The sequence below is a fragment of the Eumetopias jubatus genome, unplaced genomic scaffold (genome assembly GCF_037043125.1).
Source record: "Eumetopias jubatus isolate StellerSeaLion01/CBP00866 unplaced genomic scaffold, mEumJub1_p1.0 scaffold_105, whole genome shotgun sequence".
Classification (NCBI taxonomy): domain Eukaryota; kingdom Metazoa; phylum Chordata; class Mammalia; order Carnivora; family Otariidae; genus Eumetopias; species Eumetopias jubatus.
This window is the reverse complement of record NW_028274911.1, coordinates 312581-384669: the sequence shown is the minus strand read 5'-3', so window position 1 is coordinate 384669 and position 72089 is coordinate 312581. Positions and strand designations below refer to the sequence as shown.

Here is a 72089-nt window from a genome sequence, read left to right as displayed (position 1 = left end):
CAGACACCCTCGCGCATGCAAGCACACATACACTCAACACTCACATGAAAGGTCTCTGGCACATGTCCATACATACGAAGCCCCGCAGAAAGTCACACACCGAGGTGCGCCTGAAAACACACATACACGCAATACACCCATGGCCTAGCCCAGACAGCCAGGCAGGTTTCTGCTCGCATGCTCACACACATTCACATGCACTGGGAAACAAACACAACACACACATGGTCCCCGCACACAGGCATGCACACTTGGCCACACAAACAGACCACCGCACGTGGGCAAAGACACAGTCAGGAAACACACACCCACCACATTTGATCTCTAGTACACAGGCATGCACACTTGCCAGGAACACACACGGCCCTGCACATGACACACACACACACCCAACACTGGGAAGCACACACTTTAACCGGCACACAGGCACTCACCCATCGCCACACACATACACACATACACACGCATGCAAACACGCACACAAATGAAATAGGACCACACATGGTGTCTGCACACAGCTATGTGCACATGGTCACCGCCCACACACACCCGTCCATGTGCAAACACACACTCAGGCAACACCCACCAACTCACAAGGTCTGTGGCACTCAAGCATGCACACTTGGACACACACATCAACACATACGTCGGCATGCAAACACACACACACAACACATAAATACTCAGGGTCCCTACACACTCTTACGCACACAGGGCCTCGCAAACACACATACCCGTGCACCTGCAAACACACCCCCGATACACACACCAGGACGCATGGTCTCCGGTCCACAGGCATGCACGCTTGCCACACACACATGTGTGCATGCAAACACATACACACTGCACAAACATACACAATCCCCGGCAAAGAGGCCTGCTCAGCTGACTGCACATGCCAGCACACACACACACACACACTTGCACGTGAGCACACACACACCCGAACGCAGATCTCCCTCACACACAGCCCACTCACAAACCCACAGTGCCCACCAGTCACACCTGCCTTCCCTCGCACGTCCTTGGAACTGCCCCCTGTGGGCGGGTGGTGAAGCGCAGGAGGGCATGTGTCCACAGGGATCGCCAGGGACGGCCTCCTCCTTAGTCTTCCCGGGACACATGGGTTTTGCAGTGCTCCTGACCGGACGCATGCTTGGGAGCGCATCACAGCAGTGCGGGGCCCACTTCCAGGAGCAAGGGTACTGGGCCAAGTTCCCCAAGCGGTGTCAACGCGGCGGTACCGGGAGCCACCAGGCCACGAGGGCCCTGCACTCCAGGACCCTTCCCCGCCTGTGTGACCTGCCCTGAAGTATCAGACACTAGTGAACAGAGGTCTGCCTTTTCTGCCCTCCTCTTGAGCCTGCCTCGGATGTCCTCATGCCATGCCCTGGCCTGCCCTGTGCCCATGCTGAACATCACCGCCACATAGGCAATTCCACACGTCGGGGGTTAGAGGGTCTCACGAGGCAGATAGCCTCCTCGCCCTGTCCTGGCTCCAAGGACAAACCCACACACAGACGCAAAGCCCTTCTTAACTTATGTCTGTCGCCATCTGTTCAGATACGTGCTGGATACTCTCCAGAGCTGCCACACGTGATCCTTTCCCCCCTTTCTGTCCTGTGCAGGCAAAGCATCACCTAACTCATCCACCCATCGTTCACAGTGGTGAATATCTCCTTGACATCTTCTGGTTGGTCAGACTATGATCTCTGTGTGGTCCACGTCCACACGGCTTCCGTGACCTGGGCGCACGCGCGCGCGCGCACACACACACACACGTTAAAGATTCGTGAAATTGCATAATGCCAAGGATAGCCAAGGCGGGATGAGGGTGTCCTCTGTCCTCGTGAGATCCTGTTCCTCCTCACCTAGAGACTCAGGAGCCTCCAGCCCATGGCCCAGTGCCATTCCCAAGAATGGCCATGAGGCCGTGGGAAGCCACGGGGGGGTCCGGAACATGGAGGGAAGTGGGGGAATTTCGGCAAGGAGCGGGCCGGGAAAAGGAGCTCCAATCGAAAAGACTGGCAGAACATCCCCAACTGAACGAGAGGCCGGGGTCCTGAGAAAGGGGCTGATGCGCACAGGTGTCAGTTCAGAATAACGGGGTGGAGAAACCTTGCTTCTCCCGAGTGACCTGGGACGTTCCGGCTGCCAGCCTAGGGGCCTGAAATTGCCCGAAAGGACGCACCCACGTGGATTTGTGCTGAGTTCCCCTAGGTTCACTTCTCACCCTGCTACCCGCTCCCTGGGTGAGCTGGGGCCCAGTCTCCTCTGAGCCTCAGTTTCCCCACCACTAATCTGCCTGTCCCACGGCAACTTCCACACACACAAGTCAGGACCCAGCAGCCCTGGCTTCTCACCGACAGGCACTCCTCGCAGTTCATTCCCTTCGGACGCCTTCCTAACTCGGGTAGTACAGCAGAGGATTGGGCCACAGGTCTTCGATTATGACCTGGTAGTCGAAACAGGCCAGCTGAGCACAGGCCCTGGACCCCGTTCCAAGCAGCTGGGGCTGGGGCATCACCCCGGCTGACGAAGGCCGCCAGGGGCCCCACCTCGGCGATCCTGTTAGACCCTGGGCCGCTGGGGTCACACAACCAGTTGAAGAAGTTAAGGCTGGCGGTGTCGTGCCTGCGGCAGGCAGATCCACGTTCATAGTCCCAAAAACACTGGACAGGTGTGGAACGACACGCCCTATATCCTGCAGGAAGGGAAAATTTAGGAGAGGCTCTCCACGGCCTAGGACCCACGCCCTCTCGCCTTCTCTCCGTCTCAAACTCCCAGCCCGTCTCCCTCCTGGGCCTGGTCCGCCCCACGCACCTCCCCTCCGGTTCCCAAGTGCTCCCCCCTGCCCGCCCCCAGCATCCTCGAAGCTCAAGCCCACTCCCACCGTCATTGCTAAGGCTATACACCTTAACGTTCACTTTGTTCTGGTAGTAGGGGTTGCTCCCAAAGGAAAACATCAACCTGAAGCGGTATTTGGGATGGCCCAGTACCTTCACCTGCCCCGCCGAAGAAAGAGGACGGGAAGGGGGAACGTGTCTTCTAGGTGCCCCGAGCTGTTCGCCTGGCTACGGCACTGAACCACTTTGCCCGGCCCCCTCCTGCTCAAACCTCACGGCCACCGGGCCTCCCCCAGCCTCCGTCTCCCAGGACTGATCTCCAAATTGGTCATGGAGCTGAGCATGTCTCTGTCCTGGTCACCCGTCACGGCTGATATCTTGGGGTGTTTCAGGATCAGCCTTGGGTCAAGGATCCTCGCCGGCACGTGCTACGGAAAGAGAGGCAGGAGCCACCCGGACCTTCCCGGCTGAGAGCAAGCGACCGAAGTTGCAAAAGTGCGGAAACGCCAAGGACTGCCGCCCTCCCAAGCTCGTCAGCTCCTGCCCTTTCTACCCACCTGCTCCACCCTGGGGAGTCCCTTGGGTTCCAACACCTCTGAGGCTGCCTGCCCCCGACAGGGCAAGGCCGAGGGCCTGACTGCGCTGTTTTCCCAAGTCCCCCTGGCCTGTGCGTGTGGCCTGCGGGCAGTCACTGCTTTGGACGGCTGGATGTGCTCCGTCCCACTGTCACGGCCGGGATTGCTTGTGTGTTTGCCTGAAGCCCCGTGACTTTGAGGGGCCTCCTGTGCCCAGGAGGGGGCCGCTCGGGTCACCTGGAGCACGGCTGCGCACCCACGGCCCAAAGGGTGGTCCTGGCAGAGTCAGCGAGTGAGGGAGGGAAAGCGGTAGGTGGGGGCAGGGGGAAAGCAAAAGAGAGAGAGGGACAGAGAGCCCACACCGGGAGGAAGGGACACAGAGGGAGGGCAGAGAGGACAGGGGGAGAGGGCGGGCGAGGACACAGAGGGGGAGAGACAGGCAGGGAGGAAAGTTGCGGGTAGGCGCCTGGGCCTGGGGCCTCGGCCGGGCTGTGTGGGGCCTGTGGAGATAGAGTTTGCGGCACCCCGGCAGCGCCGTGTCTGGGTTCCCGCGGTCGGCCGAAGCGAGGCGGCCAGCTGACTGCCTGGCAACCCGAGGGCGGACGAAATTGTGGGTCTTCCCTGAACTCTTTGGAAAACCACGCAGGCTCTGAAGGACAGGGAAGGTGCGAGGGCAGCCTCTCCGTCTGCCCCATGTACCCAGCAAACGTTTCCTTCCAATATCTGCTCTGAGCCAAGCGGGCTTTGTGCTACACTACTTGTCGAAGCGTGTTGACCCGTGTTCCCTGAACCCCGCAAGGCTGTTGGGAGTGTGCTGCAGCCCCAAAGCTTCCGCCCGCAGCTTCTGCACAGACAGGGTCTGGACAGGGCGCAGCCCCAGCGTTCTCACCCCCGCCGCGCCCCGCCTTCCTCTGCTGTGCATTGTAGGGATCCTGGGCCCACTCCCACCCGGGAAGGGGGCGAAGAGCCCTTCCCCCCAGCGCTCATGGCCCTGGCGGTGGCTCTGCTGCTGCCCTCCTCGCGGTGATCCTCCACAGCAGCCAAGCCCCACCAGCCGGAGGAAGGATACGGCCTGGGATGCCCTGGATATGATGGCCCTCCGGCGAGCCAGGTGAGTACTTCACGTCTGATTCATCCTGCGCTTGGGCCGCAAGTAGGCCCCGGGAGCTTGGGCATCCACAGAGCTCAGCGCTAACTGAACATCCTCCAGCGCGGCCAGTGGGGCCCCCGGCTCGATCGGCACCCAGCACTGGCCCTTCCTGCCGCAGCTCCTGCAGCTTCTCGTCCTGCTCTGCTTGTGCCACCTCCTCGTCTTCCACGGCCACGACCCCCACCGCCGCCAAGATATCCTCCCCCACGACCACCAAATCCTCCCCGGGCCGGCCTCGCCTCTGCGCTGCCGGTTCTCAGCCTCCCGCACAGCCTCTGCCGCCATGCCCCCCGCACCCAGGGCCTCTGGCACCCCTGCCTCACTCCAGGCACCTGCCTCCCCACGGGCCCCCTCCTCCCCCCGACCCCCTCAGCGGCAGCGGACTAAGCTGGTCCAGGGATGCCGGGGCAGCCCCGGCAGCCCCGGCAGCCCCGGACCCCGCCTCGCTCTCCCTGGGGCCCTAGACCGAACCACCGCAGCCACGGAGGGAAGGAGCTGGAGGGGCGAGCACGCGGCTCCCACAAGCGGCCGGCAGGTGGAGATCTGGCGCCCACGGCTGGAGGCCCGTACCTAGCAGAGGCCTCGGGCCTGGGGAACGCATGCGCACAAAGCCTTGGGGACCGGTGGCGTCTGGGTGGCGGGGCGAATATGGCCTTGGCGGGAAGGAACCCCGGCCTCACGCCCAGGACGCTCACTGGCCCCGGGAACCCACCAGATGCACGGCGGTGGGCGTGGCAGCACCTGGCCCCGCCCCTCGCCCCCGTGGGAGCCGGTGCGCAAGAGCATCTGCTCAGCTTTGGCGTCCGTGACGGGTCCCTGCCCCTTTTCTTCACTCACACCTCCCAGGCCATTCCCGGGAAGTCCCTGCTATCACAAACCTTGTGTTCACCTTCTCATCAGTTCCCCTGGGAACACGCTACTGGCACCGGGGAATTCAAACCCAGCGGCTCAATAGGGTGACTGCCCGCCGCCCGGAAACCTCACCCGGCCCCTTCTTAGTCACGCCGGGGCGAAGCCCTGAAGTCATCAGACGGTGCTCCAACCACCGCCACATGGCTGTCCACACGGCACTCCCCCGTTTCCCCGACCGGTGCGCGAGGGAGTCAGGAGGACGCCCAGCAGGCTCCCGAACGCAGGGACCTCCCCGCCCCAACGGCCTGCCTCTCCTACAAAGAGAGGAACCACACACAGATATTTGGCCTGAAATTAACAAGGAGCCAATGTCCGAGGTCACCTCTGTGCTTACACAACCACCGGCACAGCCCCGGTGAGGTCCGCGATTGGGACTCGGTGGCATGCTAATGGGCCGCCCACGTAGCCTAAAGAGTAACTCTGGGTGTGTTCTTTCGTTAAAGCCACTGGTAGTTCTCGCTCCTATCACTTTCCTCTGCCGGGCCCTTCATCTTTGCTTTCTCCCTCCTTGTCTGACTTCTGCGCTCCCTTTCCCTGTGTCTGCCTTCCCGCCTCACCCTAACTGCCAGGGATGTCCGAGCTCCAGCATAATGGTCCACAGAGCCTGCTTTAAATCGCCCTGCTGAGGAGCTGTGGCTGTCTTGGCTGCCCCAGCTCTGCTGCAAGGTCTTCCTTGGTCTGTCTCTCACTCAGTGGAGTGCCACCCAGGGAGGAGATGGCAAAGTGAGTACTTGCAGCACAACCTGCCCTTTCTCCGGTACTCAGCATGTCCTTGGTGACAGTCCCACACCTCATGCCGGTCCGCTGCAGGGAGGCATTCTGGAATGTGTACGATGCACGATGCATGAGGGTGGAGGAAGGCCCAGTGGGTGATGGCAAGGCTAAGGGTGTTGGTGTTGCACCGTGGGAGGGCCTCCCGAACATAAGAGAAATGGGTCGGCCCGCCCGTGGCAGGAGAGGGTATTTGACCGGAAAGAGGCCGGAGGAGCCCCCTTGGGGTGAAGTGCCCGGTTCTGGGCGGTAGCGCGTCACCGTTTCAAACTCTACTTGTCGACGCAAACGGGCAACCCTGCACGGATAACAACGCAGAGCAGCGTGGAGAAGGAGAGGAGGAGAGAGGGTGGGCCCAGGGAGAGGAACAGGGAGTGAGAGGAGGGGGTGCAAGGGAGAGAGGAGGGCAGAGGAGGAGGGAGGCATGGGGACAGGGAGGGAGGGGGGGGAGAGAGGGAGGAAGCGAGGACGGCCGGAGGCAGGGAGGGAGGCTGAATTCTGTACACTGCAAAGCCTACAGCCTGAAAGGAAACATTCCTCCCTGGACGTCAAGAGGAGATCTGAAGGCACCTGTGGACCTGCAGACAGATCCCACGAGGTCATGCGGGGTGAGATGGAGAGGCAAAGCCCCAAAGAAATGAAGTGAAGGCTTCTCAGAGGTCTGCGGGAAACCCTCATGCCCACCACCGGCAGGCACGAGTCGGGAACGCCAGAGACAGGTGGGAGGGAGTTAGTCACGCAGCAGTTGCACGAAGACCTAAGGTGACAGGGCTTTGCGCATTGGCCCACAATGCTCACTCTGCACATCCAAGGAGCCCGGTGCGCTCCTAGCGGAAGGCACGCTCCCAAAAGATGCCCAGGCCAGTGGACCAGCGAGGCAGAGACATGGCTCTTGGCAGCCTACAGAGTTGGGACTGACCGATCACACACCAGGGAGCCTCAGGGAGAGGAAGAGCCAGCTTCCCCTACGGATGCACGGAGGCCAGAAGGCGGTGCGTGATACGTTCGACAGGTTCAGAGATAAACTACTGTAACGTGCAGGCGATGTTTGGCACGAATGACCCAGAAAATGTTCACAAGACAAAAGGAGAAGGAGTGGAAGGATGAGCCCGAGGGTCTGGAGGGGTGGGGATGGGATGGAGGTGGGAGGCGGGCTCTATGCTAAGGAGAGTCCGGCCTGCCGAAAAGAAGCGCGTCCGTATGTCCATTAAGTCAAGCTGCTGGCCTGAAATAAGGCACCCCGTAGAGTACATGCATAACAAACACCAGAGCAGGATTTGAGTATGGAAGTACTCTGGGCTGCCTATCTGGCCCCAAAGACAAATCCGTCCAAGCAGGCATCCGTCTGCATTCCTCAGCTGAGCACGCACAGAGCTGTATCTTGTATGCTGTTTGATGCCCTTCCGTGGAGTCATGACAGACAGCCGGGAGCAGGCCCCTCGCGCCTTACGCCAACCAAGTCCGTGTTACTGGCCGACCTGGGTCCCCCCCGGCTAAGGTGTTTGCTGCAGTGTGAGAGGGGAGAGCACCGAAAAGGTGCGTTCAACGTAGATGCGGTAAAGCACTGTGCTAAAGTGAAAGAAGCCAGCCCCAGAAGGGGGCCTACTGGATGGAACCACCCATGAATGCGGAAGCTGAAAGTTAAGTCCGAGGTGTGCAAGCAACCAGAGGGGAAAGTTGAGGTTACGTGGTGAACAGGGTGGGGGAGGGCTGTGGGGAGGGCACAAGGGGGAGGTGTCGGCCCGAGGGTATGAAGACTCAGGTCGGCCAGGCGCAGGAGTTCTGCAGACCCAAGGTGCCCGAGGCCTGCAGGAAACCGTACTTGGCTGTGTCCCTAGCGTGTGGATAAGCCAAGCGTTTGCAGAGAGATTTCAGAACGAAGGGGGCAGGAAGGACCCCGTGGACGTGACGGACACCCACACGTCCCTGACGCGACCCTGCGTACCTCCCTCACTCACACTGCAACTCAAACTTCTCCTAGGCCGAGCAGAGCTCCATCCTGCGGTGTCAAAGATGTCAGTGTTCACATGTACCTAAAACATGAATGAGACACCAGAGGAGGAAGTAACGGAGGCATTGAGGATGGGAAATGTCGCGGGGTACGCAGAAACCAAGTAGTGCATCAGCGGACGCCAATCTGCCCTGGTCAGTAAAGAGGGTAGGCAGCAACCCGCTCAATGTGCACAACAGCAGAACGTTCTGCCTTTGAAAAGCTGCCCAAGTCTATGCTCCGTGCAAGAGACTGACCTTTTAGGCCCGAGGCCAGAGAGCAGTTGGAAGAGGGAGGACGGAGTAAGAAGAGTGACCTTACGCCCTAAGCGAGGCCACTCTGATCCCTGCCGCTCGCTGACTGGTGGTTCGGTGCGTGGCTGCTCATCTGTACTGAAGGAGGTGTCACAGCGCCCAATACGGTACGGGCAGCAAAGGACTACACAGGGCTCACCAGTGATTAGTAAAGCACCACCCCCACCCCCACCCCTCCTGCCCGTTTTGAGGAGGCCAGGATTCCGATCCCGAAATGGAAGGAACGGGGTCCAATCCACAGGCAGACAGACTCAGAGACAGGAACTCTCACAACAGACCCAAGTCAGGTCAACAGCCCGGCAGCTGGAGCAAAGCAGCGAGACTCGCAAAGCCCAAGGCACTTATGGGGGCGCAGGTGTGCCCGTCCGGGGCTCAGGCGCGGATGCGAGAACCGAGACATGACGGCACAGGCAGAGCCAGGCCAAGACACACCAAGGCAAGGCACGCTCAGGAAGACACAGAAACACGGGCAAAGTGGGACGCCCGCGATCCACCCTTTATGCAGAGAAGAACTCGAAGACCCAGAGAGGCCAGGGACTGAAGCACGTGCTTCAGAACCATGGAGCCAGAACGCTCATGAATTCCTGAGGCGGTCCTCTCCGATCAGACTGCACTCTGGGTTACAGGAGTTTTGTTCCCTCAGTGCCTGGGGTCTTGGCCGCGCTGCTTCGAGGAAGGAAGAGGTAGACCAGACGAAGAGCACTGGGCAGCAGGGAAAGTTTATTGAGCCAGAGTACAAAAGTCCCTGGGAAGGCTGCTGGGTTCCCGCTCAGACTTAGGGTTTCTTATAAGCTCTTTCCAGGACCTTGAGTGTGGACCGCCTGTGGATTTGTTGCCAAAGTGTTGCCAATCAGGGCTTGGATCACGCCCCCGTCTACCGTGATGATGGGTCTTGTGGGCCGACATCTCGAGACTAAGTGCCTCAGCTCGTGACAGCGACGGATGTGTCATGGTTAGTGGCTTGGTTTTGGGTCGTGCTGGAAAGGTCACCCCTGCAGAGCCTGCTAGACAGGATGCTCTCATGGTCTTATCCAAGCGGTCAAACGGGACGCCAGCACAGTTTTGTCTGAGCTGTCCCGGCTCCCCGCTTTCCTGTTGGGGACCCTGGCCCTGACGCCCTCAGCATCCAATTGACTCCTGACATCTGGGGCTCCCTGATCTCCCAAAGCATCCGCCCCCCACCCCCGCCTCACCCTTCTCTCCGGGCCGGGCCTCAACGTCACGCCGTTGCCCGAGCGCTGGCCAGAGATGCTGAGAGGTGGGGGCCCCTATGCCCAACTCTCCCCCCAATCTTTACGTCCTCAGCAACACCCGAGCAAACCGCACAAGTGTAGAGGAACACCCTGCGGTCCACCAAAACGGCCCAGCCTAGGACAACCCTCAGACCGTGCGCCAACATGGGAGCTATCCTGGTCCCGCTGCGGATTCTGAGGTCACACTTTCATCTGACCTACACAAGCGGAGCCAATGGCCAGCTGGCGGGTACCCCGGCATTTACAGACCAAGAAGCTGAGAAGGCCAGTCTCCCCGTAGTCTGAGAGAGCCAAGCCTTCCCTCCTAGAGCCTCAGGCACCTCTTCCCACCCTGGAAGGGGCAAGGCTAGGTCCTACAGATCATCAAATCCACAACCTGATGCTGGACAGGCGATCCGTCCTGCATATTGAAAAGGACAAGAAGCATGGTTGAGGTTTGACTGCTAAACCCTCCCCTGGGAAAGAGCCGCTGCACTTCCCAGATGTTGTGGAGAGGGCAGTCTCACTGGGTGGGGCGCGGTGGGGGGCAGGAAGTTTAGTATTCCCCTGTCCCCCACAGGGCTGCTACCCTTGCAGCCAACTTAGCTGGGGATGGAGAAGAGCCCCATGGGTCAAACACTCACATCTCCCACTCTACTGGCAGCGGACTCAGTCCTCTGTCAGCTTCCCTCGGCAGAGGCATCTCAGGCAAGCAGTCATCCGCTCCGGGGAGGAGCGGCCCAGGGGCTCACCTCACCGCCTCCCAGGTGCAACTTGCGACAGGTACTCTGTATGTCCCAGGTCTTTCCATGGACCTACGCACAGAAGGCTAAGGGATATCAGCCCAGAGTCATCATGGGACAGAGAGCACACGGGTGAGTGGCCCGTCCCTTGCACTTACCAATCGTGCTACCCCCGCCCCTCCCCTCGGACTGTCTGCACTCTGGCGGACCCCAAACGAGGGCCCTAGGGAAACAGGGGCCTAGGGCTTCTGGGGGAGCATGGGTGCGTCAGTGAGTGTCAGGACATGTGAGTGAAGGAGCCTGTGGGGGAGGGGGCTGAGTGAGTGTGTGCCTGAGTGAGGGACCGAGTGGGCGTATGTCAGGGGATGTGGGTCAGTGAAGGAGTGTGGGTGGGGCGGTGAGTGAGAGTGAGTGTGGGTGTCAGTGTGTGGGAGTGCCTGAAAGAGTGTGTCTGTATGGGGGTGAGTGATTGTGCCCCTGAGTGTGCATCTGTGCGTGTGTGTGTGTGTGTATGCGTGTCTTTCCCCACAGATTAGACGCTCGCCCTGGCTCCTGTGCCCGACTGAGAGTGCCATCCTTCCTACCTTCCCACCTCACTCTGTCCCCTCTCCCACCGTCCCGCCATCAGGCCTGACCCACACTCACTATCATCGTTGCTGCTTCTGAGAGGCTGACCGTGTCAGCAAGAGCCTGTGCGCATTCCTAGGCCCAGGAAGAGCTCCAGCGCCCGCTCAACTGAGTAATGAACCTTGGGTTCTCCCCCCACCTCCCCCGTGGCGTTTGCAGTGGATGTGTCTGAGGTCACCCACCAGGGAGCATCCCTGGACGACTGTCATCTCCATCCACCAAACCTGGGTCCTACACACATTGGCCCTGGCTCGTCGCTCCCTTTCCTTGAACGTCCTCATTTCTCCAGGGAAGAGATGAGCCCCAGGGAGCGGGCCTTGGTCTCATTTCCGCTCCCTGCCCAGCACCCCCGCACCTCCAGGGGAAGGACCTCTGCCCCCTGGGATGCAGTCCCCACGCATGTGTGACCTAGCCCTCTGGGCAAGCATACAGGCCGAGCCATTCCACGGGCCGGCAATGCCCAGGCAGAGAAGTCAAACACCCACATGAGGCCGATGTGCTCAGGCCCTCCCCCGACCCCCATCCCCAAAGGGGAGCGCGCACACCCGAGCGCCAGCGCACACGCGCGTGCACACACACAAAGCACACTTGACCTTGTTTATCAACCTTTCAATGTTTTTCCAGGGCTCCTGGGGCCTCAATCTGCCCCATGTTTCGCCCCCGCACCACTCTTCGGTTACTTCCTGTGCAGAGGAACTGGCCTGAGCATCTGAAGCTTCTGGACTGGCTTCGGTCAAGTGCGATGCTCCCTCATATTCATCTCAAATTCTTGATGCTCCCTGGGAGGGTCAGACACACCGAGACGCAGACAGACACACACGCACACAGGAGGAGACCCGTGTGTACCTTCTCTGAGCCATAGGTAAGGTTGCTTCAGGGTTTGAAGGCCCTCCCTGGGAACGGCGGTCCCTCTCCCATGCCACTCCCTGCTGCTGACTGTGATCTCCTTACCTTTCCTCCACCCATGTATTCAACTAATCTGTGCACCCTGGCCAGTGCTTTCGGCGTGCCTGGGGGCGGGAGGAAAGGAGCTGCCTATGGAAATGAAGGGTTCAACGGTGGTGTCCAGACCAACACAGAAAGGTGACGGGGCGGCGGGGTGAGCCTTTGCGCCAGGATACCCACACGTCTCTGCCAAGCATGACGGGAGGCAACTTTGGTGGGCCTAAGTGTAAGGCGGTGCTAGGAGACCTGAGGTTGGGGCTCATGGCCCCGGAATGACAATTCCCCCAAGTGCAGCTGCCGACCCGCCTTTGCCTCTCCAGCTCTGCTCATGGATGCTGCCTGGCCCCGCCTGCCTCAAGATTCCCCAGGCAGAAGCCGTTTGGCACTGCACTTGTCCAATCTCCCTCTCTGACGGTGATGCCCTTTTGACCCGGGGCCCCTGCGTTGGAGAGTTCCTCTGAGCCTCAGGTTCTCCATTGGTGGAGCCATGGTTCCACGGAGCCCCATGGCGCACATTTCGGCATCCACACCCTGGGTCCCTCACCTGTCCTCCTCTCGGTTCCCTCTCCTGGGGCCTTCTTCCTCATGTAGTACTGCAGGGGGTTGGGCCACAGGTCGTCGATGATGATCTGGCAGGGGAAACGGGGCAGGGCTCAGAGGCCCATCCCAAGCAGCCGGGGAGCCCAGCAGGGTCCTTCCCGCTCTTTGTCACAGGGCCCCACCTCGGCTATCCTGCTAGAGCTGGCAAAGCTGGGGTCAGAGAACCAGTTGAAGAAGTTAAGACTGGTGTTGTGGTCCCTGCGACTGTAGGCCTCCTGTTCATAATCCTGGTGCCACTGGATGGGAGTGGAATGAGAAGGTCCGTACCCTGCCGGAAGACAAGGATGTGAGAAGGCACCGGGTAAAGAATCGGGTTCGACCCCCCTCCTGTCCCTGTGGCCGCCCATCCAGGCGGCGGCCTCTTACCAGCAGCGCTGAGGACATACTCCTTCACAACGACTTCATTCCGGAAGTAGGGGTTCTTGCGAAAGAAGAGCAGGATCTGGCGGCAATCACGGGGAAACCTGAGATCCTCCACCTGCCGGGTGGCAGAGTGGGGGAGACGGGGGTGAAATCTCTGTCCAGCAGAACCTCCCCGTCCTGACTTCAGAGATGGATCACTTCGGCACGCTCCCCACTCACGTCCCCCGCCCCGGTCTCAGTCTGCCACGCCACACCTTCAAATCCGTCATGTAGCCAAGGAGGCCTTCATCTTCCTTACTGATCACGGCTGACATCTGGGGGTGGTTCACAAACTGCTGTGAGTCAAGGACCCTCCGAGGGCTGGAGATGAAAGAGCTACAACAGCAGAGCAAGTCTGGACAGCGGCCGGGCACTGCCTCCCCTCTGCTTCCCCGGGTTGCATTCCCTCCCCACGGGCTGTGTCAAGGCCCGCTGGGTCCCCACACGGGATGCTGCAGATCTCGGCACTCACACAGGAAGCTGTGCATGCTCAGAGACCACCCCTCCCGCCCCACACCCCCCTCCCCAGCTCATCCTCCTGTGCTGACGGCCAGACACAACTAGCTCATCTCCGGACAAGCACACGTTCCTGCCTCAGGCTGAGCAGGTGGGCACTCACAGCCACTGGCCTGCTGCATTACCCCGAGGGGAACCTGAGCTTTGCCTGCAGCTGTTTTGTGAGAAGAAGCCCTGCAGCGGCTCCTAATTCCTAATTCTGAGCTGGACCTCTGCTCCTACTCCCCCACTGGTCTTCCAGTGCCTCTTGCCACATCAAGAGCACTCTGAGGCCCACAGGCCCCACCCCACCCCCAGAACGAGGATGTTGAGGCTGTCGGGATCACCAGGGCATGAGCGTGGCCCCCACACTGCGGTGCGGCCGGGGGTGTGGCTGGGGTTGAGGGGGGTTCTCCAACCGATGTATTTTGATACTCAACGGCCCCCTCCCTTCAGTTCCTCTTGCTCCAGGCCGGCCACATCCGGGTTCCTCCATGACAGCGTCAAGGATACAGCCTTGGCCCAGAAGCCAGGGATGCCCCGCATAAGGGCGCTTCGGTGTTCCAGGTGACGCTGCCGCCTCCGACAATAGCTCAGTCTGAGCCGAGAGGAGGACCTGCTGGCTTGTTTATTCTCGGGCTCCAGCTCTGACTGCAAGGCCTCTAGAGCCTCGAGCGGGGACGGGATCGGACCCCGCCGCCCCTGTGGCTGTTCTTCCCCTTTCTGCTTCTCCTGCAGCTCCTGCGCCCCTTCTTCCTCCTTCTGGCCCTCCTCCCTCTGATCCTCGTGCTCAGCCTCCTCCTCAGCCTCTTGAGCGTCCTCTCCCTCCTCCGGCTCCTCGCACTCCCCAGCCTCCTCTGCCTCAGCCACCTCCTCTCCAACATGCTCCTCCTTAGCCTCCTCCACCTCAGCCTCTTCCACAACAGCCTGCTCCTCAGCCTGTTCCTCCCCCTCCTCTTGCTCAGCCTCTTCAGGCCCCTCCACCTCCTCCTCTTCCTCGGGCTTCTCCTCCTCCCTTGGCTCCTGCTCAGCCTCCTCAGCCCCCTCCTCCTCCTCCTCCCCCTCCTCCTCCGCCTCCTCTCCCTCACCATCCCCCTCCCCCTCCTCCTCCGACTCCTCAACCTCCCTAGCCTCGTCTTCCTCCTCCGTGTCAGCCTCGTCTACCTCCTCCGTGTCCTCCTCCGTGTCCTCCTCGTCCTCTCCGTCCTCCCCCTCCAACACGGCCAGTTGCAGCACCAACCTCAGGTCAGCCCCCACTAGGACCAGCTCCACCACCAGGATGGCATCCTCTCTCTCCCATCGTTCCTCCCCTTCCCGCACAGCCTCGTCTGCCATCCCCACACCTAGGGCCTTCAGCGCCCCCGGCGCGCCCCGGGGGCCTCTATCCCCGGGCACAGACACCTCGTGACCGGCCCCTTCCCCGACTGAGGCAGGTCCAGGATTCTGGGGACCGCCCCGCCTCCCCCGAAGCCCGCCTCGCCACCCCCGGACCCTGCCTCGCTGGGGCAGCTGCGAGGGAAAGGCTGGAGTTGTGAGCGCAGGCCTCCGCAAGCGGCTCGGCAGGTCGGGCTCCGTCCGGCGCCCAGGGGCGGCGACCGATAACGGTCTCTTGCCGGATGCTTCCGGACTCTGGGACGCATGCGCACAAGGGCCTGGGGCCGGGTGTCCAAGGAGACGACGTCGACGGGGCACCCGTGCGGCCCTGGAGATATGGAGTCCCTGAGGCACGCCCAGGACGCGGGCCGGCCCCCGGGTCCCACCAGTCGCACGGTGGTGGGCGTGGCCGCCACCGGCCCCGCCCCTCGCCCCCTCGGGAGACAGCCTTCCAGCAAGGGAGACAGCCATCCAGCAAGGGAGCCCGCCGGTGCTCCTCCTCGGGGGGGGCCTCGGGCTCCCACCTGCACCGACCCCTCCCCTCCCACCCCCACGCCGCCCCCCAACACCATCCGCACCCCACCACCCCGCCCACGCCCCTGCCGCGGCCTCGTCGGGCGCGCCCTCTGCCTGGATTTTCTACCAACAATGCGAAGCTGTCCCTCGCCCTTCCCGAAGAGACTCCTCTGAGACTCGGGACACTGTGTGCACCACCGGGAAGCCTGGTCCAGTGTGCGTGGAAATGGTCAGCCCAGGTCCTGGAGTATTCATCGTGCGATTCCAGGAGACAGAGGCCCCGAAACCGCCTGCCTGCTCGGCGGAAATGTGCGGCTACAGTTTGTCCCAGCGCATGCCCTTTGCTGGTCAGAAGACGAGCGACGAAGAGCGCTCTGTCCACCGGTCTGCCTGTCCTTTCCTCACGCTCTCCTCTCCGTCCTCCTCTCTGACTTTGGCTTCCGGCGCTCTTTCTCTGACCCCTCTGGCCACACGGCCTCTGGAACCTAAAGGCTTCAGGAAGGAAGACGCAGATGAGTCTCGGAGCAGCTCCTTTCCCAGGAAATCAAAGCCATCACCCCCTCTGGGACCGGCAGCCAGGCCGGTGACCCTTGAAAACGTGCCAGGTTGAGGGCCCACACAAACACACGCTCACACAGTCACACAGACACACAGTGTGTTTGGCATGGAGGACAGAGGGACGCATGCCTTTTCCTGGAGCCAAGAGCATACAGCAAAGGGGACCCAGTTGCCCGTCTATGAAGAGGAAGTCTGTACCAACCCTGTGGAGAGGACGGCAGAGGGATGCTGTCCGCCAGGTGGATGCTGTCTGCCCTTTTGGTGACCTCAGTGCCCACTCTTTGAAGGCCAGGCAGCAAGGGGCTGAGCACGGCACCCAGGTGACAGGCAGGACGAACGCCTGCACCACCAGCGACGGACTGTCTTCCGTTGCATTCTGCCAACTGCACAAATGCCCAGGGAAGGGGTTCCCGGCTCGTCTGGCCTGCAGAGGAGAATGCATCCTCCCTAGCCTTCCCCTCTCTCGGTCCGCCGGGTCCGACCGTGAGTGGAACATCAAGCCGGGCCATCACAACCCCAGAGCTGGCCCACAAATGTGGTGAGAGATGCCCAAGTGTGGTTTCGAGCCTGCAAAGTAGGCTTGGGGCCGTGGGTCCGGTGCCAATGGAAGCCTGTCTCCAGGCATCACCGACAAAAAGGGGTTTCTCACACAGCCCCCCTCCCCCTGTCTCACGCGGGAGAAGCGTGCACATATCTACAGGTACAGTGCCCGACTGGGTCTCCATGCATTTCCACCAGAGTGGATTTCATATGCGCACCCACGGTCTTTGGACCCCAGTTTTTATCTGTTTGCCCTTCATGTGGATGCTGTCCATGTCCACTCCCAGTCCCAGGTGACATTTGTGCAATGACAGACTTCTGGCATTGCCCTTGCCGGGGCGGGAAGGTGAGAGGGACCACACGACAAGAGTTGTGCGGCCCGGGAAGGAGACTGAAACCCCTAGCTATTGCCCACACCTGAAACCATCTGTACAATCAGCACAGATGGGTGGTGTGCCTCACACCCACCTGACAACTCCAACCCCTCCCTCCTTGCCTTGGCCCCTGTGTGTCTATGCATCGAGAGGTGAGACAGATTCCTGAAGAACCACAGAATGCACACGAGGCCTGTGTGTCCGGAGGGACATGGCTACCCTCGGCCTCTTGCCCATTTCTCCATAATCCGCAGAGCTGGAAATCTTGCAATCCCTCTCCTTTTCTGACTGGGGCCTACACACGCACATATACACATGCAAACGCTTGGACACACAACATACACGCATACAGTCTCGACACACAGGTATGTGCCAGTGGCCGATCACACTCACAATCACATGTGCCTGGAAACACATGGAGACAGGCACCACAGACACGAGCTCATGGAAACACACACATAGGACACACACCCACACTCCCGGGCTTGACACAGCAGATAGAAGATGGCCGCACACACGCACGCAGACACAAACCCATGCAGACAGGCACCACTCTCTCTCTCTCTCACACATGTGCAGAAATACACAATCTGCGCCCCCAGGAATGCATGTTGGCTGCACACGTCCACTCACACGCACACCTGTGCATGGACACACACTGAGATCACATAAGACACAAACACACGTGTCCTGCTCACAGGCATGCATACTTGCCCATGCAAACACACCCGGCTGCACTTGCAAGCACATGCACAACACTCACAAAAGGTCTCCAGCACAGCCATACATGCTTGGCCTGGCACTAGCACACACACCCCCCCTCCGCCCAAAAAGTCACACACACACACGCACAACAAATACACACGGTCTTAGGCACACATCCATTCACAACTGGCTCTCACGCAGACACATGTACACACACCTGCCCTCAGGATACCCACAAGTAACAAACACACGGTCTGTGTCGCATAGGAATGTACACTGAGCCGCTCCAACACACACATATGCACGTGCTCACGCACACGCACACACTCACGCGACACAAATTCTCTGGTTCACAGGCATCTGCAGTGAGCTTCCCAATACACACGCACACTTTTGCACATGTAACCCCACACCCACAACATACACGAACGGTCTCCAGTACAGAAGAATACACAATTGGCCCCGGAACAACATACACACACACACACACACACACACACACACACACACACACACATGGCCTGTACAGCACACAGACACTCAAGGAACACACACAATCTTCAGTACACAGGCATACACCTCTGGTCCCGCACCCTCAAACACGCACACCCGCACACGAGCTCGTGCCAACACACATACATGCAACGCACACACACCCATACGTTTTTTCAGGACATAGGTGTGCTCACATGACCTCCCAAATACACACACACTTGCTAAAGCAACACACACACACCAACCACGCACACAATCTCCAACACAGAGGCATGAACAGGTGGCTACAGATGTGTGCACACACACACACACAATCACCCAAAGGCCTGCAAACACAGAGACACACAACAGACACCCTCGCGCATGCCAGCACACATACACTCAACACTCACATGAAAGGTCTCTGGCACATGTCCATACATACGTAGCCCCGCAGAAAGTCACACACCGAGGTGCGCCTGAAAACACACATACACGCCATACACCCATGGCCTAGCCCAGACAGCCAGGCAGGTTTCCGCTCGCATGCACACACACATTCACATGCACTGGGTAACAAACACAACACACACATGGTCCCCGCACACAGGCATGCACACTTGGCCACACAAACAGACACCACCGCACGTGGGCAAAGACACACTCAGGAAACACACACCCAACACATTTGATCTCTAGTACACAGGCATGTACACTTGCCAGGAACACACATGGCCGTGCACATGACACACACACACACCTAACACTGGGAAGCACACACTGTAACCGGTACACAGGCACTCACACATTGCCGCACACATACACATACACACGCATACAAACGCACACAAATGAAATAGGACCACACATGGTGTCTGCACACAGGTATGTGCACATGGTCACCCCCCCACACCCGTCCATGTGCAAACACACACTCAGGCAACACCCACCAACGCACAAGGTCTGTGGCACTCAAGCATGCACACTTGGACACACATATCAACACATACGTCGGCATGCAAACACACACACACAGCACATAAATACTCAGGGTTCCTACACACTGGTACGCACACAGGGCCTCGCAAACACACATACCCGTGCACCCGTAAACACACCGCCCCGATACACACACCAAGACTCATGGTCTCCGGTCCACAAGCATGCACTCTTGCCACACACACATGTGTGCATGCAAACACATACACACTGCACAAACATACACAATCCCCGGCAAAGAGGCCTGCTCAGCTGACTGCACATGCGAGCACACACACACACACACACACACACACACATGCACGTGCGCACACACACACCCGAACGCAGATCTCCCTCACACACAGCCCACTCACAAACCCACAGTGCCCACCACTCACACCTGCCTTCCCTCGCACGTCCTTGGAACTGCCCCCTGTGGGCGGGTGGTGAAGCGCAGGAGGGCATGTGTCCACAGGGATCGCCAGGGACGGCCTCCTCTTTAGTCCTCCCGGTACACATGGGTTTTGCAGTGCTCCTGACCGGACACATGCATGGGAGCGCATCACAGCAGTGCGGGGCCCACTTGCAGGAGCAAGGGTACTGGGCCAAGTTCCCAAAGCGGTGTCAACGCGGCGGTACCAGGAGTCACCAGGCCACGAGGGCCCTGCTCTCCAGGACCCTTCCCCGCCTGTGTGCCCTGCCCTAAAGAACAAGGCTCCCGTGAAAAGTGGTCTGCCTTTTCCAGTCCTCCTCCCAGACCCTTCCTAGTAAGGGCGGTGCTCTGTCAGCATGTTTTTCTGCTGGTAAAATATTTTATTTCACTTTAAGTATTACACCAGCCAAAGAATGTAAAAGGGATGAAAGGAAAATATTTTCATCTTTTACAGTACTTAAGTCATTGGTTTTAGCCTTTTTTTCTTTTTTAAGGTGTTTAGAGATACATATTTCTTTCTAATTATTGCTCTGCCTGTAGCTAACAAATTTTAACATGTATCATCAGTATCATTTGGTTAGCAATATTTTCCATTTTTTCTTGGGATTTATTCTCTGGCCTATTTATAAGTATTCTTAATTTCCAGTGTTCCATTGTTCCAGAAATATGTTATTATTATTAACTTCGCATATGATTCTATGATGGTCAGAAATATGCTCCAAGATTTCAGTCTCTTCAAATTGTTTACAGAGTTTTAAAAATCTTGAAATAAATTCATATTTTGGGTGCCTGGGTAGCTCAGTTGGTTAAGCGACTGCCTTCGGCTCAGGTCATGATCCCGGAGTCCCAGGATCGAGTCCCACATTGGGCTCTCTGCTCAGCAGGGAGTCTGCTTCCCCTCTAACCCTATCCCCTCTTGGGTTCTCTCTCTCACTTTCTTTCTCTCTCTCAAATAAATAAATAAAATCTTACAAAAAAAGAAATGCATGTTTTGTGGTTTGATTTATTGGTTTATAAATGTCAGCTAGTCCAGGTAGTTAACACTGGTGCTCAGAATTTGTGTATTACCTTTTTTAAGTGTGTATATTTGGCCTATTATTTGCTGAGATGGCAGTATTTCAAATCTACTGAGTGCATTTACCTAGTTTCCTTATATAATCTGCACTTTTTTACTTTATATACTTGGAAACTTCATTATTAGGTGCATCAACACTTATGATGGTTATGTCTTCCTAATGAATCAACTTGTGTCTGGGAATAACTCTTTCTTCTGAACTTAATATATATGATAAGAACAGAGCTACTTAGTGTTTTTTTTAATTAAGTGAAATTCACATAAAAGTCACCATTAAATTATGTATATTTCATTGACATTTAGTCTTTTTCTAGTAGTTTCAAAGATTTTTTATCATCTCCACTTACCCCTATTGACTTGTGAATTGTTCTGCTAAGAACATCTGTGTACAAAAATTTGAATACCTGTGTTCAATTTTGGGGTACATAGTGTTACAAAAGTGGGTTAAAGATGAACCCTGTGTATTGATCTTACATTATTTACTGGTTCGTAGCATGCAGAGACAGCTCAAAGCCACTGGTGCCAAACTCGAAGTCCCATTGTTTTAAATACAGCCAAACAAGAATATTTTTAGTCATTACAAGTCCTCTGCTTTGCTTACCTGATGACACTGCACCCACCATCTGCTAGGCACAGGTAAGACAAGCCCTGGGGCTATAGAACCTTCTAAGTCCTGCTGCCCTTTGGAACTCTCTGACTTATAGTTTCCCTGCTGTGATTCTGAGTTGTATCACCTAGACACATAAGTGCTTGCTGTCTCTCTCTCTCTCTGATTCTCTCCTCCTGAAGAATTTCCTTTCAGAATGATGGCCCAGACCATTGTCTCTGAAAAATCTCAGGCTATGAGGGACTTCCTTCCTATCAAAACACCACCTGAATATAGCTCCTTCTGTGCTGTCTTCATTTTGAGGCCCTATCAGCTCCCAAATCCCTGATAGAACCAGTGTAAGGATGGATTTTTTTGTTTGTATGTGATTGGTATGGAGTATATCCAGTAAGTGGCCAATTGGTTGACTGATTAATCTGGAAATGTCAAGATGCCAGGACATAAAACTTAACTCCTCTGCATGAATTTGGTATGGCACTGCCACACACTGTTCTGCACCCTAATTGCCATGGTCTTCCTCTGTGTTTGATTAGCCCGGTAAACTAGGAGTGCCAGTAGTTGAGTGAACCCACAGCACTGGGACTGACTTTGACAGTGAGAGGAATCTGGGAAGGATGTCAACCCACATATGTGGGTTCTCCCTTGAGCAGGCCTGAAAATTGTTAAAATATGTGAGACAGAACAAGAAAAGGGAAGGAATACATGCTTCTGGACCAAGGTGGGCTGCACCTGATCCCATAAGCATAATCCGCTGAATTAGGAAGGATCTCTCCACTGGCACGCCTGTGATTCATAATGTTGTGGGAGACAACTTAAAATCTTTGTGCCTGGTAACAGCAATGACATTTAAAAGAACTGCCACAATAGAGATGCTGGGGTGGGCAAAGACACAGGGAGGACAAGAGACAGACAGACAGAAAGTTCTGCTTTTTTAAGCACAGCTGGGGAGAGCTGTCTTTGCAAGCAACATGTTCTCATCTGCTTTGGGGACCTCACCATTCTAGGCCCTCTACAGACCGATACCAAGACTCCCAAGTCTTGGCCTGAGTTGCTAAAGCCTTATTTAAAGTGACTAAAGGCAACAGAGCTTTTATTCTTGCCTCTCTGAACTCTGAAGAAGGTGGCTCTCTGACTGAATTGCTGCTTCTAACACTTATAGCAGCTTCTCTCCAGGATACTATCCAGAAGAGGAGGTAGGAGCCCAATTCCTGGGAAAACAGTCAGAGGGGAGGATCCCGGGGAAAAGAGTGACCCTCTGAAAAGCAGTGAAACAAAAGAGACAGGAGGGCAGAATCGTCAAGGAGAAGATCATTCTCATTTGGAGGAGGAAATCATGTCTTTTTATTCTGAGGCCCAGTCTCTCCTTAAGGGTATAATCCAAGAACTCTTTGCAAAAGGGCCTGCCCAGCTGTGTAGAAGTAATTCCGGTACAGTGAGGTCCAATTAGCAGGACTAAAAGTGAATAATAGGCTGCCATAGTACAGATGGAAAAATCTGTCCCTGATACAGGACCTGCACAATTACTGTGGAAAGTGGAAAAACCATCAGGGGAGGCTTTAGCTTATCCATTCCACTAAAGTCCACTAAAATCCTCACAATGGTACAGGCAGGTTATGACCTTTATGCATGACATCTTACTCTGTGGACCATACAATACATAAGATGGCAAGTCTGTCCACATGCTGGGCTTGCTTCTGCCAATCAGGTTTTAGTACACATAGCATAATCGTCTTCCCTGGCCAACCTCCCCCATAAACCTCACTTATCAAGATAAACTTAATTTTATGTGCCATGTTGGGTAGGCTATGGTATCAGCTGTTTGATCAAACACTAGCGTAGATGTTGCTGTGAAGGAATGTTTTAGATATGGTTAACATTTACTTCAGTAGACTATGAATAAACCATATCATCACCCATAAAATGAGTGGGTTTCCTTTAGTCAGTTGAAAGCTTTAAGATAAAAAGCTGAGGTTCGGGCGCCTGTGTGGTATCGATGGTTGAGCGTCTGCCTTCGCCTCGGGTCATGATCCCAGGGTCCTGGGATTGAGTCCCGCATCGGGCTCCCTGCTCAGCGGGCAGCCTGCTTCTCCCTCTGCTTCTCTCTCTCTCTCTGTCTCTCATGAATAAATAAATAAAATCTTAAAAAAAAAAAAAGCCGAGGTCCCACAGGGAAGAAGGCATTCTACCTCCAGGCTACCTTGGAACTCAAGACCTTGACAACATTGGCACTTTTCTCAGTCTCCAGCCTGCCCATAGATTTCAGTCTTTTTTTTTTTAAAGATTTTCTTTATTTATTTGACAGAGAGAGACACAGCGAGAGAGGGAACACAAGCAGGGGGAGTGGTAGAGGGAGAAGCAGGCTTCCCGTGGAGCAGGGAGCCCAATGCGGGGCTCGATCCCAGGGCCCTGGGATCATGACCTGAGCCGAAGGCAGAGGTTAATGACTGAGCCACCCAGGCGCCCCCCATAGGTTTCAGTCTTGCTAGCCTCTACAATCATGTGAACCAATTCCTTAAAATCTCTCTCTCCGCCCCCCTCTCTCTCTCACCCACACCCCTACTCTCTTTCTCTTTCCCCGTACCCTCTTTGTTTCTCTAGACACATTCTACAAGCACTGTATCCCTGAAGAACTGTGACTAATACAGATTTGGGTAAAGAGGGTAAATATAGAGGAACAGAGACTTGAAGATGAGTTTCCTGAAATTTGTTCCCTAATGATTTTAGAGTTGAAGGCACTAATGATTATTTCCAGTAGGAAAGAGAGCATGAAATAAAGTGGCAAGGGAGAGATGGTAAACAACCTCCACCAGATACTCCTAATCAGATACTTACAGGAAGTAAGATTCTGGGTGACAAAGTATCTGATACTTTGAACCGTTTTGTCAGACTAATTAGTTTAATGGGATTGGCTGGCTAATCCTGTAGGAGAGGAAAATGTTTTCTCTATCCTCTTGTTGTTCAATGTCTGGGCCTAAAAAACCAACTGACAGGAGACCCTTTAACGGAGAAAAGGCATGTAAATTTACTTAATATACAAGGTTTCACCTTATTTGGGGGAGCTTCAGAGAGGGAAGAGGAAACCCTCCACCCAAACAAAATAAAACAACAACAAATCAACAAAGCTTGGAGGCTTTTATACACCATTAGGGCAAAAGAGGATCCGATTTAAAGAAAAGCGACAAGACAAAGGAAAGGGACTTTGAGCTTCAAACGGTGGCCGACTGTGGGAAGGCAAATACAGGAGTTAACTTGTGATAGATAAGGGCTCATTAGTAAGGTTTGTCTACATAGACTCTTTTTCAGTGCTAACTCTTCTGCAGAGGTAAGTGCGATGGAGTGGCAGGGGCAGGATCACAAAGCCGACTTAAGGATCTGTTTTCAGGCAGGTAGGGAGAGGGCAGAGAATCCATACTGTGTCTCCCTTTCCTCCATTGCCTTCAACTCAAGATAACTCGCATGCCAGGATGGTACATTTTGGGGTGGTGTATTCTGATCTCCAAAATTTCTCCTAACTGAAACTTCATGTGAAGCCTACATATTAAAAAATCCAGTTGATGACTGTGGAGAGAAGTTTTGGGAAACAGCTGAGTGGCAAGAGAACTGTAAAGGAAGAGAAGAATATAGATTAGAACAAGAAGAACCAAGCAGGAAAGAACAAATTCAAATCGAGTTTTCCACACCTCATTAAACCATTTTCCCAATCCTGGGGATAAGTCAGTCCAACAAAATGGCCAGTGGAGTGTGATTATCTTGTCTTTTAAAAGGTATAAATTGGACACGATTTATCTCACCCAATTAATATGGAAACTGCATTTTTGTCACCAACGGTTGCACAAGGTTCTCCCTGCTAGGCTACTAGCATATTCTTGGCATGGTGATATTGGAGCACATCTGAGACTGAACTGTTAACTTCTGACGGGACTGTTTCCAGCATTTGTGTAGTGATATTGAATGCTCATTCTACTACCATGGAGAGAGTTAGGACTGCCTTTTCTCACTTACAATTTCCAAAACTTGGGAAAACACTGAAAATATCGTGGAACTGTGCTATTCAAGTGTGTCTCTTACCTGAGACATTTAAGTGGTATTACATTGTGAACAAAGGATCCCAACTTTATAATTTATCTTGTGTAGCTATCTTTATTATTGTTTATTTCTTTGTATGGCTTTGAATTGCTGAGTGATATCCTTTCATTTCTGTCTCAGAATCGTCATTTTCATTTTTTGTAGTGGGTGTCTGCTCTCTTTTGCATTAAATTTGTTATTTTATTTTATTTTTTTATTGGACTGTGTTTGACATACAATATTGTTTTCAGGTGTACAACACAAAATATTCAACATTTGAATATGTTAATGAAATGATCAAATGCTTAATCTCATTACCATTTGTCACCATCTTCAGCTTTTGTTTATCTAGAGATTAAAAAATCTCTTTATTTTGAAGGATAGACTTTGAGTTTATCATAACTAAAGTTCTTTCAGTTCATTCGATGTGTAGATGAATGGTGTTTCTCAACTGTGACAAATTTTTTGGCTATTTCTTCCAAAAAAACTTTTGGGGGGGCATCTTTCTCTTTCACTTCCCCTTTAACTCTCATTGTGTGTATGAGGGTATGCTTCCCGGTATCCTAGAAGTGTCTTAAGCGCTCCTGATTGTATTCATTCTTCTTTCTGTTTCTCGGACTAATTTCAGTTGACCTAACTTCCAGTTTGCTGATTCTGCTGCCTGCTGAGCTCTGCTATTGCACCTCTCTCTTTAACGGATTTTGCTTTTACAGTTACTGTACTGTTCAGCTCTGGGATTTCTATTTGGTTCTTTCTTTTTTTTTTAAGATTTTATTTATTTATTTTATTTGAGAGAGAGCATGAGATAGAGAGAGCATGAGAGGGGGGACAATTAGAGGGAGAAGCAGGCTCCTCGCCGAGCAGGGAGCCCGATGCGGGCCTCGATCCCGGGACTCCAGGATCATGACCTGAGCTGAAAGCAGTCGCTTAACCAACTGAGCCACCCAGGGGCCCTTATTTGGTTCTTTGTTTAAATAATTTCTCTTTACTGATGCTGTTATTTTGTTCGTATATTGTTTCCCTGATTTAGTGCTTTGTTTAAGTTTTATTTTTTTAGTTTAACTTTTCGAGCATAGTTACAACACTTGGTTCAACATGTACTCCGAATCAGTTTTATACCAGGGTTTGCTCAGGGACATTTTCTCTTAATTTCATACCTGTAATTTGCCCATCTTTCCATGTTTCTTTGCATAATTTGTAATTTTTCTGTTGGCAAGTAAATATTGTGAATGTTATAATGTTGTCAAACAAAAACAAACCGTGATTTGATAAGACACCTTATTCAAGGACAGTACAGCAATAGGGAGAACATTCTGATTTTAGAAAACTGAAAGTATTTCAGAATCAGAATGATTTTTCTTTGATTGGAAGGGGTAGGGTAAACAGGACTAGTAGAAACTTTACAAGAGGAAACTGAGCAAGGAAAGAATGAGCCGACAGCATGATGGGAAATGTGTCACAGCTCTTCCTTGGAATGACCTCTTAATTAAGGGGGCATAATCTGTATTTTAGTGCTCACTCAGGGGTAAGCCCAAATTCAGGGACCTGAGGGAAGGAGAGAAACTTGACTAAAGTTTGGTCAAGAGAAGGCAATGAGTACGAGGTGTGCCGTGGTGAACACTGAACTCTGGAAGCCAGATTTCTTCCCCCTACTCCGTAGGGCTCCTGGTTGCTGCTTATGAGGGGTTGTAGTTGTTTAGTAACTTTTTATGCTTTGGCTAGTAGGGAGTTGTTTTGTAAAAATAACATATGCTTTGTATGGCTTTGGAAGTCTCTTCTTTTCGCTTAGAGGTCAGCTAGTGACTTGGAAGAGATTTCCTTGAGAACGGGGAACACCGAGAAAAACAAACTCAGTCTTTGCAAGACTGTTTGGGGAACTCCTTAGCGCTTAGCCAGGCCATTTAAAATTTTGAATATAGCAAGATGTAAAGTGTGAGGTCTTTTCTGAGCATGTACCCTGCCCTTTCGTATGTGTGGTCTTCTAGATTCCCTGGTATACCTGGAGCTTTTTCAAAGCTCTGTTCCATGTATCTTCTTTCTCAACCTTCTCATTTCCAGGCTGTTTGCCTTACCTGTTATTCTTAGCCAGAATAGTAGCTGCAGCTGTTAACTTCAACTTTGATACTAGGAGGCTACACCAGTCTGAGAGAGTTCTAAGGCTGGCAAAACAAAGGCTCCTTGGGAGCTGCCATGTAGGTCAAAATCCATCATCAGGGCTCTTAAGAGTTTCTGTTACCCACCCTGGCAACCAGCAAGTCACACCAGGAATGCTAGCTACTTGCAGGCTGCTAGGCACATAATTAGAAAGCTACAATGTCCCTTTACTAAAATGTAGTATTCTTTCTTCATTTAGCCTGTCTGTGGTTGTTGTAAATTTTGATTATATTCCAGAGTTTCAAAAAATTAATTTTTTTGGATTTTTTTTTTTTTTTTTTGGAGCTTAATCTTTGCTTTAGTGTAGGAAGAATGGGTTTTTAGAAACCCCGCTTCATCGTTTTCAGTCATGGTTCTCCCTCTAGTATAAGCTTAATTTTGTAAAGTAGTGGTATCTGGATAACACATCCAGTTTAAAAAACAAACACAAGAAACAGCAAAACTTCCTTAGGTGATATAGTTCCTAATCATGTTGCAGATGTTTAATCAGAGCAAGCCAGAGCAATGAAGATACAGGGGAAAATGCTTTATATCACCTCCTATTTGGATTTTCCTGGCTTGATAACACCGATCACTTCACAAAAGGAGGTCTTATTTATAAGTTACAGTTGATTGAGAAGGAAGTGGTTGGTACTCCTCTCCCTGTTGTCCTACCCAGTTCCACGGCATTTTCCCTAAAGTTGGGTTTGCCTGATAATATGTAAGGTAGGGATCCCTCTTCAACAATGTCTTTTTTTCTACTGTCTTCCTGTCTGTGTCCTTATTTACACCCAAGGGCAACAGTTCTCTAACTTAACTATTACTTAATTTTATTTTAAAAATTACTGAAAAAGCACTGATGACTCCAATATTGAATCTTAAGCCCTATTAGAACTTTTTCTAATGTGCCCTTTTAAAATCCAATGCTCTGTTTTATGCTTTAGATGCAGCCTGTCCCTTTGGGTCATTTTGTAATGCGTTGTCATGCGGAAAATATTGAATCACTGAGTTGTGTAGATCTTTCAAATGCTGTTATAAAATATTAGACTATCATAGTTGTTGGTACCATGATCAGTCTCATCATAAAAGTCTTTATGTACTGGGAAGCTGCCAGTCATGGTGGCTGACTGAAATTTTCCAAAAATTCTAATTTTTGTTTCAAAGTTTGAATTTTCCCATTGAGACAGGTACTGTCTGTTGTTTATCCTTATGAGCTTGTTTCATTCATTTTCTAGAAAATGCCTGGCACATACCCAAATTTGAATAATCACGGTGACTAGAAACAACGAAGGGTCAGAGATGTTATTTTACTTACAAACTAATTTTTTTTTTTTTTTTGTCATGGGGAGTGAGTACTGGGAGAATTATCAAGACAAAAGCCAGGTTTTTACAATAGCATATACCAAAGTGTCCACATTCACACCTGTTTCCTGAGCCTCAGTTCCTGCAGGGTGATGTAAAGAGAACCAGATGATGTTTGCATTTCATAGGAGGAATCCTAAGCTTAGGATCCTAAGATGACTCTTTTAGAATGTGGCAGACTCAAAGATGCCCATGTCTTAAACAGGGACCTGTAAATTATCTTATTGGCCAAAGGGATTTGGTATAGATGTGCTTGCATAGATTAGGATTTTGAGGGGTTATCAGGATGGGCCCAGTGAAATTGCAAGGATCTTTATAACAGAAGGAGGAAGACAGGAGTCAGAGTGAGAGGGTGGGCATTGTGCATAAGGCTTGTCTTGCTGTTACTGGCTTTGAAGATGGAAAGAAGAGCCAGGAGCTAGCCTCCATAAAAGGCAAGGGAATGGATCCTCCCATAGACCCTTGAGAAGGGATGTAAGATAATAAATAAGCCACTGAGCTGTGGCAATTTATTATAGCAGCAATTGGAAACATGACAATAAACAAATATGTCTTACTGCTCTTGAAATAGACACCATTTCTCTTTCCCACCCACCCCCCCCAAGGCTGTTTGCCTCATGGGCATCCTTGGAAAGATGGCCTGAAACAAAGGCATCGTCTCTGTCCACAGGAGAAGCAGAAATACTGTCATAGGTTCTGGTGAATTTTCCCTTGGGTATACAACTCCACTGCTAGGACCAGATTTGTTCAGTTTATCTGATAGGATACTATCAACAGGACTCCAAGCATCAGGAAGAGCCCAAGTGGCAGAATTAACTTCAGCCCTACCCTGAGATCCAGATGTAACAGGCTGAACAAGTCTCATAATCTATCAGATCTACCTCAGAAAACCAGCTGGTTTTCTTCCTTGAGGCTCCGTGTTGACCTTCCACTGGCTGGGAGTGTGGCTCATGAATGGTCCACAAGAAGGGCAGTTTTATCATTACTAATCATTATCATTACATTTATCATTACTAATAACGGACTCACCTGAAACCAGGCAGTCATTGATCATTTCAACTAAAGTTTTGGACAGATTGCAGACTACCTTTTGTAAGTGAGTGGCTCCCATTGTGGGGACAAAACTACCTGCAGTGTGGGCATAAGCCCATGTTATGTGTGGAATGAGTTGGCCCTCTGGTGACTTCATGCAAGGAACCAAAGGTGTAAGGGCTACATGAGTACTAGTTGTGTTTCCTTAAACAGTTGATGATCTTTTATGACCACCCCTCAGGGAGAAGACACAGAGTTTTTTTGAGGGATGCAAGTTAATGCACAGCTTCCATGAAAGAAGAGGTGCATATTGTACATCTGTAAAGAAAGTGTTTTTATGATTTTGGGGCTTCCCAAGTAGTACTTAAATCTGTGTTCTCAAGCGGATGCAAGTTTAGAGCGCTTTACTGCTTAGCTCCCTGGAGAACTTGGAAGTCTTACAATTTCCCGTTAAGTAATTAAATTACGCCCTCTTCCCCTTTTTGAAAGGCCTGCCTGAGGCCACTCTGTCCAGTTTGCCCTGTCTGTCGATTACATCAGCTGGATGACATTTGTTTACCCCTGGAATGACTTGGTGATGACTAGAGGAATGAGGGCAGGAAAGACATTCAGTCACTTAACATAAGTGTTTTATTTGGGGGATGCAGGAGTTGGGACATCCATTTCTGCTTCCCTTTAAAAGGCAATAAACTTACCATCGCTGTCTCTCTGTCAAATAAATAAACACACACACACACGCACACACACACACACACACTGGTGTGGTCTTCTCAAACTGTTGCAATGTCCTTGGATCTGAGGCACTGCGGAATGTAGCTTCCAGCCAGATCCAAGGACATTGCAACAGTTTGAGAAGGCCACAGCAGATGTGTATGTTATATACATTTATGTGTGTATGTTACATATATTTGTATGTATATGTTATATACACATATATATATATTTAAGATTTTATTTATTTATTTGACAGAAAGGCGGTGAGAGAGGGAACACAAGCAGGGGGAGTGGGAGAGGGAGAAGCAGGCTTCCTGCTGAGCAGGGAGCCCAATGTGGGGCTCGATCCCAGCACCGTGGGATCATGACCTGAGCCGAAGGCAGACGCTTAAAGACAGAGCCACCCAGGGGTCCCCAGAGTATATTTTTTATGAGGAGGTCTCCAGGAATAGTTTTGAAAGACACAGGATAGTTAATTACTTTCCTCCCTCAACACTCCTCAGTCTAAGCTGTTACTCAGTACCTAGATTTTGTAACTGCCACAAGGTTGGTATTTCCAGTAGATTCAACTTCACCTTTTGTCCAGTCATCCCTCACGTGTAGCAGTCCTTTTGTCCAGAAAGGTTAGGTGCTTGGGGGATGGGGAAAGTTTTATAGACTGTACAGAGGTCAGAAGACCTCTTTGACATGTGTGGGCTGTCATCCGAGGGATACCCCATGGGCGGTGGACAAGTGGTCATTATCCTTGTGATATAGGACCATGTCAGTCCCATAAGAGAATCCAGGTAGCTGAACCAAAGTTTGACTCCTCTAGGGCCCATTTTGTACCTGGAGAATGTACCATGTGGATTGATTTGGTTTTGCTTTTGGGGGAATGAAAGAAGCATCAGTTTATGAATGGTCAGGGTTCTTTGAATTTCATTTGATGGTGGTGCAAATGTCATGATCAGTGCAATGACTGTAACTCAGGTAGCAACGGTGGCAATCTGGGTGGGGCAGGCTTGATCAGTGGCTTCATGGCTTCATTTTAGTTGCCTTGGGCATCTGTATGAATAGCCCAGATGATTCATTTAGTAGGTTTGATTGATTTCCTCATTTTGTGATGCTGAAGAGGAGGTCTTTCATCTACGACTGTATTCATCTACTGCTCCACAGTTTTCTAAGTTGAACACCAAAGCGTGAGGCTGTAATAAGGCTTATCAGGGAGTACAGGTCAGAGCAATTCCCTCCACTAACACATTCTTGGTCCTTCATAATTTATGTTGAGGCAAAACAGCCACTGCGGCCAGCTGCACACTGTTCAGTTTCATTGTAACTCAGTCCCCTAGTAAACAGGAACAAGGCATTTGCAGAGCCTCTGTGAATCCCACTGGGCCAGTGGCTTTGCTTTAGGCAACAGATCTCCAAAACGACGCCCTACACTTCTTTGTGTATCATTGAGATGAGACTTTGCTGGCTAAATTCTTGACTCTAGACTCTACCATTTCAGTTTGAGAAATGAAGTTTGTTGGGCCTTTCCTACGTGGTTAGTCTGATAAACTGAGCTGACCCACCCCAAAAGAAGAGTATTAGGCCAGAGACTCAGGAGGGTTTCATTCATTAGGTGTTAACTGTTTGCAAGAGCCCCGAAGTAAGATAATCGGTGCTTTTCCAAAAGGATATGTCTGGTGTGTGAGGGAGGCTGCTCTTTGCTTGCCTTAGCATAGAGACTTGTGACATAAAAGAGTCATTAGGGTTTGCGGACCCCCAAAGTACTTATTTGTGCGTTTCCCAAATGAGAGAATCCCCATTGGCAGCATATTACACTTCATATCTAATGTGTATACGTATTTGTGTAGTAATCTGTACTATACATTCAGATTTGGGGGCAGCACTAACAGTACATTGAATAAAGGCCAAAGCTGGTTGGTCTAACTTCGTAGGTCCACTGTGACGTGTGCCCCAGATGCCATTAGTGAAACAGAATCAGGTGGGGCAGTGATTTAGGTAGCTGTTTCCAGAGACCTAAAAATTTGAGTCCCTCAATTCTACACAGCGCGCCAACATACTAGGATGCGTATGTGTGGCCTTTGGTTTCATTTGGGGATGGGGAATCCTTGGTCCCAACCCTAACCATCTTTCTCTTTAAGGTGGTTAACGTCAGGGTACACAGGAAGAAATGAGAGGACATGAGGAAGGAGAGAGTAGGTCCATCCACGTGATACGCGAGAAGTGTCTCTTCTTGCTTCTGAACAGCATAACCAGGGTGTTTATAACTCTGCTTTCAAATGTTAGCCTTCACTTCTGTTTGAAGTCCAGACTGAAGGCCAGGAGGAGATAAAAGACAAGTTTGGGATGTGAGAGCTTTTAAAAGCATATCATCATCTCCTTTTCCAGTTTCTCTCCTCTCAGTTTTTTTCCCCCTCTGTTGCTTGCATTTCCTGATTGTTGTCCCTTAATCCAGCTGTTGAAGTCAATATTTGTGCCTATAATGCTTTTTTCCAGAGCTTCCTGGAAAGCTGCCCCACCTTGGGGCAGCTCTCTCAAGAGTGAAACAAAGGCAAACTCTTGCACAGGTTTCTCAGGGAACTGCCAGAAAGGTTGAGGGAATCCTTTGAAAATAATGTCTGTATTATTCCCTCTGGCACTAAGAGTCTGGGCTGCCATCTTTACGGCCACTGTTGTTAGAGTGTGAGGAAATGTAGGTGGGTTGTTTTAAATCCCACGGTGCTCTCCTAGAGCAAAACAGCAGCTTTTCTCTTCACTAAAGCCTTCCATTTGGGTTGAAGTTATAATTTCGTGGGTACATTTTTAGAAAATTCCAGAAGGAGTTGTTTCTGCGAAAGTTGTTTCTGATGGATTCTGCCAGTATATACTACTTTTTGGAGGCACGGGGCCTTGGAGTTTCTTATTCCACCGTTACGGTAGTCCTTTTTAACTCTTTGCCTCCTTTCATTCTAAACAGCATCGTTATTTTGTAAACAACTATGAAAGGATGAAAAACTGTCAAGTGATGATGTGCCTATTGATTGTACCACATACAAAAAGTAAAACGTACTTTTAGACATGAAGAAAGAATGTAGGATGGAAAACTGTATTTTTATGTACTGCATAGTTCCCTCCCTTGATTTCATTTGATTGAGCTTCCCTTCCATGACCTTTCTTTCTCCTCATTTTTCTGGCTTATGATTGGCATAATGGAAGACTCTAGAGTTTGCAGGCTAGGACTAAAAGCAGATATATCGTGTATCTCTCAATCAAATGACATTCTTCAACATCAAGACTCAAATTGTGCTGGCGCAAGTTATAAGAATCCCTTGCAAGAGGGTGAAGGCAGTAACTTTATAACAAAGAACAGGAATTTGGTGAGCCCAGTACACTGCATGCAAGAGTCAAGAGTGGATCCTTCTGGACCAGAGGCTGGAACAGATCCTTCTGATAGTCAACAAGATTCAGAGTGCAACAGGAACAAAGAAAAAACCTTAGGTCATAATCTCATAAATAAATCTCATGTCTCATAAAATTTGACATTTTTACATGCTGCTCATTTTACCTAACTTTTCTGTGGCACAGGCAATTACAGAACCTGTCCAGTTTCGAGGTAGTTGTGGTTTTGGTTAAAACACACCTCTGTGGTCAGTTATATGTAGAAGGGGAAAATGGCGAGATAGGGACCTTAGTTATAGGATCCGAGTTATTTCTCCCTGAATAATCAAGAATTTTTTTTGTGTGTGAAAATGTCTATGGCCATTTGGAAGAAGCACTATTCTTTTGGCCTGTTTCTTTTGGTTCTGTTAAGTAATCGGACCAATTATTGTGAAGACTGTATTTTTGCTCAATTTATTTAAAGAATATTTACTAATATTTGGCATGATACATTATTGCTGGCTTAGAAAGCAGGCTAGTTAACACTGGATTTCACGGTGCGTTTTCTCCCTTCTGCTCTGGTAGTTTGAGAATTTAGGGCTAAGAATGTGATACGTTAAATTTCATGAATAAAATCTAAAACCCTAACTTTGGCTTTAGGGGTTGCTTCTCATTTTTAAAAATTCCTGTTTGTGGGGCGCCTGGGTGGCTCATTCGTTAAGCGTCTGCCTTCGGCTCAGGTCATGGTCCCAGGGCCCTGCAATCGAGTCCCACATCAGGCTCCCTGCTCAGTGGAAGGCCTGGTTCCCCCCTCCCCCTGCTTGTGTTCCCACTCTCACTGTGTCTCTCTCTGTCAAATAAATGAATAAAATCTTTAAAAAAAAATTCCTGTTCGAACCAACATTTACCGTATTTGAATTGAGAGATTTCTGTACCTGACACTAACTTGGAATTTTTTTAAATCCACTTTCTGCCATCCTTTATGACTTTAAAATTTATAGGAATATGGGTAGTATTTAAAATTCCTTGCAAACAAGACAGGTATCTTCAGACTAGGCATCCTCAACAATATATGTAAAATGCGGCTTTAGGTTAAGATTGTTTAAATAGTTGTAAATGCTTACAGTTTAAAATCTTCATAAAATTACATTTTAAATGTTCTGTTACTTAACCAATTGTCATTCCCTCTTTATTTGTCTTTGAACTCAAGGAGAAACAGTTTCAGAATGAAACTTTTATGTGCAAAGTATTTTATTTTATATTATTTAAATTCAATTAAATAACATATAGTGTATTATTAGTTTCAGAGGTAGAGTTCAGTGATACATCAGTTGTATGTAATACCCAGAGCTCATTCCATCACAAGTCCTGGTTAGTGCCCATCACCCAGTTACCCCATCCTGCCTCCCCCTCCCTTGCCCCCAGCAGCCCTCAGTTTGTTTCCTAGAGTTAAGCATCTCTTACGGTTTGATTCCATCTCTGTTTTTGTCTTATTTGTCCTTCCCTTCCCCTATGATCCTCTGTTTTGTTACTTAAATTCCACATATGAGTGAAATCATATGATAATTGTCTTTCCCTGACTGACTTATTTCGCTTAGCATAGTACCCTGCAGTTCCATCCATGTCCTTGGAAATGGTAAGATTTCATTCTTTTTGATGGCTGAGTAAAAGTCCGCTGTATATCTTTATCCATTCATCTGTCGACGGACATCTGGGCTCTTTGCATAGTTTGGCTATTGTGGACATTGCTGCTATAAACATTGGGGTGTAGGTGCCCCTTTGGATCACTATTTTTGTATCCTTTGGGTAAATAATTAGTAGTGCGATTGCTGGATCATATGGTAGCTCTATTTTCAACTTTTTGAGGACCCTCCAAACTGTTTTGCAGAGTGGCTGCACCAGCTTGCATTCCCACCAACGGTGTAGTAGGAGGGTTGCCCTTTCTCCACATCCTCACCAACATCTCTTGTTTCCTGGGTTGTTCATTTGAGCCATTCTGACCATGGAAGTGGTATCTCATTGTGGTTTTGATTTGTATTTCCCTGACGATGAGTGATATTGAGCAGTTTTTCATGTGTCTGTTGGCCATTTGTAAGTCTTTGGTGAAATGTCTGTTCACATCTTCTGCCCATTTCTTGACTGGGTTGATTGTTTTTTTTTGGGTCTTGAGTTTGATAAGTTCTTCATAGGTCTTGGATACCAGCCCTTTATCTAATAAGACATTTGCAAATATCTTCTCCCAATCTCTCGGTTTTCTTTTGGTTTTGTTCACTGTTTCCTTGGCTGTGCAGAAGCTTTTTGCCTTGACGGGGTCCCATTAGTTCATTCTTGCTTTTGTTTCTCTTGCCTTTGGAGGCGTGCCTAGCGAAATTTGCTGTCACCGAGGTCACAGAGGTTGCTGCCTGTGTTCTCCTCTAGGATTTTGATGGATTGCTGTCTCACATTTAGGATTTTCATCCATTGTTTAGTCTATCTTTGTGTATGGTGGAAGAGGTCCAGTTTCATTCTCCCGCATGTGGCTGTCCAGTTTTCCCAACACCATTTGTTGTAGTGACTGTCTTTCCCCATTGGATATTTTTTCCTGCTTTGTCGAAGATTGGTTGGCCATAGAGTTGTGGGTCCATTTCTGGAGTCTCTATTCTGTTCCCTTCATCTATGTGTCTGTTTTTGTGCCAGTACCATGCTGTCTTGGTGATCACAGCTTTGTAATAGAGCTTGAAGTCGGTCAGCCTAATGCGCCCCTAGCTTTGTTTTTCTTTTTCAACATTCCCCTGGAGATTTGGGGTCTTTTCAGGTTCCATACAAATTTTGGGATTGTTTGTTCCAGTTCTGTGAAAAGTGTTAGTGGTATTTTGATAGGGATTGCATTAAATGTGTAGATTCCTTTGGGTGGTATAGACATTTTAACATCATTTGTTCTTCCAATCCATGAGCATGGAATGTTTTTCCATCTCTTTCTGTCTTCCTCAATTTCTTTCACAACTGTTCTGTAGTTTTCAGAATACAGATCTTTTACCTCTTTGGTTTGGTTTATTCCTAGGTATTTTATGGTTTTGGGTGCATTTGTAAATGGGATCGAATCCTTGGTTTCTCTTTCTTCAGTTACACTGTTAGTGTAAAGCAGTGCAACTGATTTCTGTGCATTGATTTTGTATCCTGCCACATTGCTGAATTCCTGTATGAGTTCTAGCAGTTTTGGGGTGGAGCCTTTTGGGTTTTCCACATAAAATATCATGTCACCGGCAAAGAGCGAGAGTTTGACTTCTTCTCTGCCAGTTTGAATGCCCTTTATTTCTTTTTGCTGTCTGACTGAGGCTAGGACTTCAAGTACTATGTTAAACAATAGTGGTGAGCGTGGGCATCCCTGTCGTGTTCCTGACCTTAGGGGAAAAGCTCTGTTTTTCCCCGTTGAGAATGATATTTGCTGTGGGCTTTTCATGGATGGCTTTTATGATATTGAGTTATATGTTCCCTCTGTCCCTACACTGTGGAGAGTTTTAATCCAGAAAGGATGCTGTATTTTGTCAAATGCTTTTTTCTGCATCAATTGAGAGAATCATATGGTTCTTGTCTGTCCTTTTATTAATGGGATGTATTACACTGATTGACTTGTGGCTGTTGAATCAACCTTGCAGCCCTGGAATAAATCTCACTTGGTCGTGTTGAGTAACCGTCTTAACGTACTGTTGCATCCTATTGGCTGGTATGATGGTGAGAATTTTGGCATCCCTGTTCATCAGGGATATTGGTCTGTAATTCCCTTTCTTGGTGGGGGTCTTTGTTTTTGAGATCAAGGTAACTCCAAGCCTCATAGAATGAGTTGGGACGTATTCCTTCCATTTCTGTTTTCTGAAACAGCTTCAGAAAAATAGGTGTTGGGACATCTGGGTGGCTCAGTCGTTCAGCCTCTGCCTTCGGCTCAGGTCATGATCCCAGGGTCCTGGGATCGAGCCCCGCGTCGGGCTCCCTGCTCGTGGGATGCCTGCTTCTCCCTCCCCCACTCCCCCAGCTTGTGTTCCCTCTCTCGCTGTGTCTCCCTCTGTCAAGTAAATAAATAAAATCTTAAAAAAAGAAAAATAGGTGTCAATTCTTCCTTGATGTTTGGTAGAATTCCACTGGGAGGCTCTCCGGTCCTAGACTGTTATTTTTGGGGGAGATTTTGGATTAGTTCTTCAATTTTGTTGCTGGTTATGTGTCTGTCCAGGTTTTTTATTTCTTCCTGTTTCATTTTTGGTAATTTGTATGTTTCTAGGAATGCATCCCTTTATTTCTTCCAGATTGCCTAATTTGTTGGCATATAGTTGCTCACAATATGTTTTTATAATTGTTTGTATTTCTTCGGTGTTGGTTGTGATCTCTCCTCTTTCCCTTATATTTTTATTTATTTGGGTCCCTTCTCTTTGACAAATCTGGCTAGGGGTATTTCAGTCTTGGTAAGTCTTTCAGAGAACCAGCTCCTATTTTCATTGATCTGTTCTACTGTTATTCTGGCTTCTATTTCATTGATGTCTGCTGTACTCTTTATTATTTGCTTTCTCCTGCTGGGTTTAGGCTTTAATTGCTCTTCTTTCTACAGGTCCTTTAGGTGTAAGGTTAGGCTGTGTATTTCAGATTTTTCCTGTTTCTTGAGAGAGGCCTCTATTGCTATATACTTCACCTTCGCGCAAAGGTTTTGTAGAGTTGTGTTTTCATTTTCATTGAGCAAATATTTTTTTGACGTCAACCTGTTTCTTCCTCCCTACCCCCCTTGCATTGCAGTTTGTAAAGTGTATACCAACTAGGAAAGTTTTCTTCAGATTCTTAAAATGAAATAACCTACATGCAAGAGTGAACAGTTTAGAAAATAAAAAGGCACCTACCCTCAGCGTAAAAAGGAAACATTATCACTTACTTTGAAGTACCATTTGCCTGCACTTATCTCAGCCACATCCTTCTTCCTGCCAAAGTTATTAAAAGTATTCTTTTTTTAAGGTTTTATTTATTTATTTGAGAGAGAGAGAGAATGAGAGATAGAGAGCACGAGCGGGAAGAGGGTCAGAGGGAGAAACAGACTCCCTGCTGAGCAGGGAGCCCGATGTGGGACTCGATCCTGGGACTCCAGGATCATGACCTGAGCCAAAGGCAGTCGCTTAACCAACTGAGCCACTCAGGCGCCCTTAAAAGTATTCTTTTAAAACTCTTTTGCCTGAGGGAGGAACGAATTATTTGACTTTCTTTTCTGGACCCTTAAGTTGGTTAACACCCAGAATATGGTTTTTAAATCACCTGAAAACGATTATAACTCAAATTGGTCCTTAGAAAAGTTGTCGGTCACAGTGGATTTTGTGCGTTTTCGATAGGCAGAGTGTGCTAGCTGAATAGACTTAAACTTCCTTCAGTATTTGTATTTGGCCAGCGGGAAGGTTTTGAAAACATTCCCACCCTTTGCAAAATGTTTTATCTTGGAATCAGCAGTTAAGTAAGAGGTGTTTTTTGTTTTGTTTTGTTTTTTTAATTTTATTATGTTATGTTAGTCACCATACAATACATCATTAGTTTTTGATGTGGTGATCCACGTTCCATTGTTTTCGAAAAACACCCAGTGCTCCATGCAGTATCTGCCCTCCTTAATTCCCATCACCAGGCTAACCTATCTCCACTCCCCCCTCCCCTCTGAAACCTTGTTTGTTTCTCAGAGTCCATAGTCTCTCATGGTTCATCTCTCCCTCCGATTCCCCTACCTTCATTTTTCCCTTCCTTCTACTAATGTCTTCCATGCTGTTCCTTGTGTTCCACAAATAAGTGAAACCATATGATAATTGACTTTCTCTGCTTGACTTATTTCACTTAGCATAATCTCCGCCAGTCCCATCCATGTTGATGTAAAAGTTGGGTGTCTGCAAATGACACTACAGATAGAGGGCTGGTATCCAAGATCTATAAAGAACTTCTCAAACTCAGCACCCAAAAAACAAATAATCAAGTCAAAAAATGGGCAGAAGATAGGAAAAGACACTTCTCTGAAGAAGACATACAAATGGCTAACGGACACATGAAAAAATGTTCATCATCATTAGCCATCAGGTTAATTCAAATCAAAATCACATTGAGATACCACTTTACACCAGTTAGAATCGCAAAAATGGACAGGGAAGGAAACAACAAATGTTGGAGAGGTTGTGGAGAATGGGGAACCCTCTTACACTGTTCTTGGGAATGCGAGTTGGTACAGCCGCTTTGGAAAACATTGTGGAGGTTCCTCAACATTTAAAAAATAGAGCTACCCTATGACCCAGCAATTGCACTCCTGGGTATTTACCCCAAAGACACAGATGTAGTGAAAAGAAGGGCCATATGCACCCCAATGTTCATAGCAGCCATGTCAGCAATAGCCAAACTGTGGAAAGCAATCTACACATTCAACAGATGAATGGATAAAGAAGATGTGGTCCATATATACAATGGAATAAGTAAGAGTTTATAAGCTTTCAATAAGTGGTGTGCTTACTGTCTTAAATGCCAAGTTCCTAATTGCTAATGGCATTAGTAAACTGAAGCAATTTGATGGGGCGGCAGGGAGGGGTTCTTCCTCATAGTTTCCCTGATTTACTGGTGACTCTATAGCTAATTAACAGCCTTACATCATAATCTGAATATTTGAATATCACATTTATGTAGAATTTACAGATTGGATTCATTTTATCATTCTGGTACTTTTTTTTTTTTTTATTGACCATCAGGAAAAGAAGTGTTATTATTGATGCAAGCCTAAAACACACTTTCAACTCCAGAGGAGAAGCTGGCAGCTCTCTATAAGAAATACGCTGATCTCGTGAGTATTAAGGGTGCAAAACCTATGTAAAATAATAGCAAAATGTGTATTTTAAAATGGAATTTTGATATGGCTTTAAATGTAAAGTTGTATTTCACTACAAAATTGAAGGGAAGAATCTCTTTTTTTATTGTTGTTATTTTTTAAAATTTTTTATTGTTATGCTAATCACCATACATTACATCATTATTTTGGATGTAGTGTTCCATGATTCATTGTTTGTGCATAACACCCAGTGCTCCACGTCAAATGTGCCCTCTTTAATACCCATCACCAGGCCAACCCATCCCCCCACCTTCCTCCCCTCTAGAACCCTCAGTTTGTTTTTCAGAGTCCATCGTCTCTCATGGTTCGTCTCCCCCTCCGACTTACTCCCCTTCTTTCTTCTCCTCCTGCTATCTTCTTCTTTTACTTTTTTCTTAACATATGTTGCATTATTTCTTTCAGAAGTACAGATCTGTAATTCAACAGTCTTACAAAATTCACAGCGCTCACCATAGCACATACCCTCCCCAATGTCTATCACCCAGCCACCCCATCCCTCCCAACTCCCACCACTCCAGCAACACTCAGTTTGTTTCCTGAGATTAAGAATTCCTCATATCAGTGAGGTCATATGATACATGTCTTTCTCTGATTGACTTATTTCACTCAGCATAACACCCTCCAGTTCCATCCACGTCATTGCAAATGCCAAGATCTCATTCCTTTTTAGGGCTGCATAATATCCCATTGAGTATATATACCACATCTTCTTTATCCATTCACCTGTCTATGGACATCTTGGCTCTTTCCACAGTTTGACTATTGTGGATATTGCTGCTATAAATATTGGGGTGCACGTACCCCTTCGGGTCCCTACATTTGTATCTTTGTGGTAAATACCCAGTAGTGCAATTGCTGGGTCGTATGGTAGCTCTATTTTCAACTTTTTGAGGAACCTCCATACTGTTTTCCAGAAAGGCTGCACCAGCTTGCATCTCCACCAACAGTGTAGGAGGGTTCCTTTTCTGAAGGGAAGAATCTGACTTCTTGAGGCTTAGGTTGATTGTATGGCCGCATTTTATGGTATGATATATATAACATTTTATTGCTTTCTGACATGTAAGGTAAATTTTGTAAAACTCGGTCGGTTTTAGCATTTCTTTCTTTTTTTTTAAGATCTTATTTATTTGAGAGACAGAAAGCAAGCATGGTGGTGGGGACGGGGGCAAGGGAGAGGGAGCCTGAAGAGAGGCTCGACCCCAGGACTCTGGGATCATGACTTGAGCTGAAGGCAGATGTTTACCTGACTGAGCCACCCACATGCCCCAGTTCTAGCACTTCTAAGCGAGCATTTTAATTGCATGTTTATATACCTGACAATTGTGAGGGAGTAATTTCATGTGTAAATCGAGGAATTCTAGACATGAAAGCAGTATTAAGTTTGAAGGATTTAAGGATTTTGAATGAAGTTGTGAGTTACATGAAGTAGTCTAGCAGTTTCTTAGGAAAATATTTCCTTAGCACCCACTCAATGCCAGGCATTGTATTTTTTCCCCATGTTCCAAAGAAATTGACTCCTAAAAAGAGTTTGGTCTGAGCTATGGTCTGTGTTAATTTAAGTAGCATTAATCCTTTCTTGGGGGATATGAAAGAACTCTCAACATGGATACCCTGCCATCATTTTAAAAGTGAAGAATGGGAAAGTCATAAAACCTTTTGAAGAACAGTTGTGGGAATTTTTTAGAATCGTTGGTTCTGATGTAAATGCTGAAATTCTTGTGTTTTGTGAAATATTTATGTGAATTATTTCTGGTGAATTTTATGCATTCACATGTGTTATTAAATCAACTGCGCTATATCGTATATATTAGATTGGAAAGTATGCATCATATCTTCTAATAGACGATGTTTTGAGAATAATGGACTCTAAGTGTAGAGCTGGAACAATTGTAGTTACTATTCCTTCAGGTATTACATATATACACCCCACTGGCATTTTCTGAAATTGTGAGATGCAGGGACCACTCAGCATCAATGAAAAGGCCTAGAAACGGTCCAGATACAAAGATGGCCGTAATCAGAGTTGTTGGAATGCTGGCCTCAGGAAAGGAAAGGGCTGTTGCCATTGGGTAGGGAAGTCAGTCTGTAATGGTACACTCACATGATGAAAATCAAATGAGAAAAGGTAGAAAAAGAAATATGGAGAAAGGAGTGAAATTCACGTAGGAAAGTGGCAGAATGGAAGGTTGGGTATTTGACCTGGTGATGTGATATATCAGCAGGCAGCATGAAAGGATTAGGGAAGAAAGAGCAAATTGACTAGCAAGCAGAGTGGGCTAGGGCAGTCCTTCTCAAACTCATACACATCACCAGAGGATTTTGATTGTAGATTCCGATTCGGTAGATGTAACATTCACTTTATAGTAGGTCTGAGGCAGGGATGGGGGAAATGGCTAAAACACCGTATTCTAGCAAATTACCAGTTGATGGCCAAAGCTGTTGGCCCAGGGACTAGACTTGGAGAAACAGAAATCAAGTGGGGTTTCACTTAGGAGGAGGACACGATAAGTAAGAATTACTGCTTTTGTTTTAGCAAGCAACACATTAGAGACTTTGCTAGTGAGTAGCCTCTCTTTGATCCCATTCAGATTAGTAGTTCTTGTGAGTAATACCAGCAGGCATATTTTGTTTTGAAAAAAAAACACAATGTTCTAATACTTTGTTACTTGAAAAACTAATTTCCTAAAAAAGTAGAGTAGTAGAGTTAGGGTACATAACAGTGAGACCATCTTGAGAGTATAACATCAGTATCAGAGTAAAAAGCAAAGGGCCACATTACAGTGGACAGGAGAGACCGAGACACAAATCCCATCCCCAGCATGGCTGCCAACAATCCGGAGGATTGTCTGTGAGGAGCAAAGCGTTCATAGCTCATATCACACACCCCAAGTTTGAAGATCTGCAACTGAGAGACAGACCTCCACAATATCAGGCTTTGAATACTGGTGGGGTTTCTATTCACAAGACCCAAAGGGCAGTGTCACCTGAGATACTGTTCTGTAAGGACTTGTGCCTAGACTCACTTGCCCTAGGGCCCAACACAGAAGCCGCTGTTTGAAAAACACCCAGACTTAATGTGCAAGACACTCATCTGATTATCTTAGAGTGTGGACCTGAGGGACAAGGGCGTGTTGGAATGCTCCTCAGGGACTGCGGTGATAGCAGGCACCATTTTTATACCGTCCTTCTCCTATCCCTTGCTAAAGCCCATGAGTGCCTTTTTTTCCCCCTTAACTCTAGACCCCCGCCAATCCCCCCTTTAGTGGGTGCCATCTTTGCCCTCTCCCTGTGTGTTGCTACAATCCATGGGAACCATTCTTTTATTTCCTTTTCCTTGGTGGTGCCATCTTTGAGCTCTCCGTCTGCCATGCTCCCCAACTCCCAGGGGGAAGCTTGTTTTTGTGGTTGCCTCCCAGGGGACAACAGTTTGTTGTCTGGCTCTTGAGGCTGAGGAAGTTGTTTTGCTGGATCCCACAGGACTGTAACAACAGGGACAGTTCTTGGCTGATTACCACCCCCAGGGCCCTGCACAGACACCACACAGGTAGCCGACTGAAACATGTCTTCAGTCTTTCTGGGAAACTTTATCATCACAGCTGCAGTCTGAGGGTCTGTCTTATAATAGACATGCCTCGATAGGCAGACTGTAAACATCTCCAGAGATCTTGGAAGTTGTGTGTTGTCTTTGAGCTCTCCCTCTCCCACTCTGGAGCACCAGATTCTCTTAGAGAACAGCTCTTATACGTGTCTGCTGCCCACAGGACACCCCTTGAATGCCTCGTCCAGTGGCCACAAAGTCTTGTGTTCCTGGATCCCATAGGGCTGTAACAATCAGAGAGATAGTTCATGGCTAGAACCACCCACAGGACATTGCACAGGCAGCCGACTGAACCATGCCAGCAAGTCTCTGTGAAAAAAGCCTGTTTGCTTGTCCTGAAACATCAGCTCGAGAGGCAGGCTTCAGGTTTCTATATAGTTGCTCTCTTGGAAGAGAGGCCAGAGTATGCCATGATTATTCTCTTCCTCTGCCTCACTACAGCTCACGATTATCTCCCAGAAAGGAGCTTGTTCGCTCCTCTGGAATTCTGATTTTTATGACTTTCACCCAGGGGATACCTCCAGATCTCCTGTTCTGGGAGACAGGCTGGCTTATGCTTCTGGTCCTACAGAACTCCAGATATTTGCGTATTTTAAGATGTGTTATCTGGGCCTGTCTTCCAGTCAGCACAAATCTCAGTGATCTCTCAGACCTGCCTACTTTGGGACACTGACATATCTTGGCACACTGAACAGCTGTGAGTCCATGAAGGGACAAACAGGGCACTGGACACTCACGAAGGCTTGACAGACAACCAAGACGTAAGGCATTGCTGAATTCCACGGTTCATCCCACAGAAGGCACTCCTTCAAGACTAGGAGGGGTGGCTGCTTCATCTGCTGCATAGAAACCAGGACAGAGAGTCAAGAAAAAGGAAGAAACAGAGGAATGTGTTCCAAAGGAAAGAGCAAGATAAAAAACCATAAAGAAACAGAGTAAGTAATTTACCTGATCAAGAGCTCAAAGTGATGGTCATGAAGATGCTCACTGAACTCGGGAAAGGAATGGTTGAAAACAGTGAGAACTTTAACAAAGCCTTAGAAAATACAAGAAAGAGCCAAAGAGAAAAGGAATACGATAACTGAAGTGAAAAATACATTAGAGGGGTTCAATAGCAGACTAGATGAGGTAGAAGAAAGAGTTGGTGAACTTTGTAGCAAGAACAGTGGAGCTCACACAATCAGAGCAGCAAAAAGAAAAATAAGAATAAAAAAAGGTGAAGATAGCTGAGGGGACGTAACTGGACAACATCAAGTGGATTAACATTTGCATTATAGGACTCTGAGATGGAGAACAAAGGCAGAAAGAGAAAGAAAATTTATTTAAAAAAGAATAGGTGAAAACTTCCCTAACCTGGGGAAGGAAAAAGACCTTGAGATCCAGAAAGCACAGTTCCGAAGAAGATGGACCCAAACACATCCACACCAGGACACATCGTACCTAAAATGTTAAAAGTTAAAGACAGAGATTATTAAAAGCAGCAGGAGAAAACAAAACAAACAACAATAACAACAACAACAACAACAAACACTTGTTTGTTGTTGGGTTCCTATGTATATAAGGTTACATAGGAACCCTACTAGATTATCAGCAGATTTTTTAGGAGAAACTTTGCAAGCCAGAAGGGAGTAATACAATATATTCAAAGTTCTGAAAGGAAACAAAACAAACAAAAACAAAACCTCTAACTAAATGAGAACACCTACCAGGTGAAAGCTATTATTCAGAATTGAAGGAAAGGTAAAGAATCTTCCAGATAAGCAGAAGCTTAAAGGAGTTTGTCAGGCCTAAACTGGCTTTACATGAAATGTTAAAGGGACTTCTTCAAGCTGAAAAGAAAGGGTACTACACAGCCATAAAAACACAGGAAAGTCAGGGTGCCTGGGTGGCTCAGTTGGTTAGGCGACTGCCTTCGGCTCAGGTCATGATCCTGGAGTCCCCGGATCGAGTCCCGCATCGGGCTCCCTGCTCAGCGGGCAGTCTGCTTCTCCCTCTCACCCTCTTCCCTCTCGTGCTCTCTGTCTCTCATTCTCTCTCTCAAATCAATAAGAATAAAAAAAAAGAAATTAAAAAAAATAAAAAAATAGAAACACAGGAAAGTATAAATTGCCCAGGTAGAGGTTAAAGGCTATAAAAGGCAGTGCGTTAATCACTTATAAAGCTAGTATAAAGTTTAAAAGACAAAAGTAGTAAAAATAACTACAGTATAGACATGGACATGGATATATAGTACAGGATAGACATGATAAAAAGATGAAAAATGTGACGTAAAAACATAAAATGCAGAAAGAGAGAATTAAAATGTAGAGCTTTAGAATATATTCAGTCTTACATTGCTATCAACTTAAAATAGTCTGGCACATACACGTATATGTATGATGTTATGCGCAAGCCTGTTGGTAACCCAAAAACAGAAATCTATGGTAGATACCCAGAAGACATTGAGAAATGGATGTAAGCCTACCGCTTAAGAAACTCATCAAACCACAGAGGAAGAGAGTAACAGAAGAAGAAAGGAACAGCGGTAGCTACAAAATAGCCAGAAAACAATTAACAAAATGGCACTAAGTGCATACCTATCAATAATTACTTGAAATATAAGTGGACTAAATTATTTAATCAAAAACCTAGTGATTGAATGGATTAAACAACAGCAACCACAACCACCACAAAAAAAACCCCAAAACAAGAGCTGTCTATATGCCGTGTATAAGAGAATAACATAAGATGTAAGGATGCACACAGACCAGAAGTGAAGGGAAGGGAAAAGACATTCCATGCAAATGAAAACCAAAAGAGAGTTGGGGTAGCTATAGTCAAATCGGACAAAATAGCCTTTAAAATAAAAAACCAAGACAAGGGCATTTCGTAATGAAAAATCAGTCAGTCCAACACGAGGATATAATGGTTTTAATTATCTATGTCTGCAACTTAGAACAGCCCAAATCAAACACTAAGAGACCTAAAGGAAGAAATAGATAGGAATATAGTATCAGTGAGGGGCTTTCACACTCTATTTACATCAATGGACAGAGCGTCCACACAGAAAATCAGTAAGCGAATATTGGCCTTAAAACAGCACCGTTAGAGCAGATGGACTTTACAGCTATATATGGAACATTCCATGCTAAAGCAACCGAATATACATTGATTTAAAATGCACATGGAACATTCTCCAGAATAGATCACATCAGGCCACAAAAGATTTCTTAGTGCATTTAACAAGATTGAAACCATGTCAGGCATCCTTTCCAAACACAATATATATGTTGGTATACAACGAGAAATCAGTCAGGAGAACTAAAGCGGGAAATTCACAAATGCGTGGAGGTTAAATCACGTGCTGAACCAGTGGATCAGTAAAGGAATTTAATTAATTAAAGGAAAATTTTTTTAAATGTTGGGACAAGGGGCACCTGGGTGGCTCAGTCGTTGAGCGTCTGCCTTCAGCTCAGGTCATGATCCCAGGATCGAGCCCCACGCCTGGCTCCCTGCTCAGCGGGAGGCCTGCTTCTCCCCCTCCCACTCCCCCTGCTTGTGTTCCCTCTCTCGCTGTCTGTCTCTCTGTCAAATTAATAAATAAAATATTTAAAAATAAATAAATAAATAAATAAAATGTTGAGACAATTGATGATGGAAATCACATCATACCGGATTGTGGTATACGAAACTGCAAAACCAGTTTTCAGAGGGAAGTTCATAGCACTTTGCGCCTACATCAACATGAGAAATCTCAAACAAACAACCTAAGTTTACATATCAAGGAACTAGAAAAGGAAGTTAAGAGAAGGAAGGAATACATAAAGATAATAATATTAAGATCCCAGTTGAAATGAATGATAAAGAGACCAAAAAGCAGTAGAAAAGATCAATGAAACTAAGCTGGTTCTTTGAAAAGATTAACAAAACTGACAAAATCTTCAGCTAGACGTAGCCAGAAAAAATAGGGACGCCTGGGTGGCTCAGTCAGTTAAGCGTCTGCCTTTGGCTCAGGTCATGATCCCAGGGTCCTGGGATCTAGCCCCACGTCAGGCTCCCTGCTCAGCAGGGAGTCTGCTTCTCCCTCTCCCTCTGCCTGCCTCTCTGCCTACTTGTGCTCTCTATCTCTCTGTCAAATAAATAAATAAAATCTTAAAAAAAAAGAAAAAGAAAAATATAGAGAGGCCTCCAATAAATGAAATAACTAATAGAGGAGACCTTCCAAGTGATAGCACAAAAATACCATTAACTATAGCTGCTGATAGTGGCTGTCTGTGGGAAACCAATTCCTAGGCCCTGCTCATTGAGCCACACTACCAGAATAATCTTGCCTCCTGGCCGTAAGTGAAAGCCATGGTGCCTAGGACTAGGGGAATTAGGTCTTGAGGATGGATGATGTCTTTCCTTCTCCCCTCTGACCTCCACCAAAAAGGAAACAGACAAAACTTCTATGGTCGTCTTTGATTCTTACTCTGTACCACATGAAATGCAAACTCCAGAATTTATAGCCATATCTAAAATCAGTACCTCAACTTGTATTGCCGAAAGCTGTTTTTCCCCTGAGGACCTTACTCCCTTTTGGTCTCGCCTCCCCCCCCAAATATCTTGAGGCTAGGAGGTGCACCGTTTGCACTTCTTTCTGTTTCTCTGTCTTCTTTTTTCTTTTTTTTAAAGATTTTATTTATTTATTTGACAGAGAGACACAGTGAGAGAGGGAACACAAGCAGTGGGAGCGGGAGAGGGAGAAGCAGGCTTCCTGTGGAGCAGGGAGCCCGATGCGGGGCTCGATCCCAGGACCCTGGGATCATGACCTGAGCCGAAGGCAGACGCTTTAACGACTGAGCCACCCAGGCGCCCCTCTGTCCTCTTTTTTCAAAACCTGTGTTTCCAAAGGTTTGAAACAAATCTAGCTCTCGTGCTGTTTTTATTTATTTATTTATTTATTTTCCTCTCTCCCTCTTTTTGTTACTGTCATGAACCATCTTTTCTGGTCACCCAACTCTCTCACTCATTGAAGACTTTTGCACTGACCCACAGTGGTCCACAATACCCCGACTCCTATTCTCAATCCTGGTGCTTCCTCACTATGGGTGCCCCATATGAAACTCCAGCCCTGGCCTCTTGTTTCTGTGTTTTTAAAATAATGTGTTTTAATATATATACATACATACCATTAAATGTACCATATTAACCACTGGTAAGCAGTGCATTTCAGTGGTATTAAGTAAATTCATATTGTTGTGAACAGTCGCCACTGTCCATCACTAGGAACAAACCAAACCTCTGAACGGTAACTCCTCCTCCTGCTCTCCCTCAGCCTCCAGTAACCACAATTCTACTTCCTACCTCTACGATTTTTGACCACTTGAGGTGTGTCATTTAAGTGGTATACGTACATACATATACACTGTTTTATATCATGTAGCATGTCTCAGAGTTCATTCATGTTGTAACATGTATCAGAACTTTCTTTCTAGCAGAATAATATTGCATTGCATGTGTATACCACATTTTGTTTATCCACTCATCCTTTGATGGACATTTGTTTTGTTTATATCTTTTGGCTGTTTTGAATAACGCCTCTATGAATATGGGTGTACAAATAATCTGTTCATGTACCTGCTTTCAGTTATATCACGTGCATACCCAGAAGTTGAATTTGCGGATTATATAGTACTTCTGCATATACCCTGGTGGCTATAGCCAGCCAGCAATGCTCAATGATTGCATTTTCTCCACATCTTTGCCAACATTTGTTGTTTTCTGTTTGTCTGTTAAAAGCCATTCTAATGGGTGTGAAGGGGTATCTCACTGCAGTTTTGTTTGCATTTCTGTAATGACTGGTAATACTGTGCATCTTTTATATGCTTACAGGCAATGTGTATGTCTTCTTCGGAGAAATGTCTATGCAAGTCTTCTGCCCATTTTATAACTGGGTTATTATTTTGTTCTTATGTTTTAGGAACTGTCTATATCGTGCAAATACTAATCTCTTATGATATGGAACTTATACATAACATTTGTTTTTCTGTTCTGTGAGTTACCTTTTCACTTCCTGGATAGTGTCCTCTGATGTACAACAGTTTTTAATTTTGTTGGAGTTAAGTTGTTTGTTTGTTTCTTTTTCTTTTCTTGCCTATGTCTTTGGTATCAGGTCCAGGAATCATTGTCAAATGCAAGGATTCTTTTCCCTATGTTTTCCGGTAAGAATTTTACAGTTTTAGGTCTTACATGTAAGTCTTTGATCCATTATTTTCTCTTTTAGGAGACATTTGGAATACAGTCTCTAGGTTGTTGTTGTTGTTGTTGTTTAATAGGGTTCTTCATTTTTTTTTTTAGTATAGTTGTTAACGTTACTTTCAGGTATACAACATGGTGACTGGACAAATTTAAACATTATGCTATGCTCACTACAAGTGGAACTACCATCTGTCCCATTACATCCCTATTACAACTGTGCATTTTACTCTTGACACTTAATCGTTCCATAATCGGAAGTCTGTTATCTCCCACTCCCCTTCACCCATTTTGCCCATCTTCCCACTCCCCTCTGGCAACCATCAGTTTGTTCTCTGTGCTAATAGGTCTAGTTCTGCTTTTTGTTTGTTTTTTAATTTTTTCCCTTAGATTCCACTTATGAGTGGAATTGTGTGGTATTTGCCTTTCTCAGTCTGACTCATTTCAATTAGCATTGCACCCTCTAGTCCTGCCATGTTGGTGCAGATGGCATGATCTCATCCTCTTCTATGGCTGCGTAATATATCATTGCAAGTTATACCACATTTTTCTTACCCATTTTTCTTAGGTTGCTTCCAAGTCCTGGCTGATCTAAGTAATGCGGCAGTAAACTTTGGGACACATATTTTTTCGAATTCATGTTTCATTTTCATTGGGTAAATACACTGTCATTGAATTACCAGCTCATACGGTAATTCTTTTTTTAATTTTTTTTGTGGAACCTCCATACTTTTTCCAGAATAGGCTGTACCAGTTTGCAGGAGGGTGGTTTTTCTCCACATCCTCATCAACAGCTGTTGTTCCTTGTGTTTTTTATTATAGCCATTTGGGCAGTGTGAGGTGATAATCTTATGATGGATTTGATTTTCACTTCCCTGAACATTATTGATTTCTTTTAATTAAATTAATTAATTTTTAGATTTTATCTATTTGAGAAGGACAGTGAGAGAGAGAGAGAGTAGGGGCGGAGTGGGGGGAGGTGCAGAGGGGGAGGGAGAAGCACTCTCCCCACAGAGCAGGGAGTCCGAAGCGGGGCTCGATCCCAGGACCCTGAGATCACGACCTGAGCCAAAGGCAGACGCTTAACCGATGGAGCCACCCAGGCGCCCTGAGTTGTTTAAGTTCTTTATATATTCTGGCTATTAGGCCCTTATCGGTTATGTCATTTGCAAATATCTTCTCCATTTAATAGGTTGTCCTCTGTTTTGTGGATTGTTTCCCTTGCTGTGCAGAAGCTTTTATTTTGGCATAGACCCAGTAGTTTTTGTTTTTGCTTCCTTTGCCATAGGACACATAATGGAGAAAAATATTGCTGCGATCGGTGTCAGAGACATTACTGCCTGTGCTCTCCTCTAGGAGTTTTATGATTTCGGGTCTGAAGTTTAGGTCTTTAGTTCGTTTTCTGTTTATTATTGTGTGTGGTGTAAGAAAGTGGTGCAGTTTCATTGTTTGGCTCCTTGCTGTCCATTTTTTCCCGAAACATTTGTTGAAGAGACTGTCTTTTTCCAATTGCATATTCTTGGCTCATGCCAAAGATCAGTTGACCATATACCTTGGGGTACCTTTCAGAGTTTTCTGTTCTGTTCCATTGATCTGTGTGTCTGTTTTTGTGCCAGTACCATGCTGTTTTGAATACTACAGGTTTGCATTATTTCTTGAAGTCCGGTAACATCTTACCTCCAGTTTCATTCATTTTTATCCGTATTTCTTTGACCATTCAGGGTCTTTTGTGGTCCCACACAAATTTTAGTTTCATTTGCTCTAGTTTTGTGAAAAATGCTATTGGCATTTTGATACAGATTGCATTAAATGTGTGGAATGCTTTGGATAATGTGGAGATTTTAACAGTATTCTTCAAATCCACAAGCATGAAATATCTTACCATTTGCTTGTGTCATCCTGAATTCATTCCATAAGTGTTTGTTATAGAGTATAGATGTTTCAGCTCAGTGTTAACTTTATTCATAGGGTTGTTGAATTAATTTATTTATTTGGTACAATTATAAATGGTATGTTTCTTTAATTTCTCTTTCTGCTACTTTGTTATTAGTGCATAGGAACACTACCTATTTCTGGGCATTAATGTTGTATCCTGCCACTTTGCTGAATTAGTTTATGACCCATAGTAGTTTTTTTTGCTGGAGTCTTTACGATTTTCTATGTCATCTGCAAACTTTAATTTCATTCTTTTTGGATATTATTTCCCCAGCATCTTTTGTTGAAGACACAGGTTTTCCCCCATTGAATGGTCTTGGCAGCCTTGTTGAAAATCATTTACCATGTACTTGAAAAACTATTTCTGTACTGTTTATTCCATTGATCTGCATGTTTGCCTTTATTCCAGTCCACACTATTTTGATTAGTATAGCTTTGCAGAAGTTTTAAAGTCAGGAAGTGGTGAGATATTCAACTGTTCTTTTTCAGTATTTGGCTATTCTTGTCCCTTGAGATTCCACATGTTTAGGGTGGATTTTTGTACTTTTGTGAAAAACCAAAAACCAAACCAAAACAAAACAAAAAAGCCCACACCATTGGAAACTTGATAGGGATTTCACTGAATCTGTAGATCACTTTGGTAATGTTGCCATCTTAACAATATCCTGACACTAGTATAGCCACCCCATTTGTCTTTTGGTTCTCTTTGTGTGTAATGTCTTTTTCTTACCTATTTACTCTACCTATGTGTATTTTGGATGGTAAGTGAGTCTCTTGTGGACAGTGTGTAGTAGGCTCATGCATTTGCTTGCCCATTTATTTACTTACATTTTTTATTGAGATATAAATGGCACGACATTTATTAGTTTCAGTTGTACAGCATAATGATTAACATTTGTATATGATCGAAAATGATCACGATAAGTCTAATTAACGTCCATCAACACACATTATTTACAAATTTTATTTTTCTTGTGATGAGAACTTTTAAGATCTTCTGCCTTGCCAACTTTCCAATATACAGTGCAGTGTTAGTTACAGTCACAATATAATACATTACATCTTCAGGACTTACTTATAACTGGAAGTTTGTACCTTTTGACCACATTGACCCATTCTTGGCTCCCCCACCAACCCTGCTTCTGGCCACCACCAGAATTTCTTTTGTTTTTGTTTTAGGATCCACATATAAGTCAGGTCACAAGGTATTTATTTTTCTCTGCCTGACTTACTTCACTTAGCATAATGTCCTCAAGGCCGATCCATGTTGTTGCAAGTGGCAGCATTCCATTCCATTTTTATAGCTGAATGATATGCCCCTTCCCCTTTCTGTGAGTGTATGACTTCTTTATCCATTCATCAGTCAGTCGACACAGGTGGTTTTTATGTGTGGCTAATGTAAATAAAGCTTTGGTGCACATATACGTTTGAGTTTGTACCTTCATTTCCTTCACAAAAGTACTCACAGGTGGAATATGGTACTCCTATTTTTAACTTTCCAAGAAACGTCCATACTAATCACCATGGTGGTTCTGTGGTTCTGAGCCTCATGTAGGACAGTTCTGTTTCTGTGCAAAATGCCATTACAGTTTGGATACAGACTGCATGAATTAGTAGATTGCCTGGGGTAGTATGAACATCTTAGAATGATAATTCTTCCAACCCACGAGCATGGAATTGCTTTACATTTATTTGTATATTACTCATTTATTATTATTATTTATTTATTTGACAGAGAGAGACAAAGCGAGAGAGGCAACACATGCAGCGGGGAGTGGGAGAGGGAGAAGCAGGCTTCCCACTGAGCAGGGAACCCGATGCGGGGCTAGATCCCAGGACCCTGGGATCATGACCTGAGCCGAAGGCAGACGCTTAACAACTGAGCCACCCAGGCACTCCTCTTTTTTTTTTTTTTTTTTCATCAATATCTTATAGTTTTCAGTACAGGTCTTTCATCCTCTTGGTTAAATTTATTCTGAAGTATTTTATTAGTGTAATCTTATAAGGGATTGTTTTCCCAATTTCTCTTTCTGGTACTCCCTTTGTTGCTGTGTAGAGAAAAACACAGCTGATCTCTGCATATTAATTTTATGTTCTTTAACTTTACTGATTCATATATCCATTCTAACAGTTTTTTCGTCGAGTTGTAAGGGTTTTCTCTACATACATATCGTGTCATCTGCAATTAGTTAGAGACACTTTTTTCCTTTCCAATTTGAATTATTTTATTACTATTTTTTCTTGTTGAATTGCTTGGCTAGGATTTCTTTTCTTTCTTTTTAAGATTTTATGTATTTATTTGACAGAGAGTGAGGGAGCACAAACAGGGGAAGTAGCAGAGGTAAAGGGAGAAGTAAGCTCCCTGCCTGACACAGGGCTCGATCCCAGGACCCCAGGATCAGGACCGGAGAGGAAGGCCGGCGCTTAACCGACTGAGCCACTCAGGCACCCCGTGGCTAAGATTTCTGATACTATGTTGAATTAAAGTGGTGAGAGTGGGTATCTTTGTCTTTTTCCTGATCTTAAAGATCAGGAAAGCACTGATTTATTTATAGAGACAGGGAAGAGAGGGGGAGAGGGAGACGGAGAGAAAGGATCTCCAGTACTCTATGCTGAGGGTAGAGCCCATCACAGGGTTTGATCTCAAGACCCTAAGATCATGACCTGAGCCAAAATCAGAAGTTGGATGCTTAACCTACTGAGGCACACAGAGCCCCCCTGGCTTTTCACCATGGACTGTGATGTTAAGTGTGGGCTTATCACATATGGCCTTTATTGTGATGAGGTGTGTTTCCTCCCAACCCACTTTATCAAGAGTTTTTATCATAAATGGATGTTGGTTTTTCTGCATGTACTATGATGATCCTATGGTTTTTGTCCTTTATTTTTTTGTTGTTGTAGTATATCATATTGATTGATTTGTGAATGTGGAACCATTCTTGTATTCCTGGGATAAATCCCACTTGATCGTGGTGTCTGATCATTTTACTGTATTGTTGAATTTGATTTGCTAATATATTGTTGAATGTTTTTGCATCTATGCTGCTCAGGGATACTGGCCTATAATTTACTTTCCCGTCTTGTCCTTGTCCGGTTTTGCTGTCAGCATAGTGCTGGCCTCGTGAAAATGAGATCAGAAGTGTTCCCTCCTCTTCAGTTTTTTCTTGGAAGAGATTGAGGTGGGGTGTTAATTCTTAAAAGTTTGGTAGAATTCCCTGGTGAGGCCCTTGGGTCCTAAACCTTAGTTTGTGGGGAAGTTGTTGATTACTGAGTTAATCTCCTTACTTGTAATTTGTGTGTTCGTATTTTCTATATCTTCACGATTCTGCTCATAGGTTATTTGTATCTAGGAATTTATCAATTTCTTCTAGATCGTCCAATTTGTTGATCTATAATTGTGTGTGATAATCTCTTATGATCCTTTGTATTTCTGGGGTATTTGTTTTTATGTCTCCTCCTTCGTTTCTGATTTTGAGTCCTGTTGTTTTCTTGGTAACTGTGGCTAAAGATTTGTCAATTTTATTATTATTATTTTTAAATCAGCTTAGTCACTGAGGTTTTCTATTGCCTTTTTAGCCTCTATTGCTTTTATTCCACCTGATCTGTGCTATTTCCTTACTTCTACTAATTTTGGGTTTTGTTTATTCTTTTTTGTTTGTTTGTTTGTTTTTTAGTTCCTTGAGGTATAAATTTAGGTGGTTCTTCATTTGGGCTCTGTGTTTTGATGGAGGCATTTATTACTAAGAACATCACTGTTAGAAATGTTTTTGCTGCGTCCCATTTTGGTAAGTTGTTTATCCACTTTAATTTGTCAGAAGATCTTTTTTAATTTCTTTTGATTTCTTCATTGATCCATTGGTTTTTCAGTATGTGATGTTTAATCTCCACACATTTGTGTATTTTCCCCTTTCCCCCCCCTCCTTGATATTGATTTCCTGTTCCGTACCATATTGTTTGAAAAAGGATGATACGATTTCAGTGTCCTCAAAATGGGCTTTGGGGCCTATCATAAGACCTCTCCTGGAGAATGTTGCAGGTGCACTTCAGAAGAATGTGTATTCTGCTTTTGGGTGGGGTGTCTCTGGTGCAGTTTTGTTATATCCTTTTGGTCTAACCTTTTTTAATCCATAGATTGATTTTCTGTTTGGGTGATCTTCCTTCTTGTCTCAGTGGAGTTTGCTTTGAAATCTGTTTTGTCTGAAATAAGTGTAGTTACCCCAGCTCTTTTGGTTTCCATTTGCATGTACAATTTTTTCCATCCCCTCATTTTCAGTCCTGTGCATTCTTATTGTTGAAGTGAGGCTCTTCTAGGCAGCAAATGGCTAGTCTGTCTTGTTTTTTTAAATCCATTCAGCCACTCTGTGTCTTTTGATTAGAGAATTTAGTCTATTTACATTTAAAGTAACTGTTCCTGCTGTCCCTACTGCTGTTTTGTTCATTGTATTCTGTCTGTTAATGAATTACCAGTGTAAATGTGCTGTAATCATAGACCATAGTAGGACTCAAAAGCAAAACTATTCTTTCCTGGCAGGAATTTCAATGAAAGTATTTTTAGTAGCTGTAAACATGTTGCCTCCAAGAGTGTTTTTTTTTTTTTTTTTAAGATTTATTTGTTTGAGAGAGAGAGAGAGTGCGAGCGAGTTGCCTGAACATGTGGGGGGAGGGGCAGAGGGAGAGAGCGAGAATCTCAAGCAGACTCCCTGCTGAGCACTGAGCAAGACAAGGCTGGATCCCATGACCCATGAGATTAGACCTGAGCTGAAACCGAATCGGATGCTTAACTAACTGAGCCACCCAGGTGCCCCACCTCTAGGAGTGTTTGATAAATCAACATTTGTCAACATTTTTTTCTTCATGAAAGCTTTATTGAAGTGTCAGCAAGACTCCTATAATTTGCTCTGTCTACAATTGCCTTCTTCTCACTCACAAAGAGCTGCTAATTTTTTCAATAAAGTAGTTTTTGTATGTTCTTGTAGAAAAGCAAACCCAGATGGTGTGTGCGTTCATAAGAAGTTTTCCTAAAAGATCTCTCTTTGTTTTTCATGAAAAATTAGACACTGAGGTTTGATTTTCTTCATACACTAAATTATTTGCATACCTTTTTTATGTCTCAACTGAATAAGAGAGTAGTAGAAAGATTCCATGATGGTACCTCCCCAATTTTGCCAACTGTAACTCAGAGGTTCTTACTTTACTTTGTAAACGTATGGAGTGCTTGTTAATTTTAGCTGGAGGAGAGCAGGAATGCTCAGAAGCAAATGAAGATTCTGCAGAAGAAACAAGCCCAGATCGTGAAAGAGAAAGTTCACTTGCAGAGTGAACACAGCAAGGCTGTCTTGGCAAGGAACAAGCTAGAGTCTCTTTGCAGGGAACTTCAGCGTCACAACAGGACATTAAAGGTTAATTTGTTGACTTTTTTGTTTTTCAGGAGATCGTTAGGGTGATTTTATAAACACTGTGTATGTGTTCGAAGTAAATCCTTGCTTCACTTGCTGTACTGGAACTTGGTTGTAATAATGGCTGCCCGTTCATATTCCTAGGTACACTTTCTCTGATAGGTTAGGTTCCTGAGCAGAGGACTTTGTGGGGTCCTCAAGGACGTACTACCTTGCTTACTTGTTTATTCTTTTTTGCCTGGGTTAATGCTGTATGTGAGTCCACTATAAATCTGAGACTCTGTCTATCCAACTCGTGGTTTCAGCTTCAAGGAAGAGCTCTGTAGTATGTATATCTTATACTTGATCACAGGGAACCGAGATGGTATTGATGTTTACGTCCATAGCCTTCCTGCTTAGTAGGGAGCTCAAGGTGGCCAGATACTCTGCTGACCATTAACGTAGTTGATTACCACACTCTTCTTAGATAAGAAATGAAATGCTTAGCTGAAATGAAGAGACTGGTAGGTACAGACTTGAATCAGAATGAGTTTAAGAAGGAAAAACAGGTTGCAGAGCCGAGCCGCACTATGGATGCTGATTGGTGAGGGTGCCTGAGTATTCTCTGCCAATCTTCAGCTATTCAGTTGCTAAATACTGCAGAATAGCACTTATACCTAGGCTGATTTTATGTACCTGTGTGTATGTAAAAAGTATATATAAATCCAGGTAGTCCTATATATAAATTAATGTCCTGTATATAGGATTATAGATTATTTGATTATTTGTATATGAAAAGGGTTATATGTGTGTATTATATATGCATATGATTTTATACATAAAGAATATGTATATTTATACATAAAGGAAGAGGGAACAGGTATCAAAATTTGTGCAAACCAGGGAAGAAGGAACAAGAACAGAGACTCTGGAAGGACTCTGCCTTCTATAAAGGGAACGTGTCTGCTTTTAGCTAACAGTAGCTAAGCAGGTACAAATGGAGTAGGATTTTGATTAAGTAGGATTTCTAATTACCTCTGTCACAGCACACTCCCTGGAATATAGGACGACTCATGAAATGAATCCTTATGTAGTGTGAGGCTTGCCCCCCGCCGCCCCCCCCGGTTAGAAGCCTTAAATTTGGATTTAACGAAAGTGGGTTTTTTTTCCTCCTTATTTCAAATTAACATTTTGACTAGACTGATCATTGTTTAGGTAAAGCTCTTTTGTGCTTGTATCCTATGAAGGATGGAGAGTAAGGGTTTTTTTTTGTTTTTTGTTTTTTTTATTATGTTCACTTAGCCACCGTACAGTACATCATTACTTTGTGATGTAGTGTTCAGTGATTCATTAGTTGTGTACAAAACCCATTGCTGGGTGTTAAGGAGGGCACGTGTTGTGATGAGCACTGGGAGAATAAGCTTTTAAAATAAAGGTTCCATGTGTCCCTTGACCCTTAGGGAATGGGAAGTGTGACTCAGAAAGTAGGCTGCTAGATGGGACATCTCTCTTCAGACTGATATAGAATGATGTTTTGCCGAACCAGTGAGGAGAATAGTGGGGAAAATAATGAGGAAGAATATGACTGTGTGGAGAAGCTTCTTACTTGCGCTTTGGGCAGTAAGGTCTGCACAGTCAGCAAAACACTTATTTGGTAAGCAGGGCAGTTGTTTCTCTCTGATTATCTACTTAGGAAATATGTTTGTTTTTAAATGAAAATTTTCTGGTCATAGATAAGGAGAAGGAGGTGAGAAGCAATACTTGGGGCAGGATTACATGAACTGACATAGCAGTAACGTGAGCAGTTTATGTATGAGTTTTATATCATACCAGTAACAGAAATTATTTTGGATAATAAGGAAGAAAATACGCAGCAGGCACAAGAAGAGGAAGAACATCGTAAAGAAGCAACTGCACGTTTCCAGTTTACTTTAGATGAAATCCAGGCACAGCTGGGACAACATGACATACACAATGCCAAGCTCTGCCAGGAAAACACTGAACTGGGAGAGAAGCTGAAGAAACTTGTTGAACAGTATGCATTAAGAGAGGAGGTAAAGACGTTTTGTTTATTTAGACAGCATCTTGTTGTTATGAAAAACTTTTCACCATTCATTACTAAAGACTACTGTCACAGGACAATATTTGAAAACTTGTGTACACAGGGTAGTAGTCGGGCATTCATTAGGAAAGTATTAGGCACACTGTGAAGGACTAATTGGGGATCATCACTGATGACCCCGGGGTCTTTGGATTTGGATTTGAGGTACTTTCTGCAAGACATGTTGAGTGGTGCTTGTTTTCCATGCGATAGTAGAAGATTGTGGTTTTAGCATACAGATTGTTTTTCTCATACACAACCTACCAGTAAATAAATATTTGGCCCCCCGATATCCAATAACTCAGACTTCCATGGTAATCCATCATATATCTATGATGATACAAGGTATGGTACCATTGCATTCTACCTACCATACTTTTTGGGAGAAAAATAAAAAAAGAAGCTTCTTTTAACAGAGCACCCAATCTTCTCGGTTGTCACACACAGTAAGTTTACAGGAATGATCTATAGCTGTACAGGTGCAGTTATTTTACACAAACTAGTCTGGAAGTTCCGTGGCATCCAGCTTAAGAGGAAATTGGTGATAACAGGCTCATTAAATTTTGTTACTTTCTGAGTTCAAGTGTACAGGGTGAGAGCCTTTGGGTTTTCCAGAGGGTACATTCCTCTGCCTTTACTATGCTTTAAGGGTAGTAAAATGTGGCATTAGGTGTGTTGAACTCCTCACACAACAGATTAAAACTGCTAATTCAAAAACATTCTGACCAATAAAAATGGCTAAAATGGTAAATTTTAAAATGGTGTATTTTATTCGCCAAAAGAGCCCCCAAACAAATCCAGCAACAATTTCTATGGCCTTTATCCAATTGTACTTCAAATTTTAGATTGTTTTAACTTACGGAGTTATTTACAGCCTTTGAAAACATAGTTAGGATTTTGAGCATTTTCCTAACTATTCTCGTTCATTCATCTTTTAACAGCAAATCTGTGTTTAAGCATATCCGAGATGTCATATTACTTCACTCAGCACTATTTGAACATATCTTGAAAGGACAAGACTCTCTTGAAGCAGAAACACAATACCATTTTCACACCAAAATATTTAATAATAATTACTTAATCAACTACCTTGTCACTACCCACCTTTTTCTGTTCCCCAACCGCCTTTTTAAGATTGTTTTAATCAGATCCAAACAAGGTTTATACGTTTCATTGGTTGTTGTGTCTCAAGTCTTTTTTCAAATACAGGTTTCCATCTCTGTGTTCATTCTCCGTGCAGTGTATTTATTGAAGAAACTGTTTTTCAGGCCTACAGAGTGGATTGTCTTTTCACTACGTTTATTTTATAAAGTTCTCATTTTCTTAAAGTTTTCCTTCATTCTGTGGTTGTTACAAATGACAGCCTATTTCATTATTAGTGTGGCACATTTTGAAAGTGTATGTTCAAATCATACTACGTGTAAGTCTTTTTGTTTTAGAATTTTCTCTCGTCTGCCCTTTTTTTAAATGAGGTCAGAATATAATTTGATAATCTAAACAATTTACAAATTGTTTAGACAAATCTAGTGCACTCCTTAAAACTTAGATGACTCATTATTATCTAGCATTTCTTCCTCTCACATGGAATATTGAACAAAAACTTTTAATGTTTCTCCATCTTTAAAGGATATTCTGATGACTTTATTATACAGAAATACTACTTAACAACCCAGTTTGGAAATAGGAATGACTTCTTCTCTTATTAAGTGTCTAATGTGGTTAGGCACCAAGCACATTAAATACGGTAAGCATTGTATTGATTTTTACAATAACATCAGAAGGTACATGTGTGGCTGTCCTTCATATAGGACAGTAAAGGAGCTGAGATTCATCAAGGAGCAGAATTTGTCCAAGGCCATACACTGAGCCATGATGCAACCCCAGGCCATTCCTACCACTTACCATGCTACTACTATCTACTCTAAGAAATTTGGGGAAATTTAATGAGGAGAAAAAGTATCCTAGAGTTGTGTGTGTGATAAATGGGTTCCGTAGTTTGATCTCCTTATCTGTCTGGGGTTTTTTGGTTGTTGTTGTTTGTTTGTTTGTTTGTTTGTTTGTTTGTTTGTTTGTTTTGATAGTTTGAGCCTAATTCTCAGTGTAAAGCAGAAACAAGAACTACAAAGCCATTGATTGGGTTAGACCCCATCAACAAGAATGGCCTCAGCTTAGTAGTCAGAGGGAATCATTTCTGCAGCTGCAGAGTGGTTTGCAAGGTGACATGAATAGATGCTTCTGCAAACACAAGGATAGAAAAACCCAATGTTATTAGTTATGGTGGTATGAGCAGAAAGAACAGGGAAGGAAATTATTGTTAACTTGTGTTGTATCTCCTCACCAATGTATAGCCTTTTTCATTAAGTGACGGGAGAAATTTTATATTTTCTGTAGCATATTGATAAAGTGTTCAAACATAAGGAACTGCAGCAACAGCTTGTGGATGCCAGGCTTCAGCAAACAACACAGCTCATAGAGGAAGCAGATGAATAACACCAAAGGGAGAGAGAGTTTGTAAGTTCTGTTTCCTAAAAACATTATTGCACAATTATAAACAAAATATTTAAAATCCTTAAATTCATTCAATATTTTACATAGACCTGGGCATGTAATTTGTTTTTTTACTGTCAAGATTGAGAAATTTTAGAATACAGTCTGCTTTTTATTTCTGGTTAAATTTTCTTACAGAAATAGACTTGGAAATAATTAGACCAAGTGAGTCGAAAGACCTGCAGTTGGCGATTTTGTTCATGTGTAGAATGTTATCTTGATTTTTAGGTAACAGTCACCAGGTACAACAGTTGTGGCAGGTATTGGCAAATTAGGCCTTAAGAGCTACAGACAGTTACATTTCAGATCAAGTTTATTGTCTCCTATAGCCTGTTACATTTTCTCTTAAATGTACTTAAATGAGTAACTTGAAATAGGCAAGCTGGTTGTTTAACAACTCTGGTATAATTTTCTGGTAAAATTTAACAGAATTCCCTATTTCCTTAATCATGCAGCATTTTTCCCCTGAGGATGTACTTAGATTATTTTGTGTGTCAGTAATTGTGAACATGGTGAAATCTCATATGTAACATACACAGGTCAAACTGTATATGCTTAAGTTAGCTTAGATAAATTGTGGAAATTGTGAACATGGTGAAATCTCATATGTAACATACACAGGTCAAACTGTATATGCTTAAGTTAGCTTAGATAAATTGTGGACTATTTCATCAAGCATTTCACATTTCATTCAAGTACCCTAGATGCTGAGGTAATGATGATATGAAATGCTTAGTTCCTGAATCTTCCTCAGGATGTGAACAACACATACTAAGTCTGAGTTTGGAAAGATGGATTTTCCAAAGCATGGACACCTTTAGTGCAGTGCAATAGTGATACCTGGTGTACCTCTGAAGGAACTGTTGCCATTTCCAACCTGGAGTATAAAGAGAGTGTGTATGTGTGTGTGTGTGTGTGTGTGTGTGTGTACACGTATGTATACATAAACGTGTACATACATACATTACATGTATTATACTTTCTGGTTGGTTTACAAACCTTATTTGTAATATATGTGACATTTTACTTCTGAAATTCAAAGACTGGATTTCACAACTGCTTACTCTACAACTTTTTACTATATAATTTTCTTAAAAACCCGGGTACAAAACTAGACTCTCCTCTTCCCCACTTTTATTTTTTTAAATGTAAGCAGAAACTGATACCTGTTTTCGCTGCTTTGCTCTGTGTGTTCCCTTTCTACCTGCCTCATCTTACGTCTCTCTTGGAGTGGAAAGGCTTTCTAAACCACCTAGATAATGCCAAGGTTTCCAGTCCTGTTTTGTGCTTCTAAGTGTAGTTGCCTGATTTCGTTCACCTAAACATGACAATTTTAACCCTGAGTTTTATAAACCCTATTATGCCTCCAGGGTACTTTTTCTCCTTAAGCAGTTTAAAGATGCTTCCCACATTCCAAAGTATTAGCAGGTGGTGCAGATCAAAGATAGAAATACTTGGCAACTGATATAATAGGATGCTTGACCTGTGATTCTTGTGAAAATAATGAGAAGGAACACTAAACCTAAGTATCTGGTTATTTGACGTTTCAGCCACGTGTGTAATTGCTATTAGTATTTTGCCAGAATGTTTCTGTTTCCTAGTTCTTAAAAGAAGCAACAGAATCAAGGTACAAATATGAAGAAATGAAACAGCAAGAAGTACAATTAAAACAGCAGGTAGCTTGACAACAGAGGACAGTAGAATTTGTGAGTTGTTGTTCCCAGCCAATGCCAGCTAGAACTGAAAAATAGATCTCTTGACCTCCTGGAATGTTCCTCTTCATTTATGGTAACTAAGTCATCGTAAATTGACTAGGACTTTTCTCAAACTAGCACTGTGAGTCCTGTGTCTCAAAGAACTCCCTAGTCCCAAGCAAGTCTGGATGGCTGGTGAGCCTATTTTCAGTGTCCTCTTTCCAATGTCCTAGATTATCTTCTCCAGGGCTTTTGAATTTTGTTCTATGGGGAAAATAAAACAGGCAGAAAATATATACCTTGTTGTATGTGTAGTCTTAAAAACCGGCATATGCTTGCCAAATTCACTTTGCAGGTGAGTGTGTGTAGTGTGTGTCTGTGTACTTTCTAAAGGAGGAATTCAGATTCTTTGAGTTCAACCTTCTTATGTAGTTGCTTTATGTGGCATAAAGGAAGTAGATGCTGCATCATCGCTTCAGGAAAAGGTCCAGGAAAGTTGGTGCTTTCGTCTCTGAAAGATTACTAATATCTACCTAGTGCTTATAGACAATAACAATTAGGTATTTATCCATATAATTTATTCTTTTAACTTAACCAAATTACATGTGTTGAAAAAAATATCACGTACTTTTTAAAACTTTATTAAATGGTGTTTAACATAAGGACTCTCTTAATTAGTTCTAAAATACACTCATATATTAAGACTGGCACACACGTTCATGAGCAACTCTTCTGTGAGTGCTCTTTATCGCTTTGGGAACAGGTTTTAATGTGATATGGGTGATAAAGCTAGTAGCCCCACTTACTGTGAAAATTGAAGAGGAATCAGATAATGAGAAGTCTTTTCTTCTTATGAAGCATAAGTTATGACTCTGCTTAGCATGCTTCCAGAAACTTCAAACCCTTCCTTATTAGTCCTATATACTCAGAAATCCATATAAAAGGCAGAGAGGATTGATGTGGAGAAGGTATACAATGTCTATATACAGCTTTGGAAGATGTTCTTTAATGTGGGATCATTGATAATTTCTCCAGTACCAGTCAGCAAAGGGCGTGTGATCAAGCGCCCAGGCAGCTCTGATTCTGTTGGGCTGTTCTTATTGCAACTTCTGTTGTCTGTACATCTGTGTCACTATGGGTCGTGTTATCGGATCATTACTTTGTATCCTTTGCTGTCGCCTCTTCCTTGTCCCAGTCCTTAAATGTGGCTCTCCTTTCCAAGACTCAGTCTCACGTGTCAGTTTCCAGCATTTGTTGAGGATAGACTCACATTGGTGTGTGTTGACCATAAGGCAGGCATGTACGTCCAGGGGTGTTGGTAGTTGCCACTTACTAACTACCCAGTTTGAGCCACCATTGAGCTCTTGGATGGGACAGTCTACCTCTTCCATCTTCAGTATATGCACACCATGCCCAGACTGCCATAACTTCTTATCTCCCTCAAGTGCCCAAACACTCCCTTTGTCTCCCTGAGCAGCACCACTGCTCTGACTGCAGGCCAGCACCTTCAGAAGCCCTGTCAGTGTGTGTCCCTCTACAGACTGCTCACAGGATTTTCCACATCGCTCCTGAGTTTTGATTCAGCCTGGTCCTTGCCTTCCCTTTCTGTGGAAGTGAGTTGGTTATCTTACAATCATCTTGTCTACCCTGTTACCGGTAACACTCCCTTTAGTGTGTTTCTCCCTCCCATGTGTGGCAGAACTTGCTTTTTTATTTGATTTGATTTGGTTTGATTTGATTTGATTTTAATTTAATTTAATTTAATTGTTTTATTTTATTATTTTTATTTTATTTTATTATTTAATTTAATTTTATTTATTTTAGTTTAATTTTATTATTTTATTTTACTTATTTTATTTTATTTTATATGTATTTTATTTTATTTATTTATTTTTATTTTATTTTAATGTTATGTTATGTTAGCCACCATACAGTACATCATTAGTTTTTGATGTAGTGATCCATGATTCATTGTTTGCGTATAACACCCAGTGCTCCGTGCAGAACGTGCTCTCCTTAATACCGGTGATGGGTATTAAGGAGAACTTGCTTGTAAATGCTGTTTCCCATATGACCCATTCCATGTGATAACGGGGTGGACCGGTTCCATCATACCACATCCTATCCCTTCCCCATTGTGTTCAGGTGGTTTTGTTTATTAGTTCTCATACAGCACTGATGAAAATGGAAAGATATCACTTATATTATTTCTGGGCCTCTGATGGTTTTTTATTCTTTTCTAAACTTTTCTTGGGCAAACCACTATATTTCTCTGGTCCTCTTTCCTCATCCTGAACATAATATAATCATATATTAGTTACATACACTGTGTAACATGTACCATATATAATATGTATGTAATATTTGTATAAAATTAATTACCTTCATATTTGGAGACGGTCTTCAAAGGGCTCCCCCTGGCCTACGTAAAACAATTCAGCCCATCCTGAGGCCTAGCTCAGCACTCACCTATGTGAGCTTTCTCTTCTGGCCACTACTATGCATGTTCCTCCCCTCCACTGCAACTCCTTTTCTCAGGGGAAGAAAGAAGGGAGTCTGCATGCTGTATCCTTTGGGCTGCTCGGTTGGCATTGTCTTCCCAGCTACAATTTAAAAACTTCTTGAGGGTGGGCATTAAAAGAAAAATTGGTGTCTCTAACTTAATTTAGCTTTCCTTTTTCTCAACTACAGTCCCACTGAATTCTTTATCCTCCAACCAAGCCATTCTTCACCTTCTGTTATATTTTCCTGCCTACATTAAGGAAAGATTTAACCTTGGTATCAAGCTAACAACTATGCAGGCTACTGATCTAAAAGAAAGATTCCCCCCCCCCAAGAAGTTCTTCAAATGTATGGACAGGGGGTAGTGCATAAAGCATTATAGTTATAGGAAGTTTATAGTTTCAGGAAATTTTTAGTTTTCATTATTGACATAATACAGCTAGTAAAGGCTTGACATTTCAGATATTTATAGTTAGATTAAATCAACAAGATTTCAGAAGTTTCAGAGCATTTCTTCTTCTTTGTAGCACTTATAACAAGTAACTAAGGTTTCACCATAGTACGTTCTTTTGCAAGTCTTTGGGAGTGTAAATCGCTTATCTGGAACTCAGAATATTTGATACTTTTTTTCTGTAGCTTTCTCTTTATATGGATAAGTTTGAAGAATTCCAGACTACCATGGCAAAAAGCAATGAACTCTTTACAACCTTCCGGCAGGAAATGGAAAAGGTATTTACATGATTTTAAGTAGAATATTACCACTAAATTTATCTGAGGTCATTTTAAGCGTAATTAGTATTTGGATGAGTTTATATTGAACTGATATGATTTTAACTTTGTCTTTCCTGGTCTTCACCTGGCATACTCAGACATTTTGTCTTGAAATTACCCCAAGTTGCTCATGATTGCTTGATGCTCTCAAAATTCTATCATCGTTAAAAATAATTCTTTTATTAAAGACAGCTTATTGTTAGAAGTAGATTTTGTTTTAAAAAAATCACTTCAGATGATCCCCACCCAGTTCTTTTCACAGAGCATTATTTTTTTTTTTTTTAAATCAAGGTCAAGGGAAGTTATGATATATTTTGGTAGAAATAGATGATTTCGGAGGATCTAGGTAAGCTGAATGTATTCTTGCTCTTTTAAATTTGATCTTTATACATACAATATACAGGGACAGATGTCCTTATAAAATTTAAAAATACTGTTAAAATTCAGGGTAGAAAAATGTTTGGGATCATTCCAGTTCAGAATGTGGGCTAAGTTACCTGCCTCTTCCCCAAATAAATAAACAGCCACCTTGGTTTGGAGCATGGACTTTGGAACTGGGTTCTCTTATTTGCATTGTGTAACTTCCGTGGGGCAAACGGTTTAGCTTGGCATTTCCGCCTTTTAAAATTGGGATTTAAAAAGAAATGGTGGTCAATAGAGGATGAGTAACAGTAAGGCTGACATTTTGTAGCCATCCAGTACATACCAGGCATGACTATTACTAGCTCTTACATGATGGTTGAGAGCATATGCTCGTTAGTCAGATTTCTTGGATTAATAGTCCTGGTCATCACTTACGGTAGACCTTGGACACGTTGTTTAACTTTTCTGTTCCTTCATTGTTAAGAATGGGAATAACAAAGCTAACTGCTGTGTTTCAAATGGTGCTTAGCCATGCTAAGTAGTCCAGTTACTACCTTCAGGTATTTTAACACCCAGTGGTGCCTAGAATTCAGCAGGCAGCAGATTGGTTGTGCCTGCCAGTCCTTTCAGCTGGGTGCTGCAATGGAAGGGAAACTCCTCCACACAGAGAAAGTATTAGCGGACAGGGACTCCTCAGTTTGCTACCATTCTGGAGAACTCACTGGAGTGGAACATATTCCTCTGTGCTAGTTGCTAATGCCTGTAGAGATCCCAGTTGGCAACACTGAACTTAGATCTTTCAGGAGCTCCTCCCACAGCTGTTGTCCTACTCTGCCTTGTGGGACTTCTCTGGTCAATTACCTATGGCACAGGGCGTTGCCTCTGGCTTATCCTAGTTTCCCTTCACAGTGCCTGATGCAGCTTCCCTACTTGGAACAGAGCTGATGTGCAGACCAACACTAAAGGAATATTGGAAAGATGGGTGATTGATGGGCATAGTTGAATCTAATTTTGAATTTCGGAGAATTGGGGTCCTGTAGCATTAATTTAAGATCACTCTTATTTTTACCCCCATTTTATCTTTAATAACAATCTTGAAATAGAATCGTCTTGTGAGTTGTGAGGATGGTTAAAGCTAAGGATTTAATAATTCCAGTATCATTTTCCTGATCACTTGCCTGAATTATGTGGCCTTTACTTCTGATACTTGATAGGGTTTTAGATTCTTAATCTCTTTGTGGACTAAGAATATCGCTCTTTCTGGAAATCTGATGAATTAGTTTAGTGTACTGTATCTATAGAAAACTCGAGGTCATGGACGTTTTTTGATACAATTTAGGGAGAAGGTAGTCCCATTTCTTGCTACCTCTGGCTGGAATCAATGGCACTCCACTCTTAACTGAAAGAGTTCGGAGCGTGGTGGTATCTGAAGTTTCCATGTGCTGCTTCCTCTGAAATTGAGGAGATCAAGTTGTTGTTCTTCTGATTATATGAAACTCCTACCTACTTTGGTTCCTGCTGCCACCACTGTAGGGGTTTCTGCTATATTAGTTCTGCTAACAACAGTCAAACGTAGCTACTTTTAGCAAGACATGCACAGCTATCAGCTGGTTGAAGCAAGTGCACTAAAGAGGCAGGGGAGGAACAATATAAGATATTTTCGTGGTGGGTCAGGGAATGCAACTTAGAATTTAAACTTACAATTGTGTTGATTCACAGATGACAAAGAAAATTAAAAAACTGGAAAAAGATGATAATATGGCGTACCAAATTGGAAAATAATAATAAAGTACTTCTGCAAAAGGCTGAAGAGTTGAGAAGTCTTTACATGAATAACTGTTCATTTATTTCAGTAGTAAGGCAGGCTAACACTTCTAGAGGTTTCCTTACATGGTCTCTTGCCTGTAGTAAGTTAGGTTGTCTTAGGTGAGGGATCAAAATTATTTCCCCAACTTATTACCTCAGGGTTGTGTTATAGACACCTACAAAGTAAGGAGATTTTGCTTTCCTCTACAGCAAACCTAGCTTATAGAGACTAAGGCTTGTTAAACAGGATGCTGTGCCCACCGTGCCCCCGCTTTTGATTCATTAGATCTGAGGTGTGGCCTAAAATTTTGCATATCTAACAAGTGTCCAGCATATGTTCCTGTTGCTGGTTCAGGAGTCCACAAGTTGAGAATCCCAGCTTTTCCAGGAACACAACTTTATTCAAATTGCCTATGGACAGAGAACAAACTTTTAACCCAACAACTTTTTAAGTTGATTTTGTATCTTGACTTACTTCCAAAGGCAGCAAAGTACTTTTTGCAAGGTTTGCTCTAAAGGAAGCTGAAGTATATTCCATTTGCTAAATTTCTCACTTTCATAAACTGGATAAGGAGTCGCTCATAACATTTCGTGGGAGAAAATATTAGGGTTAGAAAATGGTGGAAAGGAAGAAAAATCGAAGAAATAAGCATTTTAAATTAAAATCCTGAATTTTGTTAATACTTCAGTAATTTGACATAGATACTTGCAGTCAAAAAGTGGATTTTGGTTACTTTAAAGAGATATGAAAGAAGAGTATTTAACTTTTTGCATTGCTACAGAATAATTATAAATATTTTAAATATCATTATAGAGGGAGGTTCAACAGATGACAAAAGGTAGTTTACAGTATAGCACAGATTTCTTAATTTCCTTTTTTTGTATGCAGTAATATAATTTCTATTTACATGTAGAATGGTTACATGAATTCTGCGCTTTTCTTTCCCCCCTCAGAAAGCCGTCCGCGGTAAAGAGTAAAGGGCCTTTCAGATAAAACTGGAACGGTTAGAGAAGCTGTGTAGAGCTCTCCAAACGGAAAGAAATGAGCTCAGTGAGCAGGTGAAAGTCCTGAAACAGCAGGTCTCTGTCAATGCAGTGGATGTAGATTTAGCTGCACCTGTAATACGGTCCTGCACTGCTCTTGTTTCTCAGAATGAGTTGTCGAGTTCCTCTAGTAAAGATCCAGGGGTCTACCTGGATGCTGAGCTTGAGGGAGTGAATGAAACAAAACGCAGCTCCAAAGACCCTCTCTACATGATCTCTTCCAGGCACTGATTCAGTTGACTAACATGAAGTGTGATCACTGTATTGAATGGTATTTTGTGTATAATTTTCTGTGTTAGTTACTGTTGGTTTTGTGGTGAATGTTCTTAACTTTTTCTATTATATCTGTATTTTTCAAGAACTTTTGGACTGTGTGGTACAGGAGGCTGTTAAGCAGTCTTGCATTGTTTTAATGCATACACTTTCCAGGGCTGTATTGCACACCTGCCTTACCTTCCCCTTCCCTGGAATACATGAGTTCATTGCCTTATGCTTTTCACTTTGTGTATTCTTTTGCCTTAATCTTGCCCCTTGTGTAATTATCATAAGTAAATGGTTTCCCAATGTGGAAACTAATACTAATTTAAACTCTATAGTCCATTGATACAAAAGAAAGAGGGAGAGAGACAAAGAGAGAAAGAGAGAAAGAAAGAAAGAGAAAGAGAAAGGAAGGGAGGGAAAGAAAGAAAATATAAAGATGATTAGTTTTGTCCGGTAGCTCATTTAAATGCCATGTTAAAATGTCAAGTGTGGGGTATGAAATAAGCAAAGCAAATTTGATATAGATTGTTTTTTAATAATATTTTCATCACTTGCAAATTGAGATGACTGCAAGTTTGTGGTACAATATGTATACGAAGATGTCATTTGTAAAGAAAACAGCATAATGCGGGCAAGTGATTGGACAAACAGGTTTCATGCTTGAGTCACTAAAAATAGTTCTACTGCTTTGATTTCAGCTTAGAACACATGTTTTAAGAAAAAAATTGATTATCTAGTCCGCTGCATTTACAGTGGCAAAATTTCTGGAATTTGTAATTTTGTTCCTTACTTTGTTATTTCAGTGTTCAAAAGCTAGTCTTATTTATGTGTTCCTGTCACATTTACAACCTAAAATGGGTTGAAAAGTGAAAATCACCTAGTAGGTAAGATAGTCTGGAGTGTGAGGTACTTGTAATCTTTCACCACTGACCATGATTAATTAATGGCTAGAGGGTGAAAGGAAAGAAATTTACATGAAATTTGACACTCAGTCCTCCAGGATGAGCAAAACCAAACAACAACCCTCCACAACTTTTTAAAAGCCGCTGCATCAGGCTCCAAAGACCCACTACTTTGAGGGGAAATGAAAGTTATGTGTCACAAATATAATTTACCTTAAAAGTAATACT

The 72089-nt window shown here is 45.2% G+C and overlaps 1 protein-coding gene and 1 pseudogene across 1 annotated transcript; one reads left to right on the top strand and one right to left on the bottom strand.

The window, feature by feature from the left end:
• Positions 1-12479: 12479 nt before the first annotated feature.
• On the bottom strand, positions 12480-15242 carry LOC148161645 (testis-specific Y-encoded protein 3-like). The gene is made up of 6 exons (XM_088020675.1): positions 15012-15242; positions 14116-14409; positions 13323-13400; positions 13072-13183; positions 12828-12973; positions 12480-12734 (listed from the first exon to the last, which is right to left on the bottom strand). The coding sequence occupies exons 1-6, from the start codon at positions 15240-15242 to the stop codon at positions 12570-12572; spliced, it is 1026 nt and encodes a 341-aa protein (XP_087876801.1). The 3' UTR covers positions 12480-12569.
• Positions 15243-33709: 18467 nt separating this feature from the next.
• On the top strand, positions 33710-70912 carry LOC148161644 (gamma-taxilin-like; annotated as a pseudogene).
• The last annotated feature ends 1177 nt before the right edge of the window (positions 70913-72089 follow it).

What these genes read in the sequence shown, in the direction of transcription:
- LOC148161645 (XM_088020675.1), bottom strand. Translation starts at nt 15,242, where the DNA reads ATGCGTCCCAGAGTCCGGAAGCATCCGGCAAGAGACCGTTATCGGTCG. An exon ending in CTGGCTTCTGGGCCAAGGCT is followed by an intron (nt 13,401 to 14,115) that starts GTATCCTTGACG and finishes GACTCACAGCAG; the next exon opens with TTTGTGAACCACCCCCAGAT. An exon ending in GCTCTAGCAGGATAGCCGAG is followed by an intron (nt 12,735 to 12,827) that starts GTGGGGCCCTGT and finishes TTCCCCTGCCAG; the next exon opens with ATCATCATCGACGACCTGTG.